The 68,226-nt window shown below is 42.7% G+C and overlaps 1 protein-coding gene and 1 long non-coding RNA gene across 4 annotated transcripts; one reads left to right on the forward strand and one right to left on the reverse strand.

The window, feature by feature from the left end:
- Positions 1-18,932: 18,932 nt before the first annotated feature.
- Positions 18,933-21,051, reverse strand: LOC138150651 (uncharacterized). Of its 2 annotated transcripts, none has more exons than XR_011165608.1 (3): positions 20,932-21,051; positions 20,593-20,784; positions 18,933-19,595 (listed from the first exon to the last, which is right to left on the reverse strand). It is a non-coding gene; the product is annotated as an uncharacterized lncRNA (long non-coding RNA). The 2 variants fall into 2 exon arrangements; XR_011165609.1 differs by having other exon boundaries at positions 20,919-20,969.
- On the forward strand, positions 20,961-40,260 carry UTP14A (UTP14A small subunit processome component). Of its 2 annotated transcripts, none has more exons than XM_069074051.1 (15): positions 20,961-21,098; positions 22,626-22,707; positions 23,887-23,957; positions 24,480-24,544; positions 25,673-25,815; positions 26,860-27,015; positions 31,061-31,180; positions 31,315-31,409; positions 32,295-32,418; positions 32,504-32,581; positions 33,166-33,565; positions 35,642-36,054; positions 37,825-38,018; positions 38,195-38,294; positions 39,906-40,260. In XM_069074051.1, the coding sequence occupies exons 1-15, from the start codon at positions 21,073-21,075 to the stop codon at positions 40,155-40,157; spliced, it is 2,319 nt and encodes a 772-aa protein (XP_068930152.1). In that variant the 5' UTR covers positions 20,961-21,072; the 3' UTR covers positions 40,158-40,260. The 2 variants fall into 2 exon arrangements, with proteins under 2 accessions (XP_068930152.1, XP_068930154.1); XM_069074053.1 differs by having other exon boundaries at positions 20,965-21,098; positions 22,629-22,707.
- Positions 40,261-68,226: the final 27,966 nt, after the last annotated feature.

Consider the following 68,226-nt stretch of genomic DNA (forward strand, 5'->3'; position numbering starts at 1 on the left):
GAGGAAGGAAAGGATGTGTTTGGGGAAGAAGGGGGAAGAGGAAAAACTAAAAACGCAGCATGATAAAGTGAAAAGTCCTCTGGATTTGGAGCCTGAAAACCTAGGTTCAAATCCTGACTCTGCAATGTTACTAGCCATGTGACCTTAACCTCTCTGACACTTAGTTCCTTCCTCGAGCTGGACAATCTGATCTGTAAGGTTCCTTCCAAGTCTGAATCCTATGAACCTATGAAAGTTAAGGGTATAAAGTGAATGGGAAGGAGGACAAAAAGGAGCCCCTCCCAGCCCCAGTAACTCATTAGCTCAAGAAACACACACACACACACACACACACACAATGACATAAAGTGCAGCTACTATAAGTCTTGTGGTCCAAAGCAGATCTATATTTCATATGGCAAAACAGAGCACCTTCAAGGCCCAACCTCCTCCAAATGCCCAGCAATCAGGCAAGATGTCCAGCAAGCTGCCTCTAGTCTCCCAGCTCAGAGGAGAACAGCCATGTCCACATCCATTCAATTCACTCTGTGCAATAGCCTTGGGCAGACAAGCACTAAAAAGGCTTTGGATAGTGATGATTATATGGAAAGATAGAATAGAAATGACCAACAGCAAGTTTTATTGTTGTAACTTTTTGCAAGCCCATTATTGAGGAGATTCATATCTTCATGTTCCTAAACAAGAGGTAATAACATTTCTAAAGCACCTTCACCCTCACTTATTTTATAGGAATGTTATTCTCTTTTAAGCTTTCCTCTTTCCCCCCGTTGATGTGCATTAGTTACTATGGAAACATTGGAATACTATAGTTTGAACATATCACCATTCACAAGCCGTGGAGAGAATAAAGCCAATTCACATGGAGAGAGAGGCTGCTGGTAGGGGGTTGTGGACAGATGTAGGGCAAGACATGGGGGGGATAATAGGGGGCTGGGCTAGGGGCCTACCTTACAGCCAAAGGGGCTAATAGCCCCATCTATCAAAATTGAGACATTAGTGATTGTGTAATCACACCTCAAGCGACTTTTCTTCTAACGCACACTTTCCCAGGGAGAGACCAGCATGGTGCAGTACATGGAGCCCTGAATTTGGAGTTGGAAGACCTTGGGTTGGAATCCCAGTCTCACTAGTTAGTACCTGTGTGATCTTGGGCAAGTTCCTTCACCTCTGGGGGCCTCATTTTCCTCATCGGTAAATAGGGGGCAGGGGGTGAACTAAATAGCCTCTAAGATCTTTTCAGGCTCTGGGATTCTGACTCCTCCATTCATTTCTACATAGCATAATCCGAGGTTTTGCCCCCACACACAGCGCCCCCCCACCCCATCCCCCACCCCCGCCTTTTGCCTCAGAATGTATTGTAATCATTTTAACCACTAGGTGACAGAGTGGGTTAGCTTATTATCCTTGGGCAATTTGTAGCTCTAAAGGAAAACGGGAGTCTTTGGTCCTCAAATGCAGTGAAAACATATTGAAGATTGCAAAAAGGAAATCAATAATTGTCTAAACCTACTAAGGCTGCTTACTTCACACAATGCGCGCTTTCTATTTCTACTGAAATAGAGCTCAAGCCCCAATTTTCATGCAAGTTCTAAAATATCACTTGGCTTTTAATGGTGCCATATGTTTATATCCTGGGCACTTAGGGAAAAAAAATTCAGGCAGGACCCCTGAATGCTGAGGCTACTTGAGCAATTCGAGAGTGCCTCTGGGTTTTATTCTTTCTGTTAGAATTTGGTTTCTTCACAAGCTAACATCTGTTCAAATGACCTCCATCAACAGCCTTTCTTTATGTTAACAATCAATAAACTCACCGGTTTTAGGAATCTACTTTGTGGCATGCTTTGTTCTGGTATTTGTTGGGAAGGGTCTGTTGTGTTGGAATAAAATGTATTGATAATCTTGTTTTAGTGTTCGAAAAGAAATTCTGTACCTATAAAATTAAATGAAATTACCTCCATCTGTGAGATAAAGTGAACACAAGCCAGTCCGCTTGCCAAAAAATTCTTCTGCATTACTACAAACAAGACATTTGAAAATGTTTTTCTGTGCATTGGATTCATACCTCATATAATATCTCCCAATAAACTAGCTAGATTATTGATCTAGATATGAAATATAAAAACCAGAGAAGAAAAAGGAATAATATATTTATCTCAGCTATGGAGAGAAAAGATATAATGCAAACACAGAGGAAATCATTGAAAAAAATTCCTTTTTCCTTTCTTTAATGATGTTTCTGTGAGAAAGTCTTAGAAACAGAATTACTGGATCAAAAAGTAGGATCATTTTTTGGATTGTTAATGCCATGCTGCTGTCAAAAACATTTTCACTAGACTACAGTCTCACCAATGATATTTCAGAGAGCTTGTTTACCAACTGCCCAAATTCTGTTGAATTTTATCCTTTCATTTTTTTGTATCTATTTTTACTAGTTAGAGAGTATAAGGTGATATCTTCAGGCTATTTTGATTTGGATTTCCCTGATCACTAGATAAAAAGATTTTGCACAATGAAAAGCAATATCTCCAAAACTTAAAAACAAAAAATAGATTGGAAAACTAACAGCAATAATTATTTCAGACGAAAGTCTGACATCCAAAATCTATATGGAACTGGCAGATATATAAAAGGCCAATATTGCATATTATCCTATGGAGCAATAGTCAAAAGATACAAATGGACAATTTTGGAAAGAAAAAATACAAACTGTAATCAACTACATTAAAATATGCTCAAATTCTCCAGTGATCAGAGAAATACACATCAAGCAACCTTGGCATATCATCTTACACTCGTCAGAATGGTATTTTTAAAAATATAAATAAAGGAGAAATTCAATGTTAAAATTTTTTACTGTGGGGAAACAAGCCTTCTAAAGTGGGTCTATGGAGCTGCATAACTATTTTGGACAGCAATATGGCTATATGCAATAAAATCCACAATACCAATCAGCCCTTTGACCCAACAATTCCATTGGTAGCACTCTAGCCCCAAAACATAATAAAAATGGAGGAAAAGGACATATCAGTACAAAATTATTCATAATAACTCTGCTTATAATAAGAAAAATTAGAAACAACCTCTATATCTAATAATCAGAGAATGGCTAAATAAATTATGGATAGACATATAATGGAATATTGTTGTGACATTAAAAAGATAAATATGAAACATGTAAGGAAAAGATGAAATGTTGCAGAATAAGATCAGCAAAAGCAGAACTTTATATATATATATATGTATATATTGATTACAATTGGGGGGGAAAGGAAGGAAGAACAAAGAGAAAGAGACAGAGAGACAGAAACAGAGAGACAGAGAGAAAGAAAAGAAAGAAGAAAGGAAGGAAGAAAGGAAGAAGGAAGGAAGGAAGGAAGGAAGAAAGGAAGGAAGGAAGGAAGGAAGGAAGGAAGGAAGGAAGGAAGGCAGAAACAGCAGAATTTTAGATAGGCCTGGTAGGGACCACAGAACAAAGGTATTTTTTCTGGTTATTGGTTGTTTGTTGGTTCATTTGTTTCTGTGTTCTTAAATACTAAGGGTTTTATGTAAGATTTTAGTCTTTATTTTCTATGGTTATTTGATTGTTTTTGCTGATAGTTATTAAGATAAAGTTTTTTAACTGGTCTAGGATCATACAACTAGTAAGTATCAAAGTCACTACTCAAACCTGGATGTTTGGATGTTAAGCCCTATGCTCTTTTCCACTATACAAAGAACACTGCTTTAGACTGGAGGCTCACACTAAGCAGGGTTTGTGTCTTTTTAGGCCAATCTATAATATTGCATAGATATAAAAGCTTTATGTGCTTTCTGATTATTTGTTAAAAATGAAAGCTGTAACATGACACAACAGGAAAATGATAAATGTTGGAAAAGATGTGGGAAAATTGGAATACTAATGAATTGTTGGTGGAGTTGGGAAGTGATCCAACCATTCTGGAGAGCAATTTGGAACTGTGCCCAAAGAGCTATAAAATTGTACATACCCTTTGACCTAGCAATACCACTTCCAGGTCTGTATCCCAAAACATATCATAAAAATGGGAAAAGGACACACATATAAAAAATATTTATAGCAGCTCTTTTTTGTGGTGGCCAAGAATTGGAGATTTGAGGGGGTAGCCATCAATTGAGAAATGGCTGAACAAGTGGTATATGTGGTATATGAATGTAATGGAATACTATTGTGCTGTAAGAAATTATGAGCATGTGGACTTCAGAAAAACCTGGAAAGACTTATATGAACTGATGCTGAATGAAATGAGCAGAACCAGGAAAACATTGTACACAGTAATAGCCACATTATACAATGACTGACTTTGACAGACTTAGCTCTTCTCAGCAATGCAATAATCTAAGTAAGACAATTCCAAAAGACTCAAGATGGAAAATGCTATCCACATTTAGAGAAAGTACTTCGGAGTCTCAACACAGATGGAAGCATACTATTTGCTCTCTTTTTCTTTTGTTGTTTTGTTTTCTCATGCTTCCTCCCATTAGTTCTAATTCTTCATGACTAATGTGAAAATATGCTTAATATGAATGTATAAGTAGAGCTTGTACACCATCTTGGGGAGAGGGTAGGAGGAGGGGAGAAAATTTAAAACTCAAAATCTTTTGGAAGTGCATGTTGAAAACTAAAAATAAATTAGTTATACTTTTAAAAAAGGAGAAAAAAAGAATGAAAGCTAGTAGAGTTCCATTTGTACCTCTATTTTATAAGGAAAATCTTGAGACTTCTGGAGCCAAGATAGTGGAAAAAGGCAGGGACTTGCTTGAGCTCTCTCAAATTGTCCTCCAAACAACTTTAAAATAACACTTCAAAACAAATTCTGGAGTGGCAGAACCATCAAGTCTAAGACAACTTAGCAGGTCAACAGGAAAGGTCTGTCTCACTAAGTCCAGTGCAGGTGACCCAGGCAAACAGCAACAGGCTCCATCCCAGCAAGGCAGTGCAGTCTTTGGGGGCAACTGAATCAGCAACAGGGACTCCAAGGGCTCTCAGTCCACAGAAGACAAGGAGGCTGGACAACTGGTCAGAAGGAGATTGCAGGAGGACACTTTACTGGCACTGGATGCCCAAACAATGATCTGGTTCACAGACCCAGGTCAAAGTTCCAGGGTGAGGAGCTCTAGCACACTAAAGTGTGTGACCATAGGGGAAAAAGGATCCTGGTCACATGTCCAGGATGGAAAAGAGTGCTTGTGACAGAGGCAGCTAGGTGGCACAGTGAATAGAACACCGTCTCTGGAGTCAGGAAAACCTGAGTTCAAATCCAGACTCAGACACTTAACACTTACTACTTGTGTGACCTTGGGCAAATCACTTAACCCCAATTTCCCTGCCTTTCCCCCTCCAAAAACAAGACAAAAAAAAAAGAGAGAGTGCTTGTGGTAGCTCACAGACCAGAGCACAGTGCCCACATCTCTCCTTAGATCATACCACTTTGGAAGAACTGAAAACTTACAGGTCCCCAGAATTAGTTCTGAAAACAACAACACAAAGCCAAGCCCAACTTTAACATAAAATTAAAAGTCAAAAATAGGCTGGGGAAATGAATAAACAAAACCTAACCATAGAAAGTTATTATGATGACGGGGAAGATCAAAACACAAACTCAGAAGAGGACAACATCAAAACAATTACACGTGAAGCCTCAAAGAAAAATGTGAATTTGTGTCAGGCCCAAAAAGAACTCCTGGAAGAGCTCAAAAAGAATTTGAAAACTCAAATAAGAGAGGTAGAAGGAACATTGGGGAAAAAAATGAGATTGATACAAGAGAATCATGAAAAAAGAGTCAAAAGTTTGTCAAAGGAAGAGCAAAAAATGGGGAAAGAGGTACAAAAATTTGCTGAAGAAAACAACTTCTTAAAAACTAGAATTGGGCAAGTGGAAGCTAATGTCTCCATGAGACATCAAGAAACAATAAAAGAAAATCAGAAGAATTAAAAAATAGAAGAAAATGTGAAATATCTCATTGGAAAAAACAACTGACTTGGAAAATCAAGGAGAGATAATTCAATTAGACTACCTTAAAGCCATGATAAAAAAAAAAAGCGTAGACATCATATTTCTTTTTTTATTTTTTCCACTTAATGATATCTTATTTTTTCCAATTACATATAAAGATCATTTTAAACATTCATATAAGATTTTGGATTTCAAAATATTTTTCTCCCTCCTTCCCTCCCCTCCCTCTTCCCCAAGAGGACAAGCAAACTGATATAGGCTATACATGTACAATCATATTAAACATATTTCCACATTAGCCAGGCATCATATTTCAAGAAATTATTAAGGAAAACTGTCCAAATATCCTAGAACCAGTGGAAAAAATAGAAATTGAAAGAATCCACCAATCACCTTCTGAAAGAGATCCCAAAATGAAAACTCTGAGGAATATTATAGTCAAATTCGAGAGCTCCCAGGCCAAGAAGAAAATACTGCAAAGAACCACCAAAAAAAATTCAAAAATTACTATTAACTTATCATTGGGGATATCCATGGTTTTTTTCCTTCCTATTTCCTCATTCTCTACTAGATTTAATCAGCATCTGAAGAACATCTCTCATAATGAGATTGTATTAACTTTCTCCTCAATCTTGTTCAGACTCCACCAAGTAGGAAAGTCCATTGTGTTCTACTCAGGTTTGGTGGGAGGGTAGATTCTTTGCCTAGATTGCTCAGGACTGGGGGTGTTCTGTGAATAAAACTGAAATAATCAAAGTCACAGTTTTTCCTCTGCCTCTGTTTAGAATAGGATCGCCTTTCATTATAATATTCATTCTCTCATTAAGTGTTAACCAATCAGAGTTGATTGCTGTCTGTTGGGCCTGTCCACTCTTCCAAGGGTATATATGCTTCAAGAAGCCATGATACATCTTTGGTTCATGAGAGACAGCCAAATGACCAATCCTTTTATTAATTATTTGCTGGCCATAATTAATTAAATGATTAATTACCCAGAAATTACATCTCTTGAACCTTTTATATGTCACAATGGATTTTAACAGATTCTATGTTAAAGGATCAGAGGGCTTGGAATATGATATTCTGGAAGGCAAAATAGCTAGGATTATAACCAAGAATCACCTACCCAGCAAAACTAAGTATAATCCTTCAGGGGGAAAATGAATATTTAATGAAATAGGAGACTTTCAAGAATTCCTGATGAAAAGACCAGAATAGAACAGAAAATTTGATTGTCAAATACAAGACTGTAGCAGCAAGCACCCCAGCGTCCCCAGGGTCACTGCCACCACAGGTTCTTAGATCTGCTTTGATAAAGGAAAGCAACTCAAAATGGGTTAACAAGCTTACTTTAATCAGTCAAATATATATCATTTACCTAGTTCAGGGGGAAAAGGTCACCACCCCAAACTTCAGAATATACAGACATAATTATCAAGACAGAGAAACAGATCAAGTAGACAGTTTCCAAACTGTCCAACCATTACATCCATACCAAATCAACATCTGGGTTTCAACATCTGGGTTTTTCAAAGCTGAGGGAGGGGCTCTGTAGCAGCAACGGCTTCCCAGAGTTCAGATCAAATCACAGAACACTTCTCAAAGTGAGCCCCCAAAACAAAGCCTCACATCAGGGCTTGTATAGCCTTCTCCTGGCTCAGAGAATGTAACAACTTTCTTGATCCACTGGCCAATCAAAAAGTATCTACTGAAAAACAAGCCTCCCACCCCAGGCTCCAGGTGCACTTTAGCCTGGGGCAGGGAAGATCTTAAAAATTTACATTCCCATTACAAAGACTCAAGAGAAGTACAAAAAGGTAAACAGGAAAGAGAAAACATATTCAATAAGGTTAAACTTTTTACATTCCTACAGGGGGAGATGATACTTGTAACTCTTAAGAACTTTATCACTCTTAGGGCTGTTAGAAGGAGTAAATAGACAGAAGGCATTGGTGTAAGTTGACTATGAGGGGATGGATGTAAAAAAAAATTAAGGGGTAAGAAAGAGTGATATACTGGGAGGAGAGGGAGAGGTAGAATGGGGTAAATTATCTCACATGAAAGAAACATGAAAGAGCTATTACAATGGAAGGGAAGATGGGGGTTGTGGCAGGCAACACTTGAACTTTACTCTCATTGGAATTGGCTCAAAGAGTGAATAACATACACACTTGGTTGGGTATAGAAATCTATCTTACGCCACATGGAAGTAGGAAGAGAAGGGGTGAAGACTGATAGAAGGGAGGGCAGATTGGAGGAGATGGTGATCAGAAGAGAAACACCTGTGAGGAGGGACAGTGTAGAGAGAGAAAAAACAGAGAGAAAAGGATAAACTGGGGAAAAATAGGATGGAGGGAAATACACAGTAATAATAACTGTGAATGTGAATGGGATGAACTCTACCATACACTATGACCAGGTGGGATTTATACCAGGAATACAAGGCTGGTTCAATATTAGGACAAACTACTAGCATAATTGACCATATCAATAATAAAACCAACAGAAATCATATGATTATCTCAATAGAAGTAGGAAAAGCTTTTGATAATACCCAAAACCCATTCCTATTAAAAACATTAGAGAACATAGGAATAAATGGAACTTTCAGTAAAATGATAAGTGGCATTTATCTAAAGCCATCAACAAGCATTATCTCTAATGGGGATGAACTAGGAGCCTTCCCAGTAAAATTCAGGGTGAAGTAAGGATGCCCATTATTCAATATTATACTAGAAATGCTAGCAAATGGATACATGACTTAGACATAAAAAGTGATAACATGGGCAAATTAGGAGGGCATGGAATAGTTTATCTGTCAGATCTATGGATAAAGGAAGAATTTATGACGAAACTAGAGATAGTATTACAAGATAGAAAATGGATAATTTTGATTACGTCAAATTTAAAAAGATTTCACACAAACAAAACCTATGCAGCTAAGATTAGAAGGAAAACAGAAATCTGAGAGGGGTGAATTTACAGCAAGTGTCTCTGATAAAGACCTCTTTTCTCAAATATATAGAGAACTGAGTCAAATGTAGAAAGAATATGTCATTCCTCAATTGATAAACAGTCCAAGGATATGAACAGGCAGTTTTGAGATGAAGAAATACAAGCTATCCACAGTCATATGAAAAAATGCTCTAAATCACTATTGATTAAAGAAATGCAAATTAAAACAATTCTGAGGTACCACCTCAGACCTATCAGATTTTCTAATGTGACAGAAAAGGAAAGTGATAAATGTTGGAGGGTATGTGGGAAAATTGAGACTCTAATGTACTGTTGGTGGAATTGTGAACTGATCCAATCATTCTGGAGAACAATTTGGAACTATGTGCAAGGGGCTATCAAACTGTGCATACATACCCTTTGACCCAGCAATACCACTACTAGGTCTGTATCTCAAAGAAATTTTTTAAAAAGGGGAAAGGACCTATTTGTACAAAAATATTCATGGCAGCTCTTTTTATGGTGGCAAAGAATTGAATTCCTATCAATTGGGGAATGGCTAAAACAAATTGTAGTATATGACTGTAATGGAATACTATTGTGTTATAAGAAATGACATGGTTGGGGGCGGTTAGGTGGTGCAGTGAATAGAGCACTAGCCCTGGAGTCAGGAGGACCTGAGTTCAAATCCAGCCTCAGACACTTAACACTTACTAGCCATGTAACCTTGGGCAAGTCACTTAATCCCAACTGCCCTGCCTTCCCCCCTCCAAAAAGCAAAAAAAAGACATGGTTTCATCCATGACACCATTCATTTATGGTTTCAGTAAAAAAGACTGGAAAGACCTAGAAAGACTTACAAGAACTGATCAAAATAAAGCAAGTAGAACCAGGAGAACATTGTACAAAGTAACATCAATATTGTATGATGATAAACTGTGAATGACAGCTATTCTCAGCATACAGTGATCTAAGACAATTCGAAAGGAATCATGATGAAAAATACTATCCAATTCCAGAGAAAGAACTGATGGAGTCTGAATGCAGATCAAAGCATACTATTTTTCACTTCTTTAAATGCTTTTTTTGGTCTGTGTTTTCTTTCACAACATGACTAATATGGAAATATGTTTTGCATGATTGCACATGTATAAGCTATATCAAATGGCTTACCATCTGGGGGTGGAGGAAGGGAGGGAGAGACTTTGGAACTCAAAATTAAAAAAAGAAGAATGTTAACTGTTTTTACATGCAATCGGGAAAAATATCTAAAAAGAAGAAAAAATAATTTGTTGGTTTAATGATTATGGCACACTAAAACATTGGTTGAATATGCTATCAAATACAGTCAATATGATGTTTTTGCTAAACTTAAAAAAAAAAGCTTGGTACAAAGAAGGCTCACTGGGTAGGAGAGGAGGAAGGATATACTCACTAATGAATTTGATATGAAAACAAATGACAATAAAAGAAATGTTGGCCAGATCATTGTTGCAAAATATAGATATAAAAATTCAAACACATTGTTATTTATTAGTGAATACCAGTAGCTTTAATTAACCCAATGAGTACTTAAATGATTATCTGAACTAGTGTCAAATTCAAATAGACACAGGCCACTGATTCATACACAAGGATTTATGCAGGATATAAATTGACTTAGTTTTAAAATGTCATGTTATCTATGTTTTGTTTTATTTTATTTTGTTAAATATTTTCCATTTACATTTTAATTTGGTTTGGCCAGCACTCTGGTGTTGCTGATGCATGTCTGGCACCTCTGGTCTTAACAGCAGATGAAGAGACAGAATCCTAAGGAATGATTTTAATAATTGTTCTTTCTCTGCTAACCACCAGTCTGATATTTGTACTAAATCCTTGAAACTCACATTGTACTAGAGGTATCTTGCTTATATAAAAATTAGCCAGGGGGCAGCTAGGTGGCACAGTAAATAGAGCATCAGCCCTGGAGTCAGGAGGACCTGAGTTCAAATCGGACCTCAAACACAACACTTACTAGCTGTGTGACCTTGGGTAAGTCACTTAACCCCAATTGCACTGCCTTCCCCCCTCCAGAAGGCAAAAAAAAATTTAATTAATTTAAAAAAATTAGTCAGGCCTTCAGATATGCTAATGTAAGGAAGTATGAGAAAGACCTGATCAATCTTGCTATATTCCCCAGAATGTTGTTTGGCCTTTATCGTCAAAGCAGATCAATGGCAACATGGGGTATTGTCTTGACTTGTGTGTGAATTGGCTTTAAGTGAGGAAGATCACTTTCTCCTCCAGAATCATCTGGGTCCGGTGTCAAGACAAAAGTCAAGATGACTGGCAATGGCCCAGGAAGTAGTGGGAGACCTTGGTCTTTTTAAATTAAGACCTTTTCCGGGTCTCAGTTTGTCTGACTATTCATGACTATATTCTGACAATTGAATGACTAAAGGCTAGGTAAGAATTGAGATAAAAGATGGCCTAGTTTGCCTTGAATCAATTTGGAAGGGGAAGGCCCCCTGAGTTTCTGGCCAGAACAGAAAAAAATTGCTATTTGCACTCACTCTAAGTCCAAACAATGGGCAACAGAGGCTTTCGGTGGTCATTCAATGAAAGCCTGAGTGATTTGGGTTTAAAGGCTTAGTCAGGTAGCTCCACTTGAGCTTTTTAAAAGCCTGTTTTTTCAGAGCTATGTTTCAAGAAATCATAAACGAAAGTGCAAGACAAAGTAAATTGTCCTAGCTTTTTGGGAAAAAAAAGGAATTTTTTTTAATCTAGCATCCAAACCTCAAGATATCTTATAAAATATAAGTGACTAAAAGTTCTATTCCTTCGGATAAAGCATCCACACGTAAAGGTATGACACCCCAAGTAGAGAGAGGGACCACATGTGGCCAAGGAAGGAGAAGAAATATCAAACTTCCCCAGCTCAAACTGGCAGGTTGGGTCCCTAGAGGGTGGCTCCTACTATTCACAGAATATTGTTCAGCCTTCCATTCTTGAAGAGGACCAGTGACATCACCTACATTCCCCAAGGTGTTCAGAAATGTTAATATTGGGGGAGTGGGGAAGAGAGGGCCATGGAAAGAGTGGAAAGAAGCAATCAAAAGATACCAGGACCATTCCAAAAATTCCCCAGGAAAATTAAACAGTTTGAAAAACAAGGGAAGGGAGGAGGGTAATAGTTTAGCAAAGAAAAATGACACTAAGTAAGAAAAGAGAGAATCATAGGACCTTGGGATAGGAAGGGACCTCAAAGACTAGAGACTAGTCCACAGCTGAAGAAGAATCCCTTCTAGAAAACAGGTGACAATTGGTCATCCAGCGTTTGCTTAAAGAATTCCATGTAGGAAAAGCTATGTGCTTCTCAAGACAGTCCATTCCATTCTGGGATAGCTCTAACTGTTTAGAAAGTTCTTCCTTCCTGGCCATTTCCTCCTTGGCTCCACCTAGTTTCCTCACATTAAGCCTAGGTTTCCCTCTTTGATGCCCTCAATGATTGTTTTCTGATTCTGCCCTCTCAGACCAAGGACAGCAAGTCTAATACCATTCCCATGACAGAGTCCTTCAAAGTCTTGAAGAGAGGTATCATGTTCCCTTCATATCCAGGATCTTCTCCAGGCTAAACATCCCACGCTCTTTTAATAGATTTTCTCATGGCATGTTCTCAAAGACCTTTACCATGCCAGTTGCCCTCTTCTTGATGTAATACTCCTGATATGGTATGACCAGGGCAGAGGACAGCCCTGGATTGTCACCTCTCTAGACCTGGATACTATTCAAGTCAACAAGTATTTATTGTGTATATATTCCTTAATACGGACAAGGATGGGGAATGAGGATCCAAAGACAAAAGGAAAGCCATTCCCTACCCTCAATGAATTACATTCTACTGAAGCTCACAGATAAGTAAATACAAGAGAATTTCAGGATTGGGAGCACTAATAACTATAGAGAGTGAGGAAAAGCTTCCCATGGGAGATGGAACCTTATTCAAACATTAAAAGAAGCCAAGGAGTCAGCTAGGTGGCGCTGCAGTGAATAGAGCATTGGGGCTGGAGTCAGGGAGACTCATCTTCCTGAGTTCAAATCTGGCCTCAGACACTTACTAGCTATGTGACCTTGGGCAAGTCCTTAACTTTGCCTCAGTTTCCTCACCTGCAAAAATAGCAAGGGAAATGTCAAATCACTCCAGTGTCTTTGCCAAGAAAACCACAAATGGGGTCACAAAGAGCAGGATGTGGCTGAAACAAATGAACAACAACAAAGACTATAAGAGGTACAAATTTGGAGGGAGTGCCTTAAAGCCATGAGGACAGCCTGTGCAAAGGTACACATAGAAGCAGGAAATGGAAAACTGAGTTCGGTGAACAGCAAGTATATCAGGTAATATGGAAAACAGAATACATGAAAAGAAGTAATGTAAGTAAATCTCAAAAGGTCATCTAGAGCCAAATTGTAAAGGGTTTTAAATGTCAAAGTGAGAAATCTGTTTTATCCTAGAGGTAATATAAAGCCACTGATGATTCTTGAGTAAGTGAGTGAAGTCCTGTGCCTTCAAAAGAATATATTGGACTAAACAAGTGATGATAGAAAGGATCATACAAGATAAAATGGACAATTTTGATTATATAAAATTCAAAACTTTTTACAAAAAATCTAATATAGCTTAAATTAGAAGAGAAACACTAAGAAAAATCTTTACAGCAATTTTCTCTGATAAAAGTTTCCTTTCCAACATAGAAAGACCAGATTAAAATTTTATAAGACTACAAGGCATTCTACAGTTTATAAATGGTCAAAAGATAGGCATAGGCAGTTTTCAAGGGAAGAAATCCAAACTACCAACAATCATATGAAAACATGCTCTAAATAACTAATAATTAAAGAAATGCAAATTAAAGCAACTTTGAAGTTCCAACTAACACTTATTAGACTAGCAAAGATAACAAAAGAAAAAAATGACAAATGTTGGAGGGGCTGTGGGAAAGCAGGTATACTAGTGAGCTATTGGTTGAACTAAGAAGAGGCCCAGCCATTCTGGAAAGCAATTTGGAACTATGCCCCCAAAGTTATTAAACTCTGCATACTCTTTGACCCAGTGATACTACTACTAGGCCTATACTCCAAAGGAATCAAAGAAAGAGGAAAAGGACCGATATGTATAATGAGATCTATATGTATAAAGTTGCATTTATGGCAGCTCTTTTAAGGGTAGCCAGAAATTGGAAACTAAGGGAGTGTCCTCCTATTGGGAAATGGTGAAACAAATTGTGATATAGGCAAGTAATGGAATATTATTGTAACAAAAGAAATCAGTCAATCAGACAACAAGTATTTATTAAGTGCCTTCTATATGCTAGGCACTATGCTAAGCCCCAGGAATGCAAAGAAAGGCAAAATAACCCATCCCTGCTCTGAAAAAGTGCCTAATCTAATGGGGGAGACAACATACAAACAACTATGTACAAACAAGATATCTGCAGGATAAATTGGAGATCTTCTCAGAGAAAAGACACTAACATTAAAGAGAACTAAGCAAGTGTTGAAGAAGGTGGAACTTCAGTTGAGATTTGAGGCAAACTATGGAAGCCAGGAGGTGGAGATGAGGAGAGAGCTAATTCTAGGCATAGGGGAATGAGTGGCCAGTGAAAATGCATGGACTCCAGAGACCAATCACCAGGCAATAGTGATAGCCCATGGCATGAGGTGATGAGGCCCTGAGCCAAGGTGGTGGTAGTATCAGAAGGGAGATGTAGGCCTACAGGAGAGATGCTGGTAAGATAAAAACAACAGGACTTGACAACTAATTGGGTATGTGTTGAGGATGAGGATGTAAGAGAGAGTGAGGAGTTACTGAGGATACACCTGAGCTGTATAAATAGAAATGAGGAAATGGACAGTTTTAGAGGGAACAGAGAAGACTTCTGTGAACTGACGCAGATTAAAGTGAGCAGCACTAGAAGAACCATTTATACAATGATAACATTAAAAAACTTTAGAACTCTGATCATGCAATGATAAATCAAAGAATGAAGATGACACATAGCACTCACCACCTGACAGAATTGATGAACATAAGATACATAAAAAGATTTATGTTTTTAGATATGACCAAATTGTGAATTTGTTCTGCCTGACTGAAGCTATGTATTGGCCTTATTTTGGTGGGCTTTTAAAAAAAATCTGTTCAACGTGGGGGGTAGGAGCAACAGTTTAATTTTTAAAAGGATATTTATGCTACACCATACCAATTTTTTCAATATAATTTTTGGCTGCGTAGTGGTGTTGTTCTGAATTAAAACTCAGGCACTGAACTACACTGCCAAAGAAGAATAGTGAGAAAACACTGCATTATCTTGCTCTTAAAAACACTATTTAATGCACTGCCTTGATTATATAGGACTGCTATTGATATTACTTTTATTCATAATGAATGGGGAGTATATATTGAAAAAAATTGTGTTAAGTACATAGAGCTTAAAGTGGACACCATTTGTATTTTTTTTTTAAGCAATCGGGGTTAAGTAACTTGCTCAAGGTTACACGGCCAGGTGTTTCTGGGTGGGTGCTAAGTGTCTGAGCCTGGATTTGATCCCCAGGTCATCCCTACACTGGAGCCAGTGCTCTTACTCGCTGTGCTATCTGGCTGCCCCAACCATTTGTATTTTTTAAATCATTGTATGCTGTATGATTTTTTTTTTCATTTTATATTGGCAGCTGTTTTGAAATGTAGATTGTGGAGAGGAGAAGCTGGTAACAAAATGAAAAAACTATTGCAATAGTCCTGGAAATGATGATAACCTAATGACAACAACCCCAGTCATGGTTGTATAAGAGGAAAAAATAGCACAACAGACAGGAGAATGGAAAGGGATGGTGGTTAAGGACATTGAAGAGGCGAGGATGACTTGGAGGTGAACCAGGGTGACTAGGACCCCAGTGTCCTTTTACTTAGAATTTCAAGGTTCCAGGCAAACCCTTTCTTAACTCTTTTTTTTTCACTTGTCTGTCTGGTTTTATTTCTTTTTTTCCAAATGCTTTATTAACTTCTGATTTACATCACTCACACCAGATTTTGAGTTACACATTTCCCCCAGTTTTTCTCCTACCTACAGCCCCAAAATAGCAGTCCCACAGGATATCCCCTCCTCTAATCTTCTCTCTCCCATATTTTCTCCCATACCCCTTTTGACTTTTCATGTAGGAATGTTAATAGTTCAACTTTGATAAGTTCCTAATGATTTCTTTTCCCTGTTTACCTTCTCATGCTTCTCTTGCTTCTTATATCTGAATGTCAAATTTTCTATTCAACTCTGGTTTTTGCATCAAGAATGCTTGAAAGTCCTCTATTCCACTGAATGACCATATTTTCCCCTGAAACATGATACTCAGTTTTGCTGGGTAGGTGATTCTTGGTTTTAATCCTAGCTCCTTTGCCCTCTGGAATATCATATTCCAAGTCCTTCGATCCCTCAGTGTAGAAGCTGACAGATCCTGTGTTATCCTGATTGTGTTTCCACAATATTCAAATTGTTTCTTCCTGGCTGCTTGTAATATTCTCTCCTTGATCTGGGAATTTAGGAACCTGGCTATAATATTCCTAGGAGTTTTCTTTTTGGGATCTTTTTCAGGAGGTGATCGGTGGATTCTTTCAACCTCTATTTTGCCCTCTGGTTCTAAAACATCAGGGCAATTTTCCTTGAGAATTTCTTAGAGGATGATTTCTAGGTTCTTTCTTTGATCGTGGCTTTCAGGTAGTCTAATAATTTTTAAATTTTCTCTCCTGGATCTATTTTCCAGGTCAGTGGTTTTTCCAATAAGATATTTCACCTTGCCTCCTATTCTTTCATTTGTTTGGATCTGTTTAACAGCATCTTGATTTCTCATAAAGTCACTAGCTTCCATTTGCTCCAATATAATTCTGAAGCAATGATTCTCTTCAGTGAGCTTTTGAGATTCTTTTTCCATCTGGCAAATTTGTTTTTTTAAGGCATTCTTCTCCTCATTGCCTTTTGTGAGCCTTTTTTGCCATCTGAGTTAGTCTATTTTTTAAGGTGTTATTTTCTTCAGTCAGGTTGTTGACTCTCGTTTCATAATTTTCTTGCATCGTTCTCATTTCTCTTCCCAATTTTTCCTCTGCTTCTCTTATTTGGTTTTCAAAATCTTTTTTAAGCTCCTCTATGGCCTGTAATCAGCTCATATTTTTCTTTCTTAACTCTTGATAGGTGCACATTATCCCTGGTCACAAGTCCACCATTGCTGTATTTTAAGCTATGGTCCAGGGATACAACTCCCAATTACAGATGCCATTTTCTTAACCAGTTGTGACTTGCCATGTCCACTTTTGTCTTCTGAAGTCCTTGCCTCTGACAGCAGGGGGAACAAAGAATCTTTGTCCATATGGTCTTTAGTTCTTTGACCAAAGCTTCATAATTTTTAGGAATGTCTTTTAGATTCCTTTTGGTGTCATTTTTGCACACTGAAACACAAGTGAGTAAAAGGAGAGATGTTATCAATAGCTTGATTAAAAGGAAACAACTTCTTGATTTACTCATTGGTCTCTCCAGTTGTTATTGTATTCTTCTTCAGGCCACTTTGTATTTACTATCTGTGAACTTCTTGTTTTCCTCCAAATAGAAACCAAGCCCTCCAAAGGTTGTTTTTTGTTTTATCTTTGCATTCCAAACACTGAGTACAGTAGTACTGTACCTTGCACATGCACAGTAAGCACCTAAATGTTGAATACACATCTACACATCAAGATTTGGTCTCATTCATATTAATTCATGCTGCAGAATTTTTTCCTGCTCCCCCCCCAAAACAAAACAAAACAAAACAAAACAAAACAAAGCAATTTTGGTTCTGTGAGGGTTCAGGAAAATAACCTGGTTCATTATCCTCATGTGTCTGGCTGCCTATCAATGCAAATCCAAATTCCTCATTCCATCATTTATCCATGCCCCTCTGTAAACATGGTCTGCCCTCTCTATCTCCTTTGTTTTCAATGCTGTTTGTTAGTCTGGTCTGTCTGGTTGACTGGCTTAGAAGAAAGGGCAGTGGACCTGAGTTCAAAACAACAGCTGCCATCTACATGTTGATCTAAGGGTTTGAAAAGCACTTTATACCAATTCTCACAAACTGAGGAAACCGAGGCTTCAAAGTGAAATTACTTGTGTATCTAGTATCGAGTACATCTAGTAAGCAGTTAAATTCAAACCTGATATTCCTAACTCTAAGTCCAGGACTCTAGCTACAGTGCTAAGATGTCCAAGAAGACCTAAGATGTTGTCCAGGATCCACCACTGACTTAATATGACCTTGGCCAAGTCATTTAACCTCCATGAACTTCAGTTTCCCCCCCATAAAATGAACTTGAGCTGAGTTTTGAGTCCTGATTCTGCCACTTACTTGTGAGACTTGGACAAGTCTGGGCCCTACTTTCCTCATCTAAAAAATAGGAGTGATGGCCTCCAAGGTCCCTTTCAGCTCTAAAGATCTATCTTTTTCATGGACACATCAAGCTCAATCCAACCTTCACACTTCTGCCACTTATTTAACTCCTGAAATACCCTATCCCTTCCTCTCTAAATTAGAATTAGAAACCTGCCCTATTTCTCATATGCCCCAACATTTTCTCTTCACATAGAACTCTTTTTTGCCCTTATATACTACGCTTATTTTGGAATGTTACATCTCATAGCTAAATGTGTTAACATCTCCTTACTAGAGTATAAACCAGAAGTGTCAAACATGCAGTCCTCAGGTCTTCCCCATTGTTTCCTGAACCAGATTAAAATGTAACTGGGAAATATTTAACAAAATAAATATAAATTACAATAAAACAGAAATATTGATTGGTGGTTTTCTAGGCCAACATGAGACCAGCAGAGATCCATTTCTATTTTAGTTTGACCCCACTGGTGTGAACAACACGAAGGCAGGAATTACATCCTTCTTACTTAACTTCTTATCACCCCATGCTCAGTTTAGGGCTCTGCATGTAGAAGGAGCTTAAAAAATTCTTTTTCATTTTATTTTTAAATTAACACATATTTCTTCTCAACCTCTTATCCCCCACACACTTTATTTATTTATTTATTTTATAAAGCAATTGGGGTTAAGTAACTTGCTCAAGGTTACACGGCCAGTTATTTCTTGGTGTGGTGCTAAGTATCTGAGCCCAAATTTGATCTCAGGTCTCCCAACTTTGGGTCCAGTGCTCTTACTCACTGCCACCTGGCCACCCCTCCCCCACACACTTTAAAGAAAAACAAAACCCTTGCAGGAAACATATATATAATCAAACAAGATAAATTGCATTGATCTTCATGTCCAAAAATTTATGCCTCATTCTGTACTCTGAGTCCATCACTTCTCTGTCAAGAGTCAGGTGGCATAGTTCATTGTGAGTCCTCTGAAATCATGGTGGGTTGTTACATTGGTCAGAGATTATGTCTCGAACAACTGTCTTTACAATGTTGTTGTAGAAAATTTTCTCCTGGTTCTTCTCACTTCATTCTGTACCAGTTCATACAACTCTTCCCAGTATTCTCTGAACCCATCCCTTTAGTCACTTCTTATGGCAGAATAGTATTCTGTTACATTCATATACCATAGCTCATTCAGTCATTCCCCAATTGATGGACATCACCTTAGTTTCTAGATCTTTGGTCACTACAAAAAAAAAGTTACTATTAATAGTTTTGTATATATGGGTCCTTTTCTTCTGTCTTTGATACTTTGGGGGTATATATAATCCTAACAGAGGGAGTCAGAAAGCTGGGCACATACGATCTAATGACTTTGGGGGCATAGTTTCATATTACTTAATAAACATTTCCAGGAAATCCCACTTCCACTAATAAAATCACAGGAATATGGACCTGATGCTGGAAGGGACCTCAAAGGTCATCTCATCCAACCCCTTCATTTTACAGAGGAAGAAACTGAGGCCCAAGAAGGGTTAAAGTGATTTGCCAGGGTTACAAAGAGGTTTAAATTTGAGATAATATTTGCAAAGTGCCTAGCACAATGCCTGGCACGTAGCAGCCTCCTTACACCCCTCCCTAGAGCTGGAAAGGGACCTCAGATGCTATCTAGTCCAATTCCCTCACTGTACATATAAGGAAACTGAAATCCAAGGTGTAGTCACTTGCCCAAGGTAACACATAGGATTATAGATCTTGACCTGGAAAGAACTTCAGATCTCATCTATTCCAACCATGACATTTGACAGATTAAGAAACTGAAGCCAAAAGTCCTGTATGTGAGGTGATTTATCTAGGGTTATACAGCGTTTCAGAGATCTAGAGTTGAAAGGGACCTCATAAGTCATCTTAGAATCCGACTGATGTACAAAGGAGGTCTAAGGTGCAGTATGTTAAGTGACTTTCCCAGGATTATAATTTTTTTTTTTTGCCTTTTGGAGGGCAGTTGGGGTTAAGTAAGGATTATAAATTTTTAGCAGCAAAGAACCCCAGAATCCATCTAGCTCAACTCCTTCATTTTACAAGAGGAGGAAACTGAGGCCTAGGGAGGGTAAGGGACTTGTCCAAGGTACCATGTAGAATCCTAGATCTAGAGTTGGAGGGGACTTCTGACAAGGAAACTGACCACGTGTTCCAGCACAAATACAGGGGCCGCCTTGCGGGGGTGCGCCTTGCATCCCTACCTAGACTGTGAACTCTCTCCCGCTTTTTCCCAAGCACTAACAAGTTCTTGATCGCGGTAGCTCACTACGTCGACACGACACGTAAATGCAGCTAAAAGGGATGCTCTGTCGTCAGTGAGTACGTAAGTAGCTCGGCTGGCCCCGCCTCCCGGCTCGCCGGAAACCACGACCCGGGAGGAGCTCGAAGCGACACTGACAGAGGAAAAAGAGGGTCAGAGGAGGGAGTCGGAGGGGACGGCGAGAAGGCCTCAGAACCACCCCCCCCCCCCCCCCCCCCCCCCCCCCCCCCCCCCCCCCGAGCCCTCATCACGCCCTGAGAGGCCCACACTTTGCCCTTGCCTTCGCCTGTTCCCGGAGAGCGGAAGTGACGCGCGCCAGAGGCGGAACCGGAAGCGAAAGCGTCCTCTGCCCGGCCCGGAAACGGCGTTGCTTGGACTTCCGACTCCCGGGCCCACGTGAGGATACCAGCTGCTTGCCAACATGAACGGGAAGGTCCCTGAAAAGAGGTGAGATCGAGCCTGGGCTTGGGCTGTCCGGGGCAGGGGTAGAGGGGGGCCGAGTCTGCGCCCTATCGGGGCATCCCTGCCGGAGCCGGAGCCTCCGGCGGCCGGGGGGGGAGGGTGGGATGCAGTGTGGGGCTCCCCTTCTACGCTTCCCGCGATTTGTTACTGTCGCAGTTGCTCTTCCTTGCCCCACCCTGGGGTTCCGAACCCGCGTCTTGTCCTCTTCTCCACGATTTGACCCCTTCCCTCTGCTCCCTTTCTACCGTGATGTTCTAACCTCCCAGTCGATTCTACAGAAAGCCTTCTCTGCTCTCTTGATTTGGCAGAGACTCTCTCCCTTCCTTCCGCTAGCATAGCAGTTTGTTTTTACTTGTCTGCTGCACTTTCTAACGTTGTCTCTATTCCTGCCATTACCACATACTTGCCTGTGACTTCAGTGGGCCCAGGGGTTCTGTCTTATTTATACGTTGTATTCTTCCCCTCCCCCCTCTGCTAGGGTGAACACAACAGTGCCCTGCAAATCATGGGTACCTAATAAATGTCTGTTGACCAACTTATTCGTCTCTCCTTTAATCAGCCATCAATAAACATTTATTAAGCATCTACTATGTGCCAAGACACTGTTGGCAGTCTCTGACTGCTCAATCCTTTATTCCTACTGGCTCTCTTCAGCATTTAATACCCTTATTTTATAGGGTATATATTATTTTCAGTTGTCTATATGATGTCATTTTGCATGTCATATTATTCATGAGGTCATAGGATTTAGAGCTGGAAAGGACCTTAGAGATCTTTTGTTTCAACTCCCTCATTTTACAGATGAGGAAACAGACCCAGAGAGGTGAAATGGCTTGGCCAAAGTCACAGGGCTTGTAAGTGGCAGAGGCATCAGGTGAGCCCAGGTCCTCTTATTCCAGATCCAGTGCCCTTTTCTGCAAAAGTAAACAGCTTCCTATAAAAAGTGATATTTTGTTACTGTATATTACAACATCCTTAGCCTATGTCTTTGTTATTATTTTGCTCCTTACCATGCCAGACACTGGGTTTCGGCTTAATCACCTCTCTTCATCACTGGTACTCTCTTTGCCTTGGACCAGTCACTTGACAAAATATTTTAAGCAACCTCAATTCATAGAGCATGAAAATTCAAAGATTCAAAGGAAAAAGAGGTTTCCAACCTTGAAGAGTTCCCAGTCTATTGGTATAGTTAGGATTTACTCACAAATGTACCTAATGATGTTGACCACTTTTAACCATTTTCTGTCCTTTTGCCTAGAACCTGAGAAGATGCCCTAGAAGGACTAGGAAGTATAGGACAGAGGGATGGAACTAAAACCTCAAACTGTAGTCACACAATTGTATGATACTCCTGCTCATTGCCCCTCTCTTATAGGTGGTATTTGATTTTACAGATTTCCAAAGTTTTGTTCAGTTTTCCAGGCTCATGTGAGAATACAGTTTTGTTGGGCTGGAATTTGTTAGAGGAAGGAGGGATGTTATAAGTAGTAACATTTCTTTGTTGCCTTCTAGCAGCTTTCTGGCATTGGGCCAACGGGAAGAAGTGGGAGATTTACTTAAAGAATATCCACTGAGTGCCAGTGAAGAAGATGAGGTAAGTGAATGCTACTGAATTAAGACTCAAGAAAAGACCAGTAAAAAGGTGCCATGGGGAGGTAATTTTACTTAAAACTCCTGTACTGCATCTTATTCTTTATGCCCTCGTGAAACCAAGTTGTCATTGTAGAAGTCATGGCACTGATGGTCACTCACCCCCCTTGTGGACCCATTCTACAGAGAGGCCTCTGCATTCCTCCCTAAAGTTGAGAATAAATTCCTGAAACAGTCAAGGAAAGAACCAGTAAATATTTGGCCTTTTCCCTATGTGCTCAAATCAAATCAGTAAATATTTACGAGGACCTAATGTGGTCTGGGAATTATGTAGAGTCTAAAGAAGTGCAAGACTTCCTCCCTGCCCTCAAGAACCTTAAGTTGAGGTGGGGTCAGGGGAGTGAAGCAACATTAGTATTCCTGCTCATTACAGACTTTCTCTATTCCCTCAACTTCAGTTTCTGCAGACTGCCATGATCCTCTGAGTAAAAGGTACTTACTAGATCCCTAATAAATATATAGTCATTTCCAAATCCTTTACCATCCTTAGCTTTGAAGCAAATAATTGAAATAATCATTTCTCCCAGGAAAACTGAAATGTCACAGAACTGTATTGGTGATAATGGAGTTTTCTTTTCCTAGAACAGGTCATCTTGGACCATAGGATTTAGAGTTGGAAGGGACCTTAGAGGTCATGTAGTCCATCACCCTAATTTGACAGATGAGGAATCTGGGGGTCCATGAAGGGAGAGAACTTGCCCAAAGTCATGCTGTTAGTAAGTAGCACAGCTGGAAGTTAAACCCCCAGGTAGTATGTGACTTACTATATGCATCAGGGTACCAGTCAGTATGTGTTGTTACATGATAATGCCTTATGGGCACATATCACCTTTCTTCCCAAAGCAGAGCTAAGACAGACAGATGGAACATCCCAGCAGATCTTAGAGGATTCATGGTCCTTCCTACCAGCCTTACTCAGGGATCTCTCTCCATCCATCCAGTCTTAAAAGCTGAGCTTTTTGTTTATGTTGAGATATCTACACATCATCCCCATCTGCTTACCCATGTCTCGCAATCATTACACAGATTGAGGGCTTACTCATATATACCCTGTTCCCATATTGGCTCAAGCATAACTTCCCTCTGTCCTGGGTCATAACTCTGTATCTTTTTCTATCTGAAGGAGGACGATGATGGAGAGAGGAAACATCGAAAGCTTCTGGAGACCATTGGTAGCCTGGATGGAAAGAACAGGTAACATGCACCCGAGACTAGATGCATTTGAGCTAGCTCGATAAAGGCCTGTATCTAGAGCTGCAAGGGGCCTTAGATGTCATCTAGTCCAAGGCTTCTTCAACTTTCTCCACTTGCGACCCCTTTAGCGCTTCTTAAACCCCATATGGGGTCAAGGCCCACAGTTTAAGAAGCGTAGTCCAGTCTGTCAGTTTACAAAGAAGGAACCTGAAGGCCAGAGAGAGTCATTGACTTTCCCAAGATGGTCCTTATGCTTAAGCACGAGATTTGGGCCCATACTCTTTCCACTGCTCCTCACTTCATTAAGGCTCCTCCAGTCGTTCCTCAGGTATAACAGTAGGCCTAGGCTCTGGGCTCCCTCCAGTCATTTCTTGGATAGCAGGCCATTCTGCAAAGCTTTCAAGAATGGGAGGTCTAAAAGTCAAGATTAGCAAATCCCCACTTGCCCTGTAACCAAGCGAGTCTCTGCTTGGAATTGTGAGTCCATTTTCATATTCCAGTTCATCTTCTGTGTCATTTCAGGCAGAGATTGGCTGAACGATCAGAAGCCAGTCTGCAGGTGTCTGAGTTCAATGTCAGCACTGAAGGTAAGTCAGCAGGAGAGCCAGAGGTCTGTCTGCCTCTGCAGTCACGGGCATACAGAAGCCCAGGCTCATCATTGGCCACTCTGGTTATTGATCCACTCAATGTGAGAGCGTGTAGGTGGACAGCAAGCACTTCCACATTCTTACTTTTTCACCAGCTGCCTTGTGCCAAGGACAATGTTTCCTTCAGAAGTTTGGGGGTGGGAGGAGGGAAGGGGCAGACAGCAGGATGAGAAACCCTGAGAGGACATGTGGAGATTGAGGGACAGAGTAACTGGAGGGAGATGAAATGGCCACTGCTTACAATAACGGTTAGCATTTCCGTAGCACTATAAGGTTTGCCAAGAACCTTGTATATGTTCTCTCAATAAGAACAACCCTAGGAGGTAGGTGCTATTATTATCCATATCTTATAGATGAGGAAACTGAGGCAGAAAGGTGAAGTGATTTGCCCAAGTTCACACACCTAGTAAGTATCTGCAGCCAGGTTTGAACTCCTCTTCCTGAATCCAGGCTCAGCCCTCTGTGCACTGCGCCACCTAGCTGCCTCAGATCTGTAGTTCACTAATATTTCCCCCCACCCCCACCCCCTTTCAGATTCTCCCACCTTGGACAGCCACCCATCAATCTGGCTTCTAAGTTAAAAGTGATGAATTTGGGGTACGTGTTGGACTTCCCCCTTCCTCCCCCCACCATATCTCACCCTAGGCTTTGTGGCTGGGCCTGCCTCTTCAATAACTATGTATTTACCCAGAGCAAATAACAGTTTGGGCCAGGTGAGTAATAGCTAATATTGCTTTTTGTTTCCTCATTAGGGGCAAGTCTAATGCCTAAGGGCATTTTATTAGGTGGTAAAATGTGAACCTGTTTCTATCAGTTTGTTCAGTGTGTTTGGAAAAGCAATGCTTTCAGTTTGGCTAGGGCTTATGGTAAAAAAAAATGGGAAGGAGTGCCCAATTATGCCAGGCCCTGTACTAAGCACTTTCCGCACTTGCAGTCCCATCTGATTGCTGCTTTCTGGTGAGCGGGTTTACCCCAGCCTCCCCAAGTGTACCATCCCAGGAACAGTCTCCTTCAACCCCTGCTTCCTCCCTCCTGGCCCCTCCTAAGACATTTGATGCTTGTATACAGGGACAGGGGAGAAACTGGAACTTGCAGAACTGCTGGCATCCATTAAGCCTTCCTCCTCACTGGGCACTGTGAAGAAGCAGCTGAAGAAGGTCAAAAATAAGAAGACTGTGGAGTTACCCCTTAGCAAAGAGGAGAATGAACGGGTGAGTGATATGGGAGGTAGCCTGCAAAGAGAGAGAAAGGATTTGGGGTGGCAAGATGGGCTAATTTGATAGAAAGAGAAAAGGCCTAAAGCTATAGAATCCCCTTGCAGTACAAAAGACTAAGAAGAATCCAGGTCAGGGCCATCCCATTGTTTTCCATATTGAATGGGCCACGTGATCAGAGACCTTTTTGCATGTAGGCTTGGCCAGTAAAGCAAAAGTAATTCAGAGAAGCCAGATTCATTAATTTGATCCTTACGAAAGTGCTCAGAGGCCTTGTACTAAAGATGGATCAGTTTTGAAGGAATCATTGGGAACTCTGTTTAACAGACTGGGTGCCTATTGCCAACTGGGGTAGAGTTAGGGGCCATCTCAATTTCAGCTTCATTAGAAAGAAGGTCTTTCCAGGGGCAGCCAGGTGGCGCAGTGAGTAAGAGTGCCGGCCCCAACATCGGGAAACCTGGGATCGGTTCTGGCCTCAAATACTCAGCACCCACACAAAAAATAACTGGCCATGTAACTTTGAGCAAGTTACTTAACCCCGATTGCTTTAAAAAAAAAAAAAAAGAAAGAAAGAAGGTATTTTCAAAGAGCCAGCCTGAATCAGACATTATCCAGAGAACCTGGCCACCCTACCCTTGATCTTCATGTGGATCGGTGATCTCATTGGTGTGGATATTCTGCTGATTCAGATGGCAGCTCATCTCTGGCCCCTCATTCTGTGTACATCTTGTCCTGTGATTTCTATAAATCCTTCAGGAAGGATCCATCTAGGCCTCCTGGAACCCTTCCTCTGGATCTTAGAAAATTTTGTGGATATCAGTGCAACACATGAACAGTTTGGCTATTTCAGTAAAAATAAAAATGTGCTCTAGAGATCAGGTGTCTGGCTTTTGGGCAAGATGCTGGACATTCAAGATCTCAGGGGAGGTTGGAGTCCTAGTAACGTGATAAGAGCCAGCTCCTGCCCATCTGGGTCTGTGATCAGATCCAAAAAGTCTTTTGACATTGAGCTCTGGGCCTTGGCTGCCTTGTTTCTTTCAGATCCACAGGGAAGCTGCCTACAGCAAAACTTCCCAAGACATGGGCAAGTGGGACCCGGTAGTCTTGAAGAATCGGAGTGCACCACAGCTAGTCTTTCCTCTGGAGCAAGAGCAAGTACTAGATACCCCTATCGAGGAGGTGCTTGGGGGCTGGAAGGTACGTTTGGGACAAGGAGGAACTAAGCTTCCATCAGGGGAGGGAGGTGCCAGGGCTCAAGTTGGCCATGGGGGTGCCTCATAGCCGAAATCCCATTGTAGAGAAGTAATAGTAATACCTTCCATTTCTCTAGTGTTCCAGTGGGTGCAGAGTGCTTTGTGCCCATTTCCTCATCTGGTCCTTCCAACTGCCCTCCCTGTTAGCTCAGTACTCCAGTGCATTGAATTGTGTCCATGAGGAAGGTAGGGGGCCAGGTCATCTCTGTTTTGTCACTAATACAGCAGCCAAGGAAGATAACTTTGAGAGATTTGTAGAGTTATAAGAGTCTAGGCCTATCCTCTTCATGTTACGGATGCTGGAACTAGACCAGGGAAAGGTTTAGTGCTGGTCTTTCCATTCTCTTTGTGCATACACCATCATTTTTCCAGGTACTCCTCTGCAGACATCTGCCTTCAAAAACCACAAATTAACATTACCTGTGTTGCATTGTATTTTGACCTGTTTTGTCAAACATTTCCCAAAGATGTTTTAATCTGATCCCAGTAGTTTGGGTGGCAAATTTGACACCTGTGGTCTACTCTAGTCCCAGCACTGGGGATATAATTTTCTTTTTTTGATTGTGGTATTGTAAAAGCAGAAAAATTCAGTCACATTCAGAATAGTTTTAGGAAGCAGGGATTCCTTATTCCAAATTCTAGAGGGTTTTAGTTTGCAAAACACTTTACATGTATTATGTCCTTTGAGTGTCACAATGACCCCAGGAGGCACATACCAGAGACATTGCTGTCCCCATCTTATTGAGGAAAAAACTGAGGCTCAGACAGGTTAAGTATCCTCTGCTGCAGAGCATTAGAGGCTATAGGCTGCTCTTTAATACTGTGGACCTTGGTGAACTTCAGAGCAGCCAGTTTTTAGTCACTCAGAGGCATGGGATCGAAGGTGGGACTAGGCCTAGAGCATCTGCAAATGTACATTGAATGGCTGGCATAGAAAAGAAAACATAAAACAGCTCATTGCAGTAACCCTCTTGTTGGCTTGTGTCTCAGCCAAAAGGGAATAATCAGCAAATCACCATTTTGCAATCCTTCCTCGGTAAGAGGATGAGGCTGTTAGCCAACAGAGAAAAGTGGCTGTCCACAGAACATGTGCAGGCTGCCATACTCACTCAGATCACAGCATGGGTTCCAGAAACTTACATGGTGCATTGGTATTGGACATGGCCCAGTCAAGCCACAAAAGCATTTGTGCCTTACGATTAATTTTCAGGAGAAGAGATTGTGACATGTTAGACAAAAGAGAATAATACCAGGCAGATTGGGCTTGGAGGTTTTGTGGGTTTGGTTTTATCATTCGGTTTTTGTTTGTTTTGTTCGTTTTTCCTTTTTTTTTTTTTTAACTTAGAGCACTTTACTTACAGGATAGTCTAGGTCAGAGGTATCAAACACACACATGCTAGTGCTGCCAAACTAGATTAAAATGTAATGGGGAAATAGTCAACAAAATAAATAAAGATAAAGTTAAACATCAATAACATGACATCTTAAAACTAAGTCAATATGTGGGCCAGAGGGATCCCTCTGGCCAGGTTAGTGGTGCCTCTTTCTGTTTGAGTTTGACATCACTGATGTAGGCCACCAGGGTGACCTCCAAGCTTCCTTTCTTAGACACTTTAATAGAGAGTGATAACTTTTTTGAGGGGGGAAGGGAAGGAAATTGGGGTTAAGTGACTTGCCCAAGGTCACACAGCTAGTAAGTGAGAGTGATAACTCTTGATCTCTTCATTGTAACTGTTCAGACAAAAGGCTTGACACTGAACAATTCTCCAAGGGCTGTATTTTTCTTTCAAGTTGTATGCTATGGCTTTGGTCCTATTTCCTAGAATTTTAGTTAACTTTTCTTTTGCCTTTTTTTTTTTAAGCTGAAAAGATAGGGAGATGAGAAGTAGGGACCATTTTGTAGCTTTTCATTTGTCATGACTCCACAGCCACACTATGGAGGGGTCCTTGAGTAAGTCATGAGGTTGGAAAGGATCTCAGAGGCCATCTAATCCAACTCTCATTTTACAGAGGAAGAAACCCTAATCATTATAGTCTTTGCCTCAGAGGACCTGAGGCCAGCGGGGTGAAGTGTGTGAACTGAGATCACACAGATAGTAAGTGTTGAGTGGAATGGGAGCCCAGGTTGTCTCACTCAAAATCTGGCCTCTTTTCCATCCCTCCCACACAGGGGTGTTTAAGGAATGTGTCTGTTGGCCATGCCAGCACCACATAGTGACAGATCCTCCCACGCTAAAAGCCTGGGTCCATAGGTGAATTGTGTGTCATGAAGTGAGGCCCAGCCTAGGTAAGTGCAGGAGAGCTAGGTTGGCCCAGAGATGAAGAATTCTTTGGGTTCCAGTAACTCACAGAGGCCATCTCTAGGTAGGCAGGGGTGGCACATTGGCAGTTGTATCAGGGAACGTTCCACTTGTAGAGCTTTGACAGCAAAGATTCGGCCCTGCCCATCTATGCACCTTCACTCTCTAGAAAATTACATTTGCCTAGGTAGATGATGAAGAAGCCTTGTCTCCCAATTTGCCTCAACATTTATAATTTATTCCCACTAAGGAAAGCTGTGTGATTGAAGGAGAGGGGAGGCTGTGTATCTGAGGACTGGAGACTTCAGCCAGCCCATTGAGCCTGGTGAATCAGTGGCCATCTTTCCTAGATGCTGCTGCAAGAGAAAGCAGATGGATTGACTCTGCTACTCTTAGGAGTTTGAAGTGGAAGGGGCCCCCAAGATCTTCCAGTCCAGCTCCTGGTATTGCAGCCCATATGTTTCCTACATACAGAACCAAGTCATGGTGGGAAATGCACTGTGGAGTTTAGGGAATTGCAGGCAGAGTGAGGAAATGACTGGGGTTAAATTTGAACTGTCAGGAAACAGGCTAATTACACGAAGGTCATATTTTTGTTCAGACAACGTCCTTTTGTGCTCAGGAAATTTAAAAAAGAAAAAACAACCCACTAGAACCCAGCAGTTGGAGAGAGTGCCTAAAAATGCCTTGTTTTTCTCATTTGATCCCATCACAAGTGAACAATACAGAGCTGGAGAGTGACAATGGCCCATCTCGGCACATACGGCCACACGATTGGGAGCAGCTGGCTGTTCTGAAGTTTTGTTAATGGGTTTTGCCTGGAAGCTGTTAGCCAGATTTTCTTCCCTGCTTTACTGTCAGCTGTAAAGAATGCTGATCTTAAAACCTAACCTTACCATCTCTCTAGAAAGTAAATTTAAAGGGAAAGATCTGACCTTGGAACAGTTGGGGGGGGGTGTGGTCTTGCTCTGGGCCATAGAGAGCATTTTGCTGTGAGTTTATGGTCATCTGGAGAGTTGAGAGGAATCATCTCTCTGTTAGAGCAAGAGGGCAGGTGAGAGGCCAGATCAAGAACCTATTTGGGGCGATCAGAGGCCTCTGTTTCCCCTCTGACACATAAATAACCCTGAGCCTCTCTGGCATCAGTTTTTGTCTTTGTGAATCTCGCCAGAGCATCTGTTTTAGAGCTGGGAAGGACCCTTAGAGACCAGCTAGTCCAACGCACTTGTTTTACAGAGGAGAAAAGCAAGGGAAGCTGAAAGAACAGACTTGCCCAGAGTCAAGATTTGAACCCAGATGTTCTTGACTCCAAATTCAGGCCCTTTTTCCCTGTTCAGGTGCTGTGAGGAAAGCTTTTTGCTAAGCCTTGAAGTGCTCTAGAACTATAGGGCATGTGTGATCTTGGAAGAGATTGGCCACATTCACTCCTTGATGGTGGCTCTGCAGTTTCCTGGGTCATTAGCAGCTCTGGCCCCTGAGGCTGAGAATTGGAATGAAGAGAACCCCCCTTAGGGCATTGAAGAGCAAGGAAGCAAGCTCTTTTACAGCTTCCGCTCCTTGCCTCTGGCCTAGGGAAGCCAGCCTTGGCTAGCTTCCTAGCTCATCTCCAGTGGCATGGAACAGGTGGAGGTAGGAAGGAAAGGTGTGGGTGCCTTGCTCAGATTTGCTATGTCCTGTTGTATGATGAAGGCAAGAACTCCCCTGGAACAGGAAATTTTTAACCTCCTCCACAAGAACAAGCAGCCTCTGACCGACCCTTTGTTGACACCCGTGGAAAAGGCCTCCCTGAAAGCCATGAGCCTGGAGGAGGTAAGTGCCCTGACTGCCATGGCCCCCTCTCCCCCCAGCTTCCTTCCCTCTCCTTGGCAAACATCTTCAGCATGCCCACTCTTCCCTGAGGTGCTCAGCAGCGCTGAGCTTACCATTCCTGTCATTCATTGTAGGCCAAGCAGCGCCGAGCAGAGCTCCAGAAAGCCCGGGCCCTGCAGTCCTACTATGAGGCCAGGGCTCGAAGAGAGAAGAAAATCAAAAGCAAAAAGTAAGAGGTCCTGGCGAGCTTGGGCTGATTGTTATTTTTCCAGTAAAGAGAAACAGCCTGGTTTACACCATGCTGTAAACCCCTAAGGGAAAGTGCAGCCACTGGCCAGAGGCAGTGCTGTGCAGAAGCAGAGGCACTGGCAGGGGACCTGGGTTCAATTCTGACTTCTGCTACCTCCTACCTGCATGTATGTGGGGGCAAATCATTTCCTCTCTAGGAACCTGTTTCCTCCTCTGGAAAATGAGGGGGTTAGGCTCAGTGGTCTTTTGAATCCCAGTATTTTGAGCTAGAAAGAACCTGGGAGATCATCCTAATCCAACCCCCCTCACTTTTGAGAGAAGGAGACAGAGCCAAGAGAGGGAAAGCACTTGGCCAGTATCCCTCTGGCTCCAAACCTGTGGTAAAAGGGGCCTTGTGGATGGGCAGGGGATTCTCCAGCCTGGTGATACTGCCCAGACCAAATACCATTATCCTTTTTTTTGCTTAAAAACTACCTTCTGATTTTATCTGGATAGTGCCTTCTCTACTTTGTCAAAGGAAAAAAATGTTGCTCAATAGCCCTGCCCTAATGACCTCCTCTTGCCCAGGCCCCAAAGAGAGGCCAGCCATGTGTCACAAGCTAGTAGGATTCCTCAGCCCACCACCCCCTCTTTACCCCAACTTGAAGCTCTCTAGGGGTTGACTCTTTCTCAGTCTTCTAGAAGCAGTAGGTCGCCCCTACATTCTATCCCCCATACACCCTCCCAAAGGACCTTGGAGGGCTGCCCGAAGTGGGGTAAAGGGACCACAGTCCTCTTCAGAAGGGGGGCAGTACCCAAAGCTGGCTCTTGGGATGTGGCCCCACTTCATCATCACATCCTGCCTTTTGTGGCCATCTTCCCCCAGGTTTCACAAAGTACTAAAGAAAAGAAAGGCCAAGAAGATTCTCAAGCAGTTTGAAGAATTGCAGAAGGTTAATCCCACTGCGGCCTTAGAAGAGCTGGAAAAAATGGAAAAGGCCAGGATGGAGGTAGGCTTCTCCTCTCCTCCTGCTCTCAGAGCCCAGCATACTTTCCTCAAACCACATCATCATCACTCTCTGTACTTTCTCTTAGGAGCGAATGAGCCTCAAGCACCAAAACAGTGGGAAATGGGCCAAGTCAAAGGCTATTATGGCCAAGTATGACCTGGAGGTAAGACATGGGCGCTTGTGGGGGGCACTGACAACAGAGTCTAGAAGGGCAGGGATGGTGGCTGCCAGGGCATCATCAATTCACTTCTTAGAAACTCCCAGGAGGTTGGGACTAGCTGGCCTCTGAAGTTAGGATTCTAATCATGTGCCTTCCCAGTCATCTTTGTGACCCCATGGACTGTAGCCCTTCTAGCCTCCACTATCTGAAAAAATGAGGTCCCTTCCAGCCCTAGAGCTGAGACCATTTCTTTGCCTACTTTTGGAACTCTCACAATCACTGGTATTTTTGTAAGCTCTTTAGAGTTTACAGAGTACTCATTCATTTGAGCTTTCCCAGGAAGTAGGTGCTAAGGCACTATTGTCTCCAGTTTATAGGTGATAAAGCCAGGCAGACAGAGGAGAAGTGACTTACCCAGTGTCATACAGCTTATAGTCTAGGGCAAAAGTGGGCCCCAGAGCTTCCTGACTCCAGGTCCGTAATATCTTAGCACAAGTGGGTTTGTGAGGCTGGTGAGTTGAGCAGGGCTCCAAATGGGTCTGGGAATCCTAGGATTGAGGTTCTCAGTCTTGCTGTGTCTCCTTCAGGCCCGTAAGGCAATGCAGGAACAGTTGACCAAGAACAGAGAACTGACTCAGAAACTTCAGGTGCCCTCTGAGAGTGAGCATGATGAAGATGCTGAAGAAGATGGTGGCCTCATCCCTGACATTGTGAATGAAGTGCAGATGAGCATTGAAGGACCAAACCCCTGGATGCAGAAGAATCGTGGGGTCAACACCAAGGCCTCTCCCATCCAGAAGAAGCCTATTGCCAGTGAAGAGTCTGAGCCTGAGGAGGAAGAAAAGGCTGGGGCCGAGGAGGACACTCTGTTGCAGGAAGTGGAAGAGAGGCGGTCCCTTTGGAAAGGGTCAGAGGTCGATCAGGGGTCCCTTCAGAAAGGGTCAGAGGTTGATCAGAGGTCACAGAAGCAGGAATACAGAACAAAAGGTAAGCTGCCCTGAGAAATCTCTGGCACTCTAAGAATCATTTCCATGTGGTCTCTCCTGCTGGGGAGAAACCCTTCACTTCCTGAAGAACAGGCTCAGTATTTTCTTCTGTAAAATGGGGGCAGTAAAGCTTGCCTCACAGCATTGGTGTCACAAGGCACAGCAGCATGTAAAACCTTATAGAGGGCCCTTTAGAAGTGGGTGCTGTGCTGATTTTATGGGACAGGTTGTATCACCAAAGCAGCTTCCTCCCACCCCCCTACCAGCCTTTGCTTTTCCCTCCCAGGAGGAGAATCCTGCTGCGATCTGAGGTGACCAGCCCCTTCCACTTGGGACAACTGTGGCTGCTGGGTTTTTCCTGGCCTCAAGCCCAAATCTGTCCCTATGCCCCATCTGCCCATTTGATGAATAAAAAAGTGTCAGCACTCATTCAGAATGCATGGCAGGACCTTCACTGGGCAGAAGCCCCTTCCTTAGCCACAGTTGTCTACTCTTGTGGTTTCCAGGATTGGAGTTTTGCACCAAGCCCCATGACTTTAAAGGAAAATGAGAGCATTGGTGCTATAGGTTTGGAGTGCCAGGGAGCCTGGTATGTGATCTGGCCTGTCCCCCAAGGTCTCTTTAAAACTGCTCCCTAGAACACAATGTTGCTGTGATGGTTGATCTTGGCAGAGGTAAGGAAGTACTTCTTCCCCCATTCCTCACAAAGTGGGAGACACTGGGCACAGAATGTTGCCTGGGCTCTGAGATACTGATTCTGTCACTTAGTTTCACTTAACTGTTTTCCTTGTTCCAGGGGAAGGCTTGTGGCAGTGGTGGTGGATTGTATTTAATCCAGAAATGATTATGATGCTAAAAGGCATCAGTAAAACTTGATCTAAAAAACATTCTCCTCTAACAGTATGTCAGGTCTTGGCTTCTGAGATAGAAGCTTGGGCTGGGTTTCTGAATTGTCTCCAACAAAAACTAAATAGAATTCTGAAATCCTACTCACTTTCCGGCCATTAAAGCTATCTGGAGCAGAAGGGTCTGACTACCTGAGGAGGCAATGGCACTTTTCACCAGTGGTCTGAAAGCAATGACTGGGGAATCGGTTGTCCAGATGTTGGAGAAGGAATTCTCATTCACTCACTACATGGTCTCTGAGTTCCTTCCAGCTCTGAAGCAGCAAGGCGGCCTTGTAGGTAGATTGTTTGGACTTGGGGTCAGGAAATCCTGCCTCAGATACTTCCCAGCTCTGTGACCCTGGACAAGTCACTTCACCTGTCACTGATGGGGATAATGATAGCACTCACCTCCCAAGGTTGTTGTGAAGATCAAATGCTCACTATTATTATTACCTTCTAAAAGAAAAGTAATTGTTCCTTCTGGTCAAAGTGAACAATGGATGGATGCATGCCTGCATGCATGCATACCCAGAAGACAAGGCCTAACAGCTCCCAGTTTCCTCATGCCCAAAATCAAGGCTTGGACTAGATGGTTCTTTCCAGTTCTCACCTTGCTTCCCTCTTGGGGGATCTTGGACAAACCCCTTTCCCTCACTTTCCATCTTCTCTAATATGAGGCCTTGGCCTAGATGGCCTCTGGGGTCCCTTCCAGCTCTGAAACTAGGGTGTCATTAGCAACTAGACAGAGTAAGCTGTCTGCATCCATTGTGGAAAATTCTGCCTCTAGTTCTGTGAATGAGCCAGTGGATGACAAAATGCTACTTGATAATCTGGAATGATTCCAATTTCAAAATGAACAGTATGTGTCCTATTGGGCTTTGTAAACAATAGAGCGTAAATTAAAATGACCTGACATTCAGAGACCACCTATTTTTTGACCTCTGGGTCTTCCATGGCAGCTGGTTTCTCTGCCTAATTATCCAGGGAGTCATTGGTGAAGCTGAGAATAGAACCCAGGGAAAAGCTGCGGTGCTTTGTCTCCTCTAAGCCCCTCTGCCCACCACTTGCCAGGCAGTGGTTTGCCAGCTGTCCCAGAAGTGTCTTTCACAGAAGCCCTATCACCCATGGGTGATTCAAGGATGAGGCACCTTTCTGTCGCCCTTCCCTAATAGCTGATTTTCTTTTTCTAGCACTCAGGAGGACAAAGGAAGATGAGGAGGTATTAGCTGAACTGAGGACCCTCTCTAAGCATATAAACGAGAAGGACGAGAAGATGAAGCAAGAAGAAGAAGAGCATGTGAGCTCAGCTCCAGCTTCCCCCAGTAAGCCAAGCATCCAGAGAGAGGAGCAGTCCTTGCTAGATGAGAGGCCAGAAAGAGTACAAACCATGGAGGCCCTAGAGATGCTTGGCATGGAAGAAGTTAGCCAAGAACAGAAACAGCTTGGGCCTGGAGTGGAAAGGCAGCAGCAGAGTAGTCAGACTGAGCAGAGGAGTCCTCCCAAGGTGCAGCAGGAGCCCATGATTGATCTGCACACCATCATCACAGTGAAGACCCACAAGGCAAACCCCTCCTTATCAGTCCCCACCATTGTAGACGAGGAGGTGAGTGGGGCTGGGCCTGGGGCTCTTGTGGGGAGAAAACTGCTGACTGCTTGGCCTCATCTGAGGTTCAGGGATGGCCAAGACTTTATGGAGGCCTTGGCAAGTACTTCAATATCCCAAATCAAACCCTTCATTCAAATTTCATGGGTCTGTGGCTTGACAGATGCCCTATAACCCAAGCTGATTATTGAACCAGAGATTTGGTGTTGGAAGGGACCACAGAGCTCAAACTAGTGCAATGTCCTTTTTCAGAGAAGCCAAGTAGTGACTTGCCCATGGCCATTCAGGTCATCAGTGTAGGTAACAACTATGATTCTGTTCTGGGTGCTCCAACCCAAAATCTAGCAGCTCATGACTGTGTCCCCTAGCATTACTGTCCAGGCTTCTTGGGGGCTTTGCACCGGGGCTGTTTAGAGCATTGGATCATCCCCAGATCCCTTCAAGCAGAGTCTACAGTACTAGCAGCAGCAGTTGGAGGCCTATAGGGGTGGGGTGGGGCTCTGAGCCAGTGTCTGTTCCCCAATCCCCTAGGATTTCAAAACCTGGCTTTGAATGTGAGCTCTGCCAATCCAGTCCACCAAACATTGGTCAAGTGCCTCCTCTTTGCTAAGCTCTGTAGCCTGTAAGTGCTGAGAATCCAAAGACAATATGGAAAAAGTGATTTCTGCCCTCAGGGAGCTTATATTCTACTAGGGGCACTAGGAACTTGTTTAGTTTTTTCTCATATGTTGTTAACTATTTCAATGTAATTGTTTTCCTTTATAATCTATTTTATTATGTGCATTTAAAAACACGATTCTGAGTAGGGGCCCTTCCATAGGCTTCACCAAACTGTCCAAGGGGTCCCTGACAAAGAAAAGGTTAACCCCTGGCCTAGGGGGATGGACCACAAAAAGCTAAGTGTGTGTGGTCTTTGGAGAAAGAAGTGAACTGGTACCTGAGCTTCCCCCTGCAGGAAACTGGGGATTCTAAGAGGCAGAGGTGACTGGAAGGCATTCCTGGCTTAGGGGGCAACCGTACAAAGGCATGGAGATAAGAAATGGAATGCTAAAGGCAGCAAACAGCAAATAGGCCCGCTTGGTTGGGTTGTAAGTCTGAAAAGGTAGGCTGTGGCCACGTGGAGCCATGCAGCCCAATGTTCCAGCCTGTCAAGATGTTCTGGAATGCTGTCATCCAGCACTGGCCAAATAAACCTTCCCAGCTTTGTCTTTACTACTTACTGCCGCCTGCTGTGTGACCTTAGGATTTGCCTGGGTGTCAAAGGAAGAGTTTGGTCTGGCTGGCTCTGTTCCCTATAAAACCTGTGATGTTCCAGTGTTGCTGGAGGCTGGAAAATATGGGCAGCATTATCCCTAGAAAACTAGGACTCCTCTGATTTCTGGGCTGACCTAATGTATTGCAAAAGCTTCCTTTAGACAGTGGAGTGATTCCAATGCAGAGTGAATTGGGGGACAGGCCTGGAAGCCTCTGGCCAGCTCTAGGGTTTTGATTCTACTCAAGGCAAGGAAGTGAAGTGGATTCCTGCCAGAACTCCCCTGGAGTGCAGGGCCCTGCACTTAGCCTCTCTGTAGCCTCTCAGAGGTGAGAAGGTAAGGAGGAGGTGGCTTCTCCTCAGGCCAGATCTGATGAACCAGGCCTTTCCTCTGCCCATGCACACAGGACATTGTTCGGTGCTTCCCCCAGGGGGCGCTGCAATGTCACATCCTGGCACCCCAGGCGGTCCATGCTGCTTAGCAGTTGGCAGCCTGCACTCCCATCTGCTTCTTGCAGGACTGTGACGAAGAGGTAGCCCAAAAGCAGATAATAAAGGAGGCCTTCGCTGGGGACGATGTCATCGCTGACTTCCAGAAGGAGAAGCTTGAAGTTGAGAAAGCAAGCAAGCCCAAAGATATTGACCTGAGCCTGCCAGGCTGGGGACAGTGGGGCGGTCCGGGCCTAGTGATCAGTGCCAAGAAGAGACGCCGGTAAGCCCTGATTCATTTCTCTCCAAAGTGGCTTCCTCCCAGCAGCTAACTGTTCTGCCCATTTTCCGGGTAGGGATGCTGAGCCTCAGAAGGACCCAAAGCCTCTCTTGCCTCTCAGGAGCCACTGTTCTGGTTCAGGTGTTGATGCCAGTCATCTTTTTTTTTTCGCTGCTCAGGTTTCTCATCAAAGCCCCTAAGGCTGCTCCAAGGAAAGACAAGCGTTTGCCAAACGTGGTCATCAGCGAGAAGCGGAACATCCAGGCGGCAGCCCACCAGGTAGGGAGGGGGCTTCAGGACAGGCCGTTGACCTGTTCCTGTCACAGATGCCTTGGCATCTAACACTCAGGCGGGTTCAAGTGTTTCTTCCCCCGCTGTGTGTTCTATGGCACAGTGCCGTAGACAGTACCCCAGCCAGCAGCTAGCAGTCAAGAGAACACAGGACTTGGAATGAGCAGAGACCTGGCTTCAGATCCTTCTTTTGGCACATACATAGGAGCTGTGTGGCCTGGGGCAGATCACTTAAGCTCTCTGAGCCCCAACATTCTGTACAATACCTGCCTCCCAGGGATTGTGATCAGAGTATCAGAGGAGCTCAGTCTAATGGAGGAGATAGATATGCACAGACAAGAGGAGAGTGGAGATAATCTCAGAGGGAAGGCCCCAAGGTTAAGGGGTACTAGGAGGATGGTATTTTAGCTGGGACTTGAAGGGAGCCAGGAGGTGAGATGAAGAGGGGGGACAGCCAGGGCAAATGCTCAGTCTTGTTCACAGAGCGGCTAGATGGAAAGGGGTGAGCAGGTGGGGGATGGGTGTCAGGTGTTAGAGGCCTGGGAAAATCCAAGAGAGGCTTTGATCGCCATACTGAGGATCGAATGGAGTGGGGCAGGGCAGGGTCACTAAATATCCTCTAAAGTCCCTTCCAGCTCTTGAAATCCCAGAATCCCAGATATAGGAGTGATTCACAGACCCATGGAGAAAATCCATGGAAGAATAATCTCTACAAACTGCTTTATGGCAGGAGTTAGCCTGAGCCTAAGGATTGGAGCTAATCAGTAGAATGAGAAAATCGTTGTTTCCTTTTTTTTTCCATAAGCCAGAGGTGCACCCCCCCCAAAGCAATCAATTATTTTTCAAGGTGAAAAGTCCCTGCTGATTCCTTGAATATGAAAGTACATGTGTACTTTGGGATTGGGTCTTATATCTTGACCTGGATAAAAAGTATAAATTGGACTCCTCTTTCTACCTCTCTTCCCCCTCTTCCCCTCTACTCTCTCTCTCCTCTTCTCCCCCCCCCCCCCTTTTTTTCTTTCTCCCCCCCCCCCTCCCTTCCCCTGCCCAGTCTGTCTTCTTTAGTCAAATTTTAGAGAAGCCTAAACAAAGTGCTGTGTCAGAACTAAGAGGTGAATGTCCTGCCAAAGGCACCCAAGAATGCTTCCTAAAAGAGGTTAGATTGGAGTTGGGTGTTCTCAAGGGCTCACACCTAGTGTCAGAGCCAAGATTGAAATCCAGGTCTTCTGATTTTGAATCTAGTGTTCTGTCTGCCAGTCACTCACAAGATCATAGATTGAAAATCCAACACCTCATTTTACAGATGAAGAAACAGAGACCCAAAGAAAGGGCCTGTCCAGACCATGCAAGAAATCTGAGATTTGAACCTAGGTCCTTTGCCCCTAAATCCAAGGCCCTTTCCCTTACACCACACTGCCTTTCTGCTACAGAATCCTCATGTCAGTCCATCCCCTGTGGCCCATACCTTCCATGACCCACAGTGTTGCCAAAATGCCACATGCCAACTATTCCCTCCCCAGCTTCACACCCTGTTGACATAACCTAGAACCATCCAAAGCCCTGGGCCCCATGTCTGAGCTCCTTTCCCCTGTTCTGCAGGTAAACATGCTTCCATTCCCGTTCACCCACCAGTATCAGTTTGAAGACACCATCAAGACGCCAGTGGGCACCACATGGAACACGCAGAGGGCCTTCCAGAAGCTGACCGCTCCCCGTGTGGTGACCAAGCCTGGCCACATCATTGAGCCCATAAAGGAGAAGGATGTTGAGTCTGCTCTTTCCCACTTGGGCTCTCCAACCCTGCAGAGGACAAGACCACAGCATGCCCACCATAGGAGGAAAGCGCTTTAAGTTTTCTTGATGGCTCCAGGGCCAGGAGAACTTGGTACTGGGAAACAGTGCCCCAGGTGGTGATGGTGCCTCCTTCTGGAAATAAAACAAACCTTCCATATCAGCGGAGCTCAGTGTATCAAGTCATTCTCCAGGCTCCTCCCTTTTCTCTTTACCATCAAACAGATCTGCTGAAGGTCTCCCAGCTCCTGCTTGTGTACTGGGAGTTCATTAGATGGCCTAATAGGGACCAAGTTGGGCAAGAAAAATCCAGAGTGCAAAGCAGATTTAATAATACTTTCCATCCATCTGGACAGCATTTTTAGTCATTCTCTCTTGACTCTTACTGGGAGAGGGGGAAAAGGAGTAGAAAAAGCATCCCCCATGGGACAGACAGCTTCTAACTTAGGTAAATTCCTGTTCCCTTCTGGATTTCAGGCACCCCATTGGAAAATGAGAGGGTCCAACTGGATCAGGGGTTCCTATCTGGGGTCTGTGAATATGGATGGGGGGAAAATATATTTTAGTATGTCTGATTTCCACTAGATCTTGTACATTTGGAAACATTCTGAGGAGGGATCCATAGGCTTCTCTAGAATGCTAAAGGGGCCCATAGCACACAAAAAAGTCACCCCTTGGTCATATGATCCCTAAGGACTTTGAACCCTAATGTTCTAGGAATCTGAAACAGACCCAGAGACAAGGTAATCTGCCCCAAGTGGCACAGCCAGGGCTAGAACCTGGGTCAGATACTTGGCACTGAAGTCTTCCAGTCTGGTTTTAGAGGAATTGGGGTTTTCTTGTCCAGCTGTTCTCCTGCACTTGTGGAAATGTGTGAAGTGGATGCCCCCAAAGGGTTAAGCTATTACTGGAACTTTGTGATCCAGGAACATTCTCTCCGGGGCTAACAAGGGGAAACATGCCTTTTTTTTTTTTTTAAATCACTTTGGCCAGGCACAGAACACTACAGATCCCTTTCTTTGCCCCTAGGAGGAGCATTCTTAATCCCATGATACTCTCTGCCCCTGGTTTGGGGAGTCACCCTCAATTAGGCAGCTCTTCTCTCCTTCCTACCTTACATAGATGCTTGCTTCTGTACTTGACTGTGGGATTGGCAATTGTGTTGAAGACCTGAGCTGCCTAGAAGCCAGGCAGATCCAGTGTCTTCTTGTCATTAAGGGTTCTTTTATGAATGGCTGCTGAGGGATGGCCTTGAAGGGTACACACAGGCCTGCTGAAGAGAATCTATCCCTCCTGCAAATAAAAAGACTCCCACGTAGTAGAGCCCCCATGCATGAGTAAGGGATGTGGGGATGGTTCCTATATTACACAATATTTCACAATGTCAGCTTAGGTGAAACCTGCTCCAAACCAGAGGAAACAGTCTCTGGTGCCAACTCCAAGCAGACAGCAAAACCTACCTTGTTTCCAGAGGGTGAGGGACACATTGTCACTATATTTAGTCTCCTCCAAAAGGCTCTTACTACTGAGTGCCTACCTCTCATTCATCAACATTAGTTAATCACTTTCTGTGTGCCACAAACCATCCTAAACACTGAGGATACAAAAAAAAAAGCAAATTCTGCCCCAAACTTTGTAGTCAGCCTGGTCTCTGCCATTCCAACTCTACCTCTTCTGGTCCCTTCCACCAATCTGGCCTCCCCCCAAAAACAAACCAGTCGGTGTTGATGTCGAATTGTTTATTTGGTCCAGATCTGTGATTCTGTCAGTATGAGGAATTCACAGTGTGGAAACCCACTCCTCTGATGCTGAATGGAAGCTTCTGGAAGTTGTGGTTTGAGGGCTGCTTAGGACACTAAGGTAAATAACTTTCCCAGGCTCACACAGTATTGTCAGAGACAGGACTTAAACCCAGGTTTTCCTGATTCTCAAGGCTGGCTCTGTATCTCCATTTATCCATTAGTGACTTAATGGGCTGCTCCAAGTGCTGTTCGATGCTGGACTCAAGTTGTCTCTGGATGAATTATCACCTAGGGTGGTGAAAAGGAAACTATTTGAAGTCGGGATCTCATGCTAATCACATTTCTGGTACTTGTGTGACCTTGGGCAAGTCACTTTCCAACTCTAGACCGATTTGTATAATGAGGAGACTGAAATAAGTCTCTAAGGTACTTTTCTACTTTGGCGTTCTCTGCTTGCGCTTTAAGTTTTCCTTCCAGCTCTGACATGTTTCTGTTCTAAGGGCTTTCCCAGTTCTTGACAGTCTTCATGTTGTAAGGTCCTTTTCCAACTCTCACATCCTGTGATCGGTGCTGTGAATTAATTCACGATACCAGGGTGGGCGAGCATGGAGGTGGAGAGCATTAAAACACACTGCTATTTCCCAAAAGCAATTCAGCCTACACTTTTCTTTAGCTCCTGGCCCATCCTGTCCATGTGCGGTCTGGACGTCACTCAACTGCGTATCATAGCCTAGACAACAGGCATTTTTCACTAGATTGCTGTTTGTGGATCGCCTGGATAATAATGGAGAGGCGCCCAGTGAGGACAAGAGCAGGTTGCAACACTACCAAAAGAAAGGAGAAGCTACAGAAAAGTTATCAGAGATGCACGACCAGAAAGTGAAGTGGATTGGTGATGGAAAAGAGAATGAGGAATAAATAATGGACAGCCCTTTCACGTGCCACACAGGGTCAGGAAAGCCGGAGGGAGGCCCTACGCACCGTGGGTGGACCCCCTCAGGGCTCAGGGGGATTTATCGGAGCATGTAGACAGGAGTTGCTTGGAAGCGGAGGATTATTTTCTGTATCCTTCGAAAGAACCATATGATATCACAAAGTACCAAGGGGATCTACTTCCCACCAAGCTTGGGAGCTCACCCTGGAAACGAGCTAGAATGGGCAAAAGGGAAAGAGTTTGGGGTCAAGCACCGAAAGAAGGGGTGAAGATATGGTGCTGCATTCCAAAGCCTCCGATGTTTAGGGATTTTTAAAAAGTCTCGTTGCCCTGGGCTTGGACGTAGCAGATAACCGAATGGGGACTAGAGCCCGTTTGGGGCGGGGTCCGCCCTTGCCTCGCTCGTCTGGTGCCCTATGCCGCTGACCCTCCAGTACGCGGGCTGCGCTGGCCTGACTCCTCCGGCCCCGGATCGACCCTGCCAAGCCCCCTCCCACCCCGCACCCTATCGACGCGCCCAATCCCGGGCCCCCAGAGAGTGGCCAATCCCATCGACTTTCCCGGGACCCTCCTCGGCTCCCGGGGCTCCCTGCGGTCAGGGAGGGATGCAGATGACCCCGTGCTCTAAAGGAGCGGGTGAGCCTCGTTATACGAGATACGGACGCCCACACTTCCCAGCTCCCGATCGGAGTCCTTCATGGGGTGGGGGGGTAAGGGAGGAGGTTGGGTGGGTTTTTTGTTGTCCTTTTTTCCGATGTATGGCTTTTTTTTTTTCCTTTTCTTCCTCCGAACCTCCGAAGTGTTCTTCCTTCCCATTGGCCGCAGCTGCCCCTTGACGCCACCCTGGCCTTGCTCTCTGATTGGTCCGTTCTGGATGTGCCCAAGCCCTTTTCCCAGGGTGTGGCTCTCCCCCCCCCCGCCCCCCAACAGGGCTCTGACCCCTGACTCCTCCCTTCTCTCGCTCTCTCTCCGGCCCCCCCGCCTTGTTCTGAATGGTACCGTCCGAGCTCGGCTCCCCTACGGCCCAGACCGTTGCCCTTAGGGCCCCCGGACGGGGCGGGGCGGGGAGCGCTAGGGACGAGGGGAGGGCGACGGTGGTGGCGCCTTCCTGCCGGGCTGGGGCGGCCCCAGCTGGCCCTCCTCTTCCTCCGAGGGTCCCGGCGCCCCTCCACCCGTGAACTGTTCGCTTCCTGCCCTCTCTGTCACCCAGCCGGGCCACGCTGGGCCCTGCCCGCCCCGTCGCGGGCTGCCCCATCAGATTCCCCCTTCCGTGGCCTTTGGATTCCCCACCCACGGACAGCTCCAAGTCCCTCCCCGGGAGTCCATCCATCTGATCCCTTGCAGCCTCTCCTGCCTCCTCGGCCGGGACCCTGCTTGGTGCTCTGTGCCTGACCCCTCGCACGCACCCCGGCGCCGCAGGCCTTGCTGCTTGCAGACAGTTCATACCCACGTGGGGTCCCCACTTCTGGCGTCTCTATTCCCTAAAGCCTCAGTCTGTTAACACTACTTGACTCTTCATCCACGCCCCTCCCCCCAGGGGTCACCCCCCCGTGTCCTCCATGCCCCGCCCCCCGGTGCACCCCCGGTGAGCCTCTAGGCCCCGCCCCCATCTCCATGCGCCTCCCCCCCATCCCGTCCTTTTGTCTCTTCCTTGGTCTCTAAGTCCTGCCCCTCTCGTCTCACTCCGGTCTCCGCGGCCCGCCCCCTCCCCCAGCCGCACCCCAACGTCCCCCTCCCTCCAGAAGCCCCTCCTCCGGCCACCCGGCCGGCCTCCCTCCCTTGTTCCCTCCCTCAGCGCTCCGGACTTCTCTTTGGCTTCCCTCCCCTCTCTTTCCCCGAGGCCCCTGTCAGGAAACGGGCAAAGCCCGGCCCTCCTCCCTAAACCTGAAGCGAGGGAGACCCCAGAAACCCGTCGAAAGTGTCTTGGGGGGCAGCCTGCCACTGCCCTCCGCATCCCCGCTCCCTCAACCCCTACCCAGTCTGGGCATCGGGGAAGTGTCTTAAGGTGTCTTAAGCGGCTTGGGCGGTTTCTCCCATGATAGGGACGGTTAGCCCTGGGCATTTACCTCGTCCCCAGCATGCCTACAAGAATTTGGGAAAAGCTGGTCCAGTCAGTAGCCGGGCAACAGATCAAAGCAAAAAGCTGGAAGATACCCTTGCTCATCAGCTGCTCCAGCCTCAGTTTCCTCCTCTGAAGTGAGAAGCTTGGACTATGACCTAACGTTACAGATGGTCCCTTTCAGCCCTGACTTTGTGTTCCTCATTTTACAGAGGAGGAAACTGAGGTCCAGAGAGGGAAAGATAACTTGACCAAGGGTAACCCCTCCAGGAAATGGTAGAGCCAGGACCCGTGTTTTCTGAGCGTTCTCGGGCCCCAAACCTTTGCCCAGCCTAGTCCAGTGACCCCACTCTGCCACGGACCAACTTTCTCTATCTTTCTCTGTCCTAATTGTCATTGTCATTCAAAGGTTACAAGCCCCTAGAGTGAACATACCTCTAGTTAGAACCTAGAAGACTGCCGAAGTACTTTCTTCCCTGCAGCCCAGACTGGGAGGTTGGGAACGAATGAATTCTTAACCCCACTCTAGAGCGAAATCGCTTCGGGGCAACACAGAAAAAGAAGTAGAGACTGAGAAGTTAGGTGATTTACCTAAGAATACCTGGTCATGGGGTAGGCCAGGGAGGGGGGAAGGGGGCCAGGACTCAACCCCAGGGGGGTCGGGGGGTCAGGGCTCAGCCCCACATCTCTTCCAAATCTCTAACTCCCGATGCCCCCAACCTTTCCCTGTCTAAAAAAACTCCATCCAGCACTCAGCCACATGCCGATGGATACAAATATTGCTGTTGTTGTTTGCCTGCCCCAAGACCAAGCAGCAATCTTACCAATTCTGTGGACAAATGCAAAGCTGGATATAGCTGCAAAGAAGACTCCACATGTTACCAGCTCTGGAAGAACTGTAGGTAGGCTGGTCCTACAGGGAGAGTGAGGCACTAGTTGGTGCCTGGAGATCAGGCACCCGAGGAAAGCCTGCCTTCATTCCACTTCATCACTATAAGTTCCCATTTAGAGCAAGAGTTAGTCACTGTTGGGTTATTCCTTCCCGTGGGCTTGTTTGGTGGGGGAAAATGGGGGGGGGGCCTTAAAGGGTAGGAAATGACAAAATCTGATATGTAAGATAAAATCCCTGAGGGCAGGAACTATCTCACTATTGTCTTGTACCTCTTCCCAAGCTCAACAAATGCTTCTTAATTGTGCCAGCCCAGCACCTGTAACTAGTACCCCTCTATTTTTTAATTGATTTCTTTTTACTGGAAGAACTAAAGACTCTAATAGTCGAGGGAGAAAGTGACCAAGAGGAGAATGATTTTCCTAGAGTCATACATCTAGTTTCAGAAGCAAGGTTCAAACCCAGACCTTCCTGAACCCAGTCTATGGCTCTAACCACTGCACCACAGCTGCCTTGCTAATAGGAGGTCAGTGCAGTGTAGCCACCCTGCCTTTTTTTTTTTTTGCTTTTTTTTTGGAGGGCAATTGGGGTTAAGTGACTTACCCAAAGTCACACTGGCTAGTAAGTGTGTCAAGTTTCTGAGGTTGGATTTGAACTCAGGTCCTCCTGACTCCAGGGCCAGTGCTTTATTCACTGCGCCACCTAGCTGCCACTCCACCCTGGAACTGGGAACATCCTCCCATTTCTAGGGCTGCCTAGGTAGAATAAGGATGCTCTATTGACTTGTCTTCACTTGTCCCCAGTCGAAAATGCCCTTAGTGGAAACAGATCCATGTTTTGCTTTTACTCTATGTACAAAGAAAGTCATGGTGCTGTTGATACCCTCCCCCAGGATGTTTCCTCTGAGTTGTGCTGCCAGGAAGAGAGAAGATTGCTCACTGAGCCATACCCATTCTCTCTTGTGACCCAGGACAGGTGTTTGGTGAGAGAGCTGGCTGAGGTTAGGACTCAGTTGGGGCCAGGGAACACTTCCTCTAGCTTATTAGCCCTTGGGGAGGAATCATGCCTGTGACCTTTCCCCTCCATGACACCGTATTCTCTCTCCTGTTGATCCTTCCTAGAGTGTACTTGAACTTCACTGGGATGCCAACTAGTAAAGAGTACAGGGGATACCCAGACTCTTCTGGGCTGGCACATCTATAGCCTAGTTGATTTGAGTGACTCCATTTCCCCCTTCTGTGAGAGGACTAGGTCTGGAAAGGGGACAGGGCCTCTGGATCCCACCCTAGTCTTCTGCTTTAAATGGGCATATTCAGCAATACCAAAAAAAAGAGAGAGAAAAGAAAAAAGGGAAAAGGTAACAATCAGACAGTGTCAGGGACTTGCTGGGGCAAAGATGCCCCCAGGTTCCAGCCTCCTCTGCCCCTGGCACAGATTTTCTCATTGTCCTGGAAAGACATACAGAATTCCCTCAGTGCCTGTGGGGAGGTGAAGAGAGGGGAGAACTTTGGAGCCTAGCCATCTAAGAAACAAGTCAGACTGTACCCTTGCACCCCCTTTTTTCCTCTCTGGGCTTCCTTCTGCCTTGTGTATATATATATATATATATATATATATATATATATGTATGTATACACACACATATATATGTATGTATGTATATGTAGCTTATATATTGCTTAACAGGTAGCTACCTGAGAGGGAAAATGACTTGGCGAAGGCAACTATACAATATGTGTGACCAGGACCCTAAACATGCCTATTCCAATCCAAGACTTGGAAATCCTGCCTCTCTGAGAAGTCCTTTCCTTTGGTGATGCTGTATCCCTAGAGCCCCTGTTTAGGGGCTGTTAACATATCAAAGGGAGAAGGCTTTATTTATTTGTAAAAGTTTTATTGATACCATTTGTTTTTTACATATGTCATTTTGGAATATATCCTACCCAATGAGTGAGTTCTCAAATGGGAGTCTTTGGAAAACCCTTCCAGACTTTGGTTGTTTAAACCAATGGGGGACAGTTAGCACATCTTTAGGGACTGAGCATATTAAAAGAAGGCATTTAGAGAATAAGTCACATTTATATAGCATTTTCCTTGAGGCAGCATTGTAAGGTAAGTAGTAAAACTATTATTCCCATTTTACAGATAAGGAAGTCAGAACCAGCGGATATGAGTTTGAATCCCAGTTCTGCTTCTTACTATTCGTAACTTTGGACAACTGCTCTGGGCCTCAGTTTTCTCATCTGTAAAATGAGGGAGTTTGATTAGATGACTTTTATGACCCTTTCCATCTCTGGCATTCTAAGGTAACAATTCAGTAACAACATTGTGACTTATTAGATATCAGACTGGCTTTGGAGTCAGGAAGATCTGGGTACAAGACCTGCCTCTGACACATAATATTTTCCCATGGATAAGTCATTTAACTCCTCTGTCTCAGTTAATTCTTGAAGACTCAGAACAGGTGCTGGTTGGTTATTTGTTAATTATTTTAATTTTTTAAATATTATTTTTATTGCTACATTTTGGGTTTACATCACACTCATTTCCAAATATATTCCTTCTCCTCCCCAGAGCTTTATCCCTTATAACAAAAATCTGAAAAGGAGAAACAAAATACAGCTTAGCAAAACTAAACAAAACTAACCAGTATGTTAACCATGATTGAAAGTATGTGCTCTTTCTCACACCCATCTTCTGCCATCTCTGCAATGAAGGGAAGAAAGGCAATTATCAACTCTCCTCTGGAATTTTTTCCATTTTATTGTTCCTTTTAATTACATTATTGTGGTCATGGTTTACATTGTTTTTTTGTTTCTAACCACTTCCTTCACTTTGCATCATTTCCTAGGTCTTCCCATGCTTCTCTTGATCTTCATTGTTTCTTATGGAGCACTCATATTCCATCTCATTCATCCACCACAGTTTCTTTAGCCACCTATCAACTATTAGCAACTTATTTTGTTTCTAGTTCTTTGCTAGCTCCCAAAGTGCTGCAATGACCATTTTGGTGTCTAGAGGACCTTTCTTTTTCACATTAACCCCTTTGGGATATATGCCTAGCAGTGGGATCTCTAGGTCAAAGGATATGGACATTTTAGTCACTTTTTTTTAGCATAATTCCAAATTGCTTTCCGTAATAGTTGGACTGAAACTTTACAACTCCACCAAGTGCCTGCCTGTCTTCTTGCAGCCCCTCCAATATTTACTTTTGTCGTCTTTGCCAGTTTGCTGGGTGTAAGATGAAACCTCAGAGTTGATTTAATTTGTACTGCTCTCATTATTAGTTATTTGTAGCAATAGTTGTTATTAATAGTTTGCAAGTCTCCTTTTGATTGTTAATAGTTTGCCAAATCTTCTTTTGAGAAATATTTGTTCATATCTTTTGACCCCTTGCTTATTGGGTCAATTGACTTCTGCTTTTATGTATTTGTAGATTCTATATATGTGTGTATATGTATATGTTTGTCCGTATACATATACATTTATACACATACATAGAAGTATGTGTGTATGTATATGTGTATCTTGGATACTAGACCTGTATCAGAGCTATTTGGTTGGGTAATTTTCCCAACCAAGGTTTCCTTTCTTATCCTAGCTGCATTGCTTTTGTTCATGTATTTCTTTAATGACACTTTACAACACTTCTCTTGCGTTAGTCCTGCTTTATAATATGTTGCAATCTCCTTGTGGCCACCCTTTGTCTCTCCTTTGCCTTTTGGGTAATCCTTGACTTCAATTCTTCAGAGGCTATAATGTTCCATGATTCACAGCCATAGAATATCAGAAATCTGGAAGAAACTGATCCTTTTTTTCCAGGGAGAAGCTTAGAATAGATAAGAAAATTTTGCAATGATCCCAAGGCAATACAGCCCCCTTTCTTCTGTTTGTTTAATTCTGGGCCCAGCTCATTGTCCATTTGCAGAGTTTGCCTCTAGATACTTACACATACATATGTGTGTGTGTGTGTTTGTAACTGGGGTAAAGGGGCTGGACATATACCCTGGCTTCTTCCAATGGACCACATACTCTGGCTTCCTCATCCCTATTATATATACATACATAAACACATACACATACAAAGTATCTTGGATAAATTCGGGAAATATATAGATAAGCATCTATAGATACACATATACACCCTGATGGGTAAACTGAATAAGTTGTCCATCCAAGTGTATCTCATAGCCTGGACAAGAAACATTGTTCAACTACCCGGTCTTTCCCATGTGGACAGGTAGGCCAGACTGTTTTGAGTACTCAGAGATTACATTTAGGAGGCTTTTCAGTTCTGTACTGGATATCCTCCATTGACAATGTCAAGCATACAACTAACTCTCCGTTTTATATCTAACTTGGTATTAATGATCCCCAGGTTATCAAAAAGGGTTATTTCTGTTGTTAGTACAGCTTTTTGAGAAATCTGGCATAATTTGGACCAGTTCATGACAGATACTTTATGCATGATCCACAAACAATAACCACAATAGGGCCTACTACAGAGTGGCAGTTCCTGAGACTTATCTATCACAGTTTTAGAACAAATAAATAAATGGAGATGAAATTAAATAACTCACATGTCTATGGGGCTAGAAGGTTTAAAAATACTTCATCAGAATGACCCTGTGATGTCAAGTGCAAACACTCCTGTCCCCATTTTACAGAGGAGAAAGCTAAAGCTCAAAGAGGCCAATCAATAAGCATTTATTAAGCACCTACTATGTGCCAGGCACTGTACTAAGCTCTGGGGATACAAAAAGAGGTCAAAAAATGGTCTACCCTCAAAGAGCTTACAATCTAATAGTATTAAGTACAGTGGTTTTCCAAGGTCACACAGCTCTAAGTGCCAGAGGAACTCACATTCTTGCTAGTACTTACAACTTATAACAATTTGAGGGTTTCAAGCTGGAAGGAACCTCAGAGGTCTATTAGTCCAACTCGATCATTTTTCTGAAAATTAAGGTCCAGAGACATAAAACCAAGGGTTAAGAGTCAGCAATGGAAAATCAAGCTTACATTCAAGAGATCTAGATCCAAATTCCTGAGTGTGGGTGTTCCCTCCACCAAAGGCAGTGGAAACCTAGGATTTGAGCTTCTTGAGTCTCCTTGACTGAAGCATTCATCCTGCTGGGGCCAGCTGGGTGGGGAATTGACTTAGGCTGGCTTGTCAAAATGACAGACATGAGATCTGTCTGTCACCAGCCACTGTAGCTTGGTAGGAACCTGCCAGTGTTTGTAGTCTGTTGACATAATATTTGGAGAACTCCCAGCCAAGATATAGGAACAGAGAGACAGCTTGGTACAGCCAATAAGAGGACCAGACCTGGAACTAGAAAGAGTTGGGTTCAAATCTCCCCTCTGGCACTCACTAGTTCTGTGCCTCTGAGTAAGTTGCTGGACCTCAGTTTCCTTTTCTATAAAGTGGGGATAATAATCTCTTTCATGCTCTCTTGACCCAGTTGTTGTGAGGTTCAAATAAAATCATATATGTAAAGCAAAGACATATAAATGTCAGTTATTATGGTCACATGAGGAATTTAACCCCAACAATTAATACTAAGGATAAAATAATAAATACAAGCATAGTACATACTTTGCAACTCAAGGAACAAGTGACTTCTCCCTAATGAAAAGACAGCAACCATCAGTTAAAGAAAAAAGTCTAAAAAGGTTAGCAAAAGGACCTGCTATTTGGCTTATGGTTGATAGTCATTAATCTTGAAAATGTGAAAATTCACCCCAGAAACATTCCTATTCCTTAAGCCAGAGTGACAAGCAGTGTAGAGTTTTGGAGATGAAGGACCTTCAAATTATACAAGGAAATTTGGAGATCAACCAGTCCAACCCATTCATTTTACAGGAGAACATTCCAAAGCCCAGAGAGGGGAAGTGATTGGATTAATGTCCCATAGCTAGTAAATTATCATGTGGTGCAGGGAGAAGGGCATTGATCTTCTACAAAGTGATTGAGAGGTCAGCAAAACTGGACTTGTATACATATTGACTGGAAGTACATATTTTAAAAAACTAAGCCAAAGGTATCAGAACTTCAGACTCAAAAAGGGACAGAGAGCAAACACATTTCAGGTTTGTTTACTATCTTGTTAATTCTTTGGTTCTGCTCTGTTAAATGCCAAGGGTTTATATAAGCAGAGGCATAACTAGCATGGGGCAACTGGGCCTTTGGCCCAGGGAGCCAACATGGTGAGAGGGGGGTAGAAATGTGTCACACATCCTTCCTCCCAGCAAAAGTTGCCTCAGCAGCCCTTCCTACTCCCTAGGCCGTCGCCCCCCAAGGTCCCATTACCATGGTACCCCTTTAGTCACCACCAGATCTCTCACCCAGTGGTACAAGTGCCAGAAGAGCTCCTGTTCTTGCTAGTACTTGCAACTTCTAGCAATTGTAGTTTCAAGCTGGAAGGGACTTCAGAGGTCTGTTAGTCCAACCCTATCATTTTTCTAAAAACTGAGTCCCAGAGAGGTGAAGCCTCCCCTCTCTCCTCCTAGGGATTAAGAGTTCATAGATGTCTGTCATGCTTTCCCTTAAGCACCTCTTCTCCCAATAATACTGTGCTCAGGACAAGCTGTCATCTGTGCCACCACCCTGGAGCCTTATCCCCCTCGTCTGAATTTGCCTTATCCCCAAGGATTCCTGCTTACAATTCTGTATGGGAGATTTCATTCCTTATTTCATATGTTTATTCAGTTATTTTTCTTAATGGAGATTTATTAAGTTTATAATAAAAATGGCTAGCTGGAAACTCTATATTTCACTGGTATTCATACGCTATCAGGAGGGCCAGAACATGTATGGTATATATGTATGTATGTAAATGTGTATATGACATACACGCAAATAGATATAGATATATCTGTGTGTGTGTTTGTGTGATGGATTGCTTTGGCCTGAGCACCTCTGCTGTGAGAGCTTACCGAGCCTTTTTCACGATGGCCTAGCCACCTTTGGTGGCCAACCAGTCACCCAGATCTCACCTGTGGCTCCAAGAAGCTGTAGCATGCATAGTGGCCACACCCCAGTAAAACCGTCCCAGCAGACAGGCTAAATCAGGTAAAGGGGTAGCCAACAGGCCTCAAACCCATCATTGAGTTAGGGGGATGTCTACCACAAGCATGTGAAGACTTTTCCTGGCAGAATGGGTGGATGAGAACAAGTTGTTCCAATGGCCATGAAGGTGACTGTTGCAGGTGCTGTGGAGCACCTAGAGCTTAGTCAGGCATGGAAGACACCAAGGTCATCCACTGTATCCCAGGCCATTGCCAGTCATCCTGACTTTTGTCTTGCCATTGGACTTAGATGACTCTGAAAGAGAGAGTGAGGCTGACGACTTTGTACAACTCTGCCTCACTTAAGTCGAATTCACAGGCAAGTCATGGCATTATATGTTATCGGTCCTCTTCGCAAATGAAGGAAGGACAAACAGCAGATCCCTTCTCCAAATAATGTTGCAACACACAAAAAATACATAGGATTATAAAGGAAACCATTTTTATTTAAATACAATTATCAAAATATTTTCAAAACAAGTACACAGACCCTAGATGAAGAACTCTTAGCAGAAGAGGCCTGCCCACCCCACATTGGATGTGCCCCCTGTGTAAGATTTTCAGAATGTTGTCAAGAGATACACAGGATGAAAAGGAGTAGAAAGGTTTCAATTTGCACTTTTGAAGGGAGTACCCATATCAATGAGATTCCATATCTATGGAAGAATCAAAATAATAAAATGGCAAAAATAAAATGTGTGAATGGTATACAAACAAAAAACTTATACAGCATCTTAAAGTTAGAAGACTTAAGTCTGAATCCCAGATCTGATATTTACTAGCAGTGTGACCTTAGACAAGTCAGTTCCCCTCTGAGCACCTCAAAATAACACTTGCTTGCAGAGCCAGGATCATGCAAAGTATGATCTAACAGGCCTAAAATTCTATGGTAGAAGTCAGCCCAGGAAGGCTTGGAAGCTCTCATAAAATTATCAAGTTCTCAGTTCAGTTTTCATTATGCAAGAGAAACAATTCAGACAAGATGGAAAGAGACTTGTCTAGATACACAAAGAATTTATCAACTAACTTTTATTTCAAAAGACAAAGACACCAATATTATAGAAATTATTTGTAATAATGATAAAAGCAACTTTTCAATTTCTTTCTATAATAAAATTATGATATTTATATCTAAACCAGGTAGAAACAAAGCAGAGAAAGAAAACTACAGACTAAGTTCCCTAATGAACATTTATACAAAAATTTTAAATAAAATATTACCATGTAGGCTACAATAACATTAGAAAGATTATGTACTAATATATATCAAATTTCTTGCTAATGGCAGGGGGAGGGGAGGAAGAAAGGAAGAGAATTTGAAACTCAAAATTTTTAATAGCAGAAGTTAAAAATTGTTTTTATATGTAATTTGGAAAAAATATATTAAATTTTATAAATATAAATTATAATTATAATAATATAAATATAAATTTTATAAATATAAAATTTTATTAAAAACAAAATATTATACACTCTGATGGGTTTATACAAGGAATGAAGGATTGGTTCAACATAAGGAAAACTATAATTATAATGAATTATGTTAATAATATAAATAATAAAACTGTATCAATAGATCCTGAAAAGGCTTTTGATAAAATCCAGGATCTATTTCCATGAAAAACTCTAGAAAGCAAAGAAATAAATGGACCTCACCTTAATACAGTAAATAATACCTATCTAAATCCAAGAGCAAATATTATATGTAATGGATAAAAGCTAGAGGCTTTTCCAGTAAAATCAGGGGTAAAGAAAGGAAGCCCATTATTACCACTACTACTATTTAACAAAGTGCTAGAAAAACTGTTAGCAATAAGACAAGAAAGAGGAATTGAGGGAATAGTATAAGCAAAGAGGAAACAAAATGATCACTTTCTCCAGATGACATGATGATTTGCTTAGAGAAACCCAGAGTCAGCCAGGAAATTAATTGAAACAATTAATAAATTCTACAAATTTGCAGGATAAATAGACATAAATCAATAGCATTCCTATGTTACTGACAAAAACCCAAGAGGAAGAGCTAGAAAGAGAAATTCCATTCAAAATTACTGCAGAAGCTATAAAGTATTTGGGATCTATCTACCAAGATGCACAAGGAACTGTGTGAAACCAAACATAAAGCACTCTGCAGAAATAAAGACAGACCTAAATAAATGGAGACACATTAATTGCTTGTGGGTAGATCAAGACAATGGAATAAAAAGGACAGTACTATTTAAATTAATTGCTGTACCAATGAAGTTACCAAAGGAATGCTTTATAGAACTAGAAAAAGTAATAACAAAATTTGCGTGTAGGAACAAAAAGTTAAGACTCCTGAGAATAAGTAAAGAAAAAAGCAGAAAGGAAAGAGTTCTATCAGTACTTAATCTCAAACTGCAATACAAAGCAATAATCATTAAAATTTTTTAGTTCTGATTGAAAAAAGTCAAGCATTCCATAAGTAGATCAAAGAAACACAGTATCATAGTGTTTAATAAAGCCAAACACTCTAGTTACTGAGGGCAGAATTTCCTGTGTGTCAAAACCACCTGGGGAACACTGGGCAGTCTGGCAGAAATTAGGTACAGACCAAAACTTCATACCTTGTACTGAGATAAGCTCCAAATGAATACATGACCTAGATATAAAAGCTCACATCATAAACAAATAAAGGAACAAGGAAGAAGTTGCCTTTCAAATCCATGGATAAAGGAAGAATTCATGACTAAAGAAGCAAGAGAGGATCACGCAAGCTAAAATTGACAATTTTAATCATATGAAATGAAATTTTATGCAAACAAATCTAATATAGGTTGCAGCAAATTTCTGTGATAAAGGTCTCCTATCCAACTAGGTGGCTTAATGGATAGATTGCTGGGCCTGGAGTTAGAAAGACTCATCTTTCTGAATTCAAATCTGGCCTCAGACACTTACTAGCTATGTCACCCTGATCAAGTCACTTCACCCTGTCTGCCTCAGTTTTTCATCTGTAAAATGAGCTGGAGAAGGAAATGTCAAACCACTCCAGGATCTCTGCCAAGAAAATCCCAAATGGGGTCACAAAGAGTTGGACACGACTGAAATGGCTGAACAATAACAACAATATTCAAGATATATAAGGAACCAACTCAAACATATAAAACGAAGAGCAATTCCCCAATAGATTAACAGTCAAAGGATATAAACAGGCAGTTTTCAAAGGAAGAAATCCAAGCTATCAACAACCATATGAAAAAAATGCCCTAAATCATTAATAATTAGATAAATGCAAATTAAAGCACTTTAAGGTTCCCCCTCACACCTATCAGAGTGGCAAAGAGAACAAAAGGGGAAAATGACCAATGTTGGAGAAGCTGTGGGGAAATTGGTACACTAGCAAGGCTTCTTAAACTTTTTCCACTCATGACCCCTTCAGCCCTTCTTAAGCTGTGGGTTGCAACCCTGTATGGGATCATGACACACAGTGTAAGAAGCACTGCACTAGTGCATTTGTTAGTGGAGCTGTGACTTGGTCTAGCCATTCTGAAAAGCAATCTGGAATCCATGCCCCCAAAGTCACACACCCATTAATATGGCCTATATACCAGAGATCAAAGAGAGAAGAAAAGGAATTATAGGTACACAAAACAATTTTTATATCCCTTCTTTTCATTGTAGCCAAAAATCAAAAATTAAGAAGCTGTCTTCCCATTAGGGAATGGCCAAACAAATTATGGTATATGACTATAATGGAATATTATTGTTCCCTAAGAAATGATGAAGTGGCCACTTCTGGGGGAAATTGGGTTGACCTTTTTGAACTAATGCAGAGCAAAGTGAGCAAAACTAGAATCATTTTATATAATGACAACTACATTACAGAAAAAAACAACAACATGGAAAGTTTTTCAAACTCTAATCAAGGCAATACTAAACCATGCCTCCAAAAGACAGAAGATAAAGCACACTACTTACCTCCTGCCAGGGAGGCGATGAACTTAAATTGCAAAGAGGGAGACATACATTTTCTAGCATGGGAAATGTAGGGATTTGTTTTGGTGGTCTATGAATCTTTATAATGAGGATTTTCGTTTTCCTCTTTGTTTTTTGTTTTGTTCAAAGTAAAGGGGAACAGTAGAAGGGACAGATTATAAATGCATGTAAAAATAGGTTTTTAAAAGGCATTGATGGAAGGGCAGATATCAGGAGATGAATATAAAAGAGGGGCCTGGTTCTGTAATAATAATGTCATGGACTGAGGTTGGCTAGGAATGCTAAAGCCTCCTCAAAGGGTTTAGTTCTATTGAGGGAAAATTGAAGATCATAGAAAGGATAAGATCCCTGCATGGGGTGGATGGAATGATGAAAGATAATGGAAGGAAGGTAGAGGTTTTCCCCCTTATTTTGTTTTTCCTTTCTCTGCCAAGGATAATGATCTTTGGAATGGAAAGGACAGGACAAAATAGCTAATGGGGAGTTGAAAACCAACACAAATGGGCAGAATATAAGAGAGTACTTAGCTGTCCTTGAGTCCAAGTCACCAGACACATGCAAATATCCACTCTGAAAGACGTAGCAGATGAGACCACTGCCAGTGGGATGATGAGTCGTTGTTCCAGTGATCTTTGAAAGCCTATGGAGAACAGAAGAGGCACCATAGGACTGGAGACGGCCAAATACTGGTCCATATTTGTTTTTAAAGAGAAGAGAATAGAACCTTGAAACTGTAGGTGAGTGAGCTTGACTTGGATTTCTGGAAAAAATACAGAACGTATTGTTAAAATGATGGTTACCAATGCTGTGATCAAGAAAAGCTAGCAAGGTTTCATAAAAATCTATTCCACTCTAACTTCATTTCCCTTTGTGACAGGGTTACTAGCCTGCTACATCAGGTTAATGCTTATTATCCCTGGATTTCAACAAAGCATATGACAAAGTGTCTAAGGCTATTCTTTTTCCTTTTTTTCTTTCAAATTTTTTTTCTTTTCATATTTCAAATTTGTCAATTTTATTTATTTGAGATTTTCCCTTCAAAATGATGCACCTCAAGTGAAGTGAACAGAACCAAGAGAATATTGTACACAGTAACAGCAACATTGTGTGATGATCAACTTTGATAGATTGAACTCAGCAATACAATGATCTAAAACAGTTCCAAAAGGCTCGTGATGGAAAATGCCATCCAAATCCAGAGAAAAAAAACTATGGAGTCTGAAATGCAGATCAAAGCAAACTATTTTCTCTTTTTTTGTTGTTTTTTTCTCCCTCATGTTTTTTTCCCTTTTGTTCCAATTTCTTCTTTCACTACATGACTAATGAGGAAATATGTTTAATATGATTTTATATGTATAGCCTATATCAGATTGCATGCCATCATGATTAAGGAGAGGGTAGGGAAGGGAAAAATTTTGGAACTCAAGATCTTATAAAAGTGAATATTGTAAACTAAAATAAATACATAAATAATTTAAAAAAATAAATAGCCCCCAAACAAAACAAGATGACGTGCCTCTCTTACTATAGAGTTACCAGAGAAAATGTGATTTCTTTCTATGTAGTAAGAGACCTAATAGTCCTTCATCACTTTTTTAAGTTTTTCTGAAACAGAACTATTGATTGTGCATTCTAGTGCCATAGTAAGACTTTTTAGCTCCACCGCTATTGGGACAGCTCTTCAGACATATCTCAAACCCTCCAGTGACTCAGTTTACTGGGGACTGAATATTGACTCTCATATGCTCTTTTACGATTCGCCCTTAATACTCAGCATCACAAAATTTGGGAGATATTCCAACCACATTTCAACCAGTCATGCATCCTATCTGTCCAGCCCAGAAGTCCATCATCGTGCATTCCTTCATTCACAGACTGTCAGAATTGGAAGAGATCTCAAAGGCCAGAGAACTGAGCTCAGTCCTTCGGTAGAATCTCCTTTACTGTATGACACCACCTAAAGGCTTTCCATCGTCTTTGTACAGACAGTATGGAGAGATACGTCCTAAATGATGATACAGTTGAGTGAATTCGGGACTAATCTAATGACTCGAAAACACAATAGCAACTTGGATGTCTCCTGACCATTTCTTCAATTAATTTGATGAAATAGCAGATGGCATACTCACCAAATCTGCAGATAACACAGAGCTGGGAGAGAGAGCTGCCACACTGGACCAGAGTCAGACAGAAAGGTCCTGATGGGCTAGAAGAGGAGTTCTCAAAGTACAATCCTGGGGACCCCTGGGAGGCCCCAAGATCTTTTCAACTTTTTCCATAATAACACAAAGTTGTTGTAATTTCTTTTTTTATTATTTTTTGCTTTTTGGAGGAGGGAGGGCAGGGCAGTTGGGGTTAAATGACTTGCCCAAGGTCACATGGCTAGTAAGTGTTAAGTGTCTGAGGTCGAATTTGAACTCAGGTCCTCCTTGACTCCAGGGCTGGTGCTCTATTCACTGCACCACCTAGCTGCCCCAGTTGTAATTTCTAATACAATAAATATCAATAGCTATAACTCATAGGAAAAAAAACCTCTTTGGAGGGGTCCTCAATAATTTTTAACAGTATAAATGATTATAATGTGTTATATGTGTTTTCAGACTTTTTCAATATATTATTAAGTTATACTGATTTTTCCTCTTTTTCTTTTACTTTCCTTTTAAAAATTCTGTTTGTTATGTGGGATGGCTCTTGGGGAAGGGGAAGGGGAAAACTATGGTGATGTAAAAAACAAAAGATATCAATAAAAACTTATCTTTAAAAAAGGAATACAAAGGAGCCTTGAGATAAAAAAAAGTTTCAGGTTAAATCTATTAAAGTATAATGTGTGTGTGTGTACATGTGTGCAAATATATGCAGATGTAAGAGAAGGGAGAGATGGGGAAGGGAGAGAGACAGAGACTGAGAGATCCATCTTTCCACTCAAGTTCAAAGAATGAGCTTCCATAGTACAAGATGGCAGAACAGGAGCTAGGCAGCAGTTCGCCTGAAAAAAAGTCTCTGCAGTTTTAATGGATAGTAAGTTAAGTAGAAATCCAAAGGGTAACATGGCATCCAATAAAAGAAGTAGAGTTTCCAGGACGAGGAAGTTTTACAGTCCTCTGCCCTGGTCAAACTACATTTGGAGTATTGTGTTCTGCTCTAGGTGCCACATTCTAATGAGGACATTAACACACTGAAGAACATCCAGAGGAAGCCAACAAGGAGCATTTGAAATGGCTAGAGAGTCAATGGTAGAATTTTGGATGTGAACGATTACCCCAGAAATTGGCAAATGATTGTTTTGTTGATTGTCTAGACTTAAGAAAGTGATAGAGAAAAAGTTTAAAAATGCAAATTAAACTTAAAAGTGTGCCTGGGTATATTCCTTCTCCCCCCCCCCTTCATGTTAAACATTTACTAACACACACCTGCATGATCTTGAAAGTAAGACGACCTGCCTTGGGAGGTAGTATCATAGGATCCTGGATTTAGAGCTTGAAATAGTTTTATAAATCACATGGGTTTATTTTATTTATAAATCTACATATAAAATATGTAAATAAGGTATAAAATATATAACTAGTTTACAAATCATATAGATGTATTTATAAACCTATTAAACATAAATTTAGTTTATAAATCACATAGTTTTATTTTATTTATGAATTATTTATTAATTGTATAGGTCCTCACTTTACATTTGAGGAAACAGGCTCGGAGAGGGAAAGTTACTTACTCAAAGTCATCCAGCTAGTAATTAGGTGAGATTTGAACCCCTGTTCTCTGACTCCAAATCTGAATTCCCTACCATATCCCTGCTCTGACTTTCCCTCTTTGCCTTTGCAGGGTAGAAGCACATAATTCAGAGGGGATGATGAGCTTGGTAGGAGGAATTAGAAGATGCTGGCTGGTCAGAGGTACAGGCCAATTTATCTATAGTGTCCTTCCCCTTCTATTTGTAGTACCCTCTCACACACCTTTGGGACCACTGATCTCAGTGTTTCTTCACACGTGCCCCATTTTGAACAGGTGACTCCATTGCTGCTTTGCTAGTTTTCCTGGGTTAGAAAGTGTGTGACAGGCCAACCCCACCCTGCATGTGTTAACTGACAAGGGCTTAATGTGCTATCTCCACCCAGGCTATATGAAGGCTTTAATGGTGTAATTTCAGGCATTGTGGCTGACTTTCTGGGGATTACCCCCAGGCTGCTCTAGCCATTGGAGACCTAGGGATGTTTTCATAAGAGTCAGACTGGCCAACAAATGACTGAAGTAATAGACTTTTTCTGGTACATTTTAATACACATAAGAAAAAGTATAAGGTCTTATCTGAGACACCCTTGGGTATCCTCCCCCCACTAAACATAAAATTTGCCAGGACCTCCAGAAAAAGGGTCTTCAAGGAGGGGGAAGGTAGTGCATGGTAGTCCAGTCAGAGCCTGACCTTGGATGGAGGGCTGGGTCAGAGGCTCTGGGTTCAAATCCCAGCTTTGCTGCTTCCTATGAGTATGACCTTAAGCAGATGATATTACCTCACTGGGCCTCAGTCAGACAGTCAGTCAAGAAGCATTTATTAAGGCCTTAATTATGTGCTGTGGCCATATGCTAGGCCAAAAAAAGAAGAGGAGAAAATGAAGCCCCACCTCAACAGGCAAGCCACTATATATGTGTGTTGTTATGTACAATGTAAGAGATCTACAATGTAAATGGGAGGCCATCTCAAATGTTACAAGCTGTTAGGAAGGGAGAATTGATGGTTCCTGGCATGATATTGAATGGGGATGGGTGGGAGGGAGGGAGGAGCTGAGGGTGACACCTGGGCAGCTGGGAAGATGGAGGTGGCCTCAATGTTAAGAAGGAAGTTAAGAAGACTGGAGGGTTTTAGGGAAAAGAAAATGAGTTCAGTGTGGGACAAAGTGAGTTTAAAACATCGAGAGGGCATCTAATTCAAGTTGGTTAGCAGTCAGGAGAGAGGTTAGGGCTGGATAAATCCATCTGGGAATCAGCGACAGAGATGAGCATGAAATCCAAGAGAGCTGAGGAAACTCCCAAGGAAGAGATTAGAGAGGAAGAAGAGAAGGCCCAGGGCAGAGCCTTGGGAAACACCCAGAGTTAGTGGGTGTGACCCTCGAGGAAGATACAGCAAAGAAGATTGACAAGTGGTCAGACAGGTAGGAGGAGAACCAGGAGAGAGTAATGGCAAGAAACAGAGGAAAGAGTATCATGGGGGGGGGGGTGGGGGTGGAGAGAAAGAGCTTCTCCTCACTGCCCTGATCTGTAAAATGGGAGACGAGGTGCCCCACCCCCCATAAGGCCCTTCTAGCTCCAATGTTCTCTGATCTTGTGATCAGTTTTCCTCCTCTGATGAAGCAGGGGGGAGATGCTGGCAGGTCAGCCATCAAGGCCTCTTGCCACCAGGAATGAGGCATAGAAGCTTCTGGAATGAAGTATCTAGTATGGAAGCTTCTAGAAAAGGGCAAAGCATGGAGTGGGTGGGTGGGTGGGTGGAGGAAAGAGTATGTCTATAGCAGAGTCAACCTTCTGCAGAAATAAGGTCCCTCCAAACCAAAAAGCTCTTTTTTGAGAAAAGACTAAATATGAAACGCCGTGGAGGGAGCTCTTAACAAAGAAGCAGGTTGACCTGACCCTGACCCTCCCCGGTCACTTGTTTTTCTTTGTAATAAGGGAAGGTTCAAGTCTAGGTTTAGAGGGTTGTTGGAGGGGTAGGGAGCAGATCCAGAAATGACCCTAATATGATTAGAAAACAAAAGGCATCAGGAGAGAGAGAGAGAGAGAGAGAGAGAGAGAGAGAGAGAGAGAGAGAGAGAGAACATAGAGACAGAAAAACACATAGCAGAATCAGAGGGACAGAGAAAGGAAGAAAGAGTCAGTGAGAACAAAGCCAGGCAGGAAAGGAAGAAGGAAGGAAGGGACAAACAGAGGAAAAACAGAGAGAAGAAAGCAAGGAGGAAGAGTGGAAGAAACTCAGAGAGACAGAGAGTAAACAGAGAAAAAAGAAAGAAAGAAATAGGAAAGAAGAAAAAAGAAAGGGAAAGAAAAGGAAAAGAGAAAAAGAAAAAAGAGAAGAGAAAGGGAGATGGGGGAGGTCATAGATCATTGGACTGACTGGTCTCGACTTCAGTGATAGTGAAGCATAGGTCTTTTGCCTCTTGGTAAAAAGATGGGGGACAAAAGGTGTTGGAATGAGGAATACTCTGTCAGAAATGGCCAAATGTTGATTTATTTTGTTAAACTTATACATCTTTGTTCCAAGGGAAGGTTCTTGGGGACTGAGAAAGGAAGGGAATGTAATTGGGAAATGACAGTAAAATTGTTAAGTATTTATTTTTTAACAATGAATTTTTTATATCACCTAAATTTTCTCCTATATTCCTCCTCCTCCCCCTCGAATAGAGCCAGCTCTCATTATTAAAAAAAAACAAAAACAACTTTTTTTAAGAAAAAGAAGATGAAAAATCACCAAATCTGATCAATACATCAAAAAAAAAAATCTGACACTGATTGCAATGTTTGCCACCCATGGCCCTTCCACTTCTCCAAAGGAGTTGGGGGAGATGTTTTCTCATATCTCTTCTTTGAGGCTATACTTATTCTAACTCTGCAATATTAATTTTCTTTTTCTTAAAATGAATTTTTAGTGATGGCTTTTGTTTTTATATAGGCTAAATATCCCCATTTCCCTCCCATTCCAGAGAGCCATTTTATATAAGAAAGAATATTTTGAGAAAAGAAAAGAAGAAGAAAAGGGGTAAAATCATCAAAACATCAATATATTGAAAAAATCTAACAACATAATATAACAATACATGTTCCACACCCCTGAATCTTTCACCTCTGTCAAGGAGTAAAGGGAAGTGACTTCTCTTCTCTTCTTGTCGGCCATGCTTGTTTTTGGCAATTTTGCAACATTCTTTTTTGCTTATGTTGTAGTTGTTATCTTTCTATTTACACTGTTGTAGTCAATTGTATACATTCTTTTATGGGCTCTGGTTACTTCACTTTGCATCACTTCATGTAAGTCTCTCCATGCTTTTCTGTATTGTAGCAGCAAGCACCCCAAGCGTTCCCAGGGTGTCTGCCAGCTCAGGTTCTTGGATCTGCTTTGATAAAGGAAAGCAACTCAAAATGGGTTAACAAGCTTACTTTAATCAGTCAAACATGTATCATTTACCTAGTTCAGGGGAAAAAGGTCAGCACCCTGAACTTCAGAATACACAGGCAGAATTATCAAGTCAGAGAAACAGATCAAGTAGACAAATTTCCAAACTGTCCAACCATTACATCCATACCATACAACATCTGGGTTTCAAAGCTGGGGGGGCTCTGGACAACGGCTTCCCAGAATCCAGATCAAATCACAGAACACTTCTCAAAGTGAGCCCCAAAACAAGGCCTCACATCAGGGCTTATATAGCCTTCTCCTGGCTCAGAGAATGTAACAACCTTATTGACCCACTGGCCAATCAAGAAGTATGTACTGAAAAACAAGCCTCCCACCCCAGGCTCCAGGTGCACTTTAGCCTAGGGGCAGGGAAGATCTTTAAAATTTACATTCCCATTACATGTATCCATATTTGTCATTTTTTACTGCAACTTGTTCAACCATTCCCTAATCAATGGGCATCCATTTAGTTTTTGGTCCTTTGCTACCACGACAAAGTGCAGCTATAAATATTTTGGTCTATAGAAAAGCCTTCTCTCATCAATGACCACTTTGGGGATTTATACCTAGCAGGGGAATCTCTGGATGAAAGAGTATGGATATTCTAGCCATGTTACCTACAATAATTTGCTTTATAATTTGTAATTTATAAAATTTATAATTTTTGTAATTTGCTTTTCAGAATAGTTTTAATTAATTCATAGATCCACCAATGATATGATAGTGAGCCTATCTTTCCACAGTGCCCCTGTCATTAACTATTCCTATCTTGTCAATTTGTTGCGTGTAAAGTGAAAACTTTTAATTTTCATTTCTCTTATCATTAGTGATTTAGAGCATTCTTTCATATGGTTGTTAGTAGTTTGTAATTATTTTGAGAACTATTTGTTCATATCCTTTGATATATCTAATGAGGGATGGCTTTTAGTGTTATATATTTTTGTTGTCTATATCTCTTCAATAGCAAAACCTTATCAGAGAAATTTGACACAAAGATTACCCCCCTCCCCAATTGACCTTTAAGCATTTATTTAAAAAGAAAGAAAGAAACTTTATTTGCTATTAACTCATTGTGTCATTTTGGGCAAATCCCTCCCCCTTTCTGATCCCCACTTTTCTTTTTTTCATTATTTTTTTAAGCAATCGGGGTTAAGTAACTTGCTCAAGGTTACACGGCCAGTTATTTCTGGGTGTGGTGCTAAGTATTTGAGCTGGGATTTGATCCCCAGGTCATCCCAACACTGGAGTTGGTGCTCTTACTTGCTGTGCTACCTGGCTGCCCCTGATCCTCACTTTTCTAGGGGAGTTGAACTCCAACTGTTCTTTCCAACTTTTAGATATTTCTCATAAGAAACTTTGCCCAAGCCTCCTCTGACCACCCATGGCATGAATCCACAATCTAACACTTGATTCCATACAGGTTTTATATAGTATCTTTCTCATTTGGAGGTCTTGGGAAAAGGACATGGGATGTAGTGGGGGATGCGGGTGGTGTTATCCACATGACCTTAGACAAGTATCTATCTTTCCCTCTCTGGACTTCAATATCTTCCTTGGTAAAATGAGGGGGTTGTAGTAGAACCTCCCTAAGGGCCCTTCCTTCTCTAAATCTTGTGAATCAGTCTCCCCCTCAGACATGGTCAATTCTGTGAAGGCTCCTGTGTCTTTTGTATCACTCACAGGATTACAGAATGTCCAAGTTGTACAGGACCTAGACCTTGTGTCGAGCACAAACCATACCCAGTTAAGAATCTTCTCAACAGAATCAGCCTTTCTGGGAAGACTTCCAGTGAGGGAACCCTGCTCATTCCAAGGCAGCCCAGTCCAGTCTGGGAGAGTTCTCACTGGTGAAAAGTTGGGCTTTTTTTTCCTTTTCCTGACCTCAAGCCTAAATTTGTCTCTCAGCACCTTCTACTCCTTCTCCATTCCGCCCTCTAGGGCCAAGCAGAACAAGTCTGTTGTCTCTCCCCTCACAGTGATCCAGATGGACCTGAACACATGAATTTAGCCATTAAGCAAACATCCTAGGAGCAGGACCTGCTGTCCCCAGGGGGCCTGCTGGGAGCTCCCCCTCAGGGAGATCTATGGACTGATGGACATCCATCAAGAGTGGCTCTTGCTAGGGGTAGCCAGGTAGCACAGCGAGTAAGAGCACCGGCTCCAGTGTCAGGAAGACCTGGATCAAAACCGGGCTCAGATACTCAGCACCACACCCAGAAATAACTGGCTGTGTAACCTTGAGCAAGTTACTTAACCCCGATTGCTTTAAAAAAAAAAAGAGTGCCTCCTTCTCTGATCCACCTTGAGTCAGTTGGCCCTGGGTTTGAATCTGAAAGGGCTATATAACTATAGATAAGTCATGTCACCTCTCTGAGTCTCAGTTTCCTCACCTGTAAAAGTGAAGATAATAATATTCGTAATAACTGCCTCATAGGGTTGTTTTGAAGCTCAAATGAGAGAATGTATGCAAAGTGCTTTGTAAAATACCTGTCTGCCTTCAAATGAGTCACTTAATTGGACTAGATGACCTCTGAGGATCTCTCCACCTTGAAATCTCTGATCCTATGAGCCTAGTCACTGGACCACTTTGGACCTCAGTGTCTTCATCTATAAAACAAAGAGATTGAACTAAGTGGTCTGAAGTCCTCTCCACCTCTAGATCTCAGATCCTATGAATTGTACATAGCTATAGAAATGGAAGTAGTAGTAGTAGTAGTAGTGGTGGTGGTGGTGGTGGTGGTAGTAATTGTTGTCATCATCATTATTATCATTTCTTGAAAGGTCTTCTTGGTACCTTTGGTCTCTCTCCATTGTTCCCTACTCTCCATCCCACCCCCTTTGTCAGGGTCTAGTTATCTTAAAACATTGTGCAATGCTCCTCTTCTCTCTGAGGTAGCATGGTAGAGCAGAGGATGTGCTGATCTTGGTGGCAGGAACCCTGAATTCAAATCATGACTCTGCCCTTTCCTAACTGTATGACCCTTAGTCAAGTCACTTGCAGTCACGTGCTTCAATTTCATCATTTGTACAATGGGAGTAATAATACTTGTGTTACCTACTTTGCAGAATTGTGGTCATCAGGAGCACTTTGTAAACTCTCTTAATGGGGCAGAGAAGAGTGTCTTTAAGCACAAAGCCTTGTATACTTCCTGATACTTCCAGGACCTTAGGCAAGTCAGCTGTCCCTGTCTGGACCTCAGCGTATTACTGTTTAAAATCAGGTGTTGATAATAGTAAATTGCTTACTGTGTTATGTTAGGGAGGAGAAGGAGAGAGAAGGAGGGAGGAAAATTTGGAAGTCAAAAATTTTTTTAAATGCATGTTAAAGAGTGGCTAGGTGGTGCAGTGAACAGAGCACTGGCCCTGGAGTCAGAAGGAACTAAGTTCAAATTCGGCCTCAGACCCTTAACACTTACTAGCCATGTGACCTTGGGCAAGTCACTTAAGCCCAATTGCCCTGCCCTCCCCCCTCCAAAAAAAATGAATGTTAAAAATTGTCTTTACATGTAATTGGAAAAAGATGAAATACTATTTTAAAAATTGGGGTTTGGGCAGTTCTAGAGGATTTATGATGAAACATGCCATCCACCTTGGGATAGTGAGCTGATGGACTCAGGGAGAAGATTGAAACTTTTGGGGGATGGAGAGGACTTGGCCAATGTGGAAATTTGCAATGATTCTAACTGGTTTTGTTTTTCTCAATGGGAAGAGATAGAGAAAATGAGGAACTATAAATAAAATAATATTGATTTTTTTTTAAGAGAAGGTCAGACTAGATAGGAGCCTTCTAGCTCCAGATCTGTGATCCCATGTGTGATCTGGGACAAAGTAACCTCTCTGGACCTCAGTTTCCTCATCTGTAAAATGAGCAGGTTGTACTAGGTCACCTCTATGGTTTCTTCTAGCTCTAGGCCTAGGATTTCATGGAGATACTTAGTAAAAAATGGTTGCTGAATGGCTGAGTCAAGGTTCTACTACTGGGTGATGTGGGGTAAGGCACTTTCTCCCACAGGACCATTTTCCCCATTTTTTAGAAGGAGATTAAACTGGAGAATCTCTGAAGTTCCTTTGGGCTCTAAAACTGAGGTAGTGAGGAATGGTGAGTAAAAGGAACATTGAACTAGAAGGCAAAGGACCTTGGTTCTCATTCTGATTTGGCCAGTGATCCACTGGGTATCACTGAGTTGTCAGAGGTCTGCTGAGAGAGCGCTCTCTCTCTCTCTCTCTCTCTCTCTCTCTCTCTCTCTCTCTCTCTCTCTCTCTCTCTCTCTCTCTCTCTCTCTCTCTCTCTCTCTCTCCCTCTCTCTCTCTCTCT

This window comes from Petaurus breviceps, unplaced genomic scaffold (assembly GCF_028583685.1).
Source record: "Petaurus breviceps papuanus isolate PSGF00001 unplaced genomic scaffold, PetGlider_PUasm1.0 90881, whole genome shotgun sequence".
In the NCBI taxonomy this organism is placed as follows: domain Eukaryota; kingdom Metazoa; phylum Chordata; class Mammalia; order Diprotodontia; family Petauridae; genus Petaurus; species Petaurus breviceps.

Excerpts from the sequence above, each read along its gene's own strand:
- UTP14A (XM_069074051.1), top strand. The coding sequence starts at position 21,073 with ATGAACGGGAAGGTCCCTGAAAAGAG. Across the intron at positions 22,708-23,886 it reads GTGCCAGTGAAGAAGATGAG|GAGGACGATGATGGAGAGAG; the intron begins GTAAGTGAATGC and ends TTCTATCTGAAG. Across the intron at positions 36,055-37,824 it reads CCACCATTGTAGACGAGGAG|GACTGTGACGAAGAGGTAGC; the intron begins GTGAGTGGGGCT and ends TGCTTCTTGCAG.